We start from the raw sequence: 72,089 nt of genomic DNA on the forward strand, positions 1-72,089 counted from the left end.
TTGTACGGGGTTGTCTAAGGATGTAAATTTGTTGCACATAAGCTATGATTTATTCTATAATTGAGTCAGTTTGTTGTATTCGATATAAAAGAGTTATTTTAAAAGTGAACTTTCAAGTAAGACGTAAGGTTTATAATGTAAGAAATTTTATGGTATGAACCTCCGCTGCGACTTTCGTTAATTACGTGTTAGGGCGTAACAAGTTGGTATCAGAGCCCTGGTTTGAGAGAATCAAGTACAAGAAAGTAAGTACTTGAACTCAAACTTGTGTGCTCTTATGATAAGGAACCCGTACAATCCAAGACTCGATCAAGGCCTAAAGGCAAAAGCAAATGTAAGTATGTATTAGCTTATGTAATTGAAGGAAATTAATAGTATGTTATGTGAAGGGTAAGCGCAATTGTTTGGAAGGGATGATCCGTGGATGCGGTCTAGGACCGACATCAAGGCAAGTAATAAGGCGAATTGACCCCAGGTACGTAAACCTAACGTGAGGGCATATGAAATGGTATAATTAAGCAAGTGAAAGAAAATTTTTAGCAAAATATAATAACGACATAATAAATAAGTTGAAAAGGTTACACGAGCCGAAACTAAATTCTTCGACATAAGGTGGCAATTACACGAAGGCACGAAACTAGTACATGGAGTGTGTACCTGGCCAGTACACAAGAAACGTATGACGTTCGTGAGACCGTGATAATTATTACAGGTATGTCCGATACAATTTGGTAGCAGCTAGGCGTGTGGGTGAAATGGGTAGTAGGACTCTCGGGGGATTGGGAGTACCTTGTAGTAATGAAAGATGTGAATGCAATGCTTGAATCTGCGAGACGGATTCAAGGAATGAAATATGTGAATGCAATGCTTGAATCCGCGAGACGGATTCAAGGAATGAAAGATAAGAATGATGCAAATCCCTTGCGGATTTGGTTATGATAGCGAATGCTATGATAAGCTATGCAAGTCGACCGGTTCAAGTTGAACAAGTCGAGTAAGGATAAGGTACCATCCGTTTAGAACGGGTGGTCGTGAATGCAATAACGAATGTATGAGTTCGACCCGTTATACGGATAGAACGAAAGATTTACGTTGAAAGCAATTAACCCGATGTGACCGGGTCGTAAGTGGTATGCTTGAATCTCATTATGAGAGTATATGCCATTACCCATTTAATTGGGTAATCGAATGCGTAAAAGAAATAAAAGTATATAAGCGAATGGAACTAAAACGTTGGAATTGTAAGCGAAATAAGTATTATGACTAACTTTTAAAACGGGAAGGGCAAGTGTTTGCAAGAAAACACTGAAACAGTGAAGCGATGAGATCGCAAGCATGTCTGAATTGAAAAAGGGGTACAAACATGTACTCCGATACGCATGTATATATATGTATATAATAAGACATAAGTGGCAGTTTGACCTTGAAAGGCCAAACTGCAGAAGCTAAGAAATAATTTAATTTCCAGCCGTGGGACTGCTAGAGAAGAAAGGAAATGTGTAGAGTAGTACACCAAATGAGTTATAGAATTACGAAATAATGGTTATGTATCTACCTGTCAAGAACGTGTCGAATAATAAGAATGATATATTAAGAAATGGCCATGTATTGACCCGTTATGAATAGGTCTAACACACTAATGTCTTACGAAGGAATTGAGAAAGTATTAATATATAAATAAGGCGATGTGATAAACATCATGTCTGAATGGATCAAATGGAATGTGTAAACCCCTAATTTTATATTGAGATTGGCAGGAATCACGATGCGATGAAACTACCTAGAACGGTGAAAGGATGCTCATGAATGAAAGCTTATGACACCCGATGGACAAGATCAACCCTATAAAGTTATGGATTCATGAAGGAGCAAGTCAACTCGGGTTGTTACACGTTGGTTTGTTCCAAATTTGCGAGGTTAGTAAATGGTTTAACTTGTGGATGTTAAATAGAAAGTTACAAATTGAATAATACTTTTATGCGAATCGGTGGTAGTGAACCTGAATGCTCGTAACTGTGGAAATTCTGATAGAATTTATGAGAAGGGAAGTATCGTTAAGAAATGCTAACTCTGATGCTCGGCTTGTTGGCCATGTTCATTTGAACAAAATGAAAGATGGCATATGATGAATGAGTAGTATAAAGTAAATCGATTTATTTTGATTAGCAAACATATGAATGTGATATGCTTAAATAGGGAGTTAGAAACAAGCCGCATACTTAGGTTGTACAATTAATAATGGCGTACAATTGGAATAAATTCGATGAAAGAAACATAGTAATGCCATGTGTTAAGAGCTAGTATTATAAAGTAAAAGACACTAATAAGAGCTCTGGAGGAGAGTCTGACATAAGTATAATTATGAAAGTAATTTACTTAATATAAGGGCATGGGAACGAGGTGTACAATTATGTTCATGCACGAATAAAACATTTGCCAAGATCCCGAATGCGGTTAGGTTGTAGTAAGTATGGTGGATGAACAACTTGAAAGGGGTAAGAGTAGAATGGTCCAGTCTGAATGAGAAAGGTTTCGGGGACGAAACCTCATTTAAGGGGGGTAGACTTGTAACACCCCAAATCCGTATGTTATGAAATAATATTATTTTCTTGATGTTAAATAACAGAAAAATGGTGACCGTAAAATGGTACCGTAAGAAAATGACAGTAAGTTTAGATTTATATGTGTAACTAAGTTAAACTAAGAAAAGAGGTCAAGTTAGTATAGGAAATAACAAATTTAAACATACCTTGAAAGACAAGGGGGTTAATGTGTAAATGTGATATATATTTGATAAAAAAAAAAAAGAAGCCAGGGATTGTTGGCTTTGGGTCGATCGAACAAGGGCAAGGGGAAAGGGGAAACCCTTCTCCTTCAACTACTAACAAGAACTCAAGAATTGAACCTGAATTTGGGGAGAAATCGGATGCATGAGCTTATATTCTTAACCATCTAGACAAGATGAACATGTGGTAAGTTGAAATTTGTGAATTGTTGATCTTACATGATGTGGGTTATTGATTAATCCACGAATTGGTATGAAATTAAGCGTGATTATGTGTTAGAATCGCTATATAAAACGTGTATTATGTATGATTTTGGTTAATTTGATGATTTAAGAAGAAACCCACAATTTTGAATGAAGGTAGCGACATGGGTGTTCTACCCATGTTCAATCCTTGTTTGATGTATTTGTTACTAGCTTGAAATGGGTTCGGTGATGTTAGTTTAGGGTTAATTGTATGAATGGAATGTGATTTTGAACACTCTCTTGGTGATTGAGAATTTGGAAGTAATGACTATGCTTGAACTAGTTGTAAACTATGCATAGTAGGTTGTACGCACACCAAGTGCTTGATAAAATGACTAGGTGAAGCTAGAAAGTGAAATTGTGTGCAATTTGTGAGTTTATATGTATAAAAGCGATTGTGATGAAAGTAGTAGTTTACTAACTTGAAAAATATGCCTTAGATGGAATTGTATATGAATTCGGGTTGAAGGTATATGTTGGCCAAATTTATGCATTAGAAGCTTGTACATTGTGTTTGAACGGGTGAGGTTGCTATGTGGTCTACTAATCCCTTAACTACGGTTAAAAGTGAACATGTACTAAATATATATAGCATATAACCTCACTAAATAAGGATGATGCGAGGATTATGCTAAGTTGATTCTTATAAGACATGGTTGTCAAATGTAGAGTTATGAAGATATGAGTATGTAGGCATTAATTATGTGTTATGTGTGATAATGAATTTGGATTTCGAAGATATTAAATATCGTGGTTGACAAATTATGTCGTATGCATGTTAGTGAAAGTCGATGTTGATAAGAATAGGTAAATATTTGTTAATTTTGATTACCCGATGAATTATGTGTGTTGGAAAGGATATGAAGTTGATTAGATGTTTTAATGCTTGTTAGTAATGACTATGGAAAGTTAAGTATAAATTATGCAATGATATGATTGTTACATGTACAAACGAGTATGTTAATAAGAGCGTGGTTTCGATGAAATAAAAGTATAGGAATCACGTCGTGACGGACTCAAGCATTAAAGGATAACGGGTCAAGAAGAGGAGAGGAATCGGATACGAGCACGGACGCATAAGGTAAGTGATTTCCGTAATCACTTCTTAGTTCTAGTAAGTAATAAAGTGTTGAAATTAATTAAACATGATGTTTGAGGTTAAATATGTAGGAAGTCTTTCGTCGTAAATGATGGGATTAAAGTTGACCAAAATGCCCTTGATGGGTATTTTGGGCAAACGATCTTAATAAGTAGTTTAGAAACAAGTTATAGATTAGTATAATGTCTTGGACAAATATGGAAGCGAAGAGTATGGTCTTGGTATGTCATAAACCATTTAACGCGCAAATACCCTTAACGGGTCAAAACTAAGTATATGAACGATAATGTGCTAAGAGGATGCAAAATGTCTAAGAATTATTATTTTATGATAGATGTCACTGATATTATTAGGTTTATAAGAGTTTATGGTAAAACAACAAGTTACGTTGGTGAATGCATGAACGGGTCGAGTTGTGGGTAAGAGGGTAATAAGCCGATAGTGTAAGTTAAGAATTTCCTTAATCCGGATATGGGATTTTAAGTTCTTATGATAGAATGTGAATTTACAAGCATGTAGGAAGAAACGGGAGGTCAAACGGGTAAACGGTTCAAAAGTTACGCGCGTTTTAGTGCGTACGGACGATAAAACGAATCTGCAGAAAACTGCAAAAACTAGAGGGCGTCGCCGACGGGTAGGGGGCCGTCGCCGACGGGCAAGGGAAAATCAGTTTTTGTGCTGACGGGTTAATTACCTGTCTACGGGTTTTTGGGCTACGGGTAAATGCAAGGCCCGTCGCCGACGGCCCTAGGGGCGTCGGTGACGGCCTTCCCAAGTCCCAAAAGCTGAAATCTTGTTATTTAAGTTAATTTATGTACCGTGGGCTTCGGTTTGATATCCGCGGACTACGGCGGACTTTCCAAACATGATTTTGAAGGTTCCTTGGATGTTTATGGGCTATAAAGCTAAGTCTAAGACCCATGTTAATAATGTATGATTATGTAAGAGGTACGCGTGATCTAGTACGTGTTCGTTAAAGTATGTACATATGTAGATAAGCAAGTTTGTGTGTTTGTATGTATCTGTATGCGTATGTAGAAGTTATGTAAACATGTATGTAGGCATACACGTATGTATGTTTATAACTCCAAGTGTACGCATGTAGTAGGATATGTAGTTATGCTTAATGATATGTATGAGTGTATGTACGTATGTCTAGTTGTAGGAAGGATACGTAAGTATGTAGTTGTGTATGTAGGTATGAATAAGGGTATGTATGAGTGTATGTACGTATGTAGATGTATATGTATGTGGGTATGTAAGTACATATATGTGTATGATTTAGACACATTGAGGATTAACGTTATTAATGGTGTACCTTGAGAATGATAAGTAATGCAGGTACATTCATGAAGCCTCGCCAGGAAATGGATACGCAGATGGAATGCTTGAAGTTTGATAAAGAACGAGTTGTGAAGTGTATGCGAATGATCTTGTTTATACATTGTGTGCTAATGTTTTTGAATGTATGTGGTGAATGCAGGTTGTGCGGGTCACGGAGGATCATCGAGGAATAAAGATCGAAGACCGAGTCACTTAAGGGATTGTACGGGGTTGTCTAAGGATGTAAATTTGTTGCACATAAGCTATGATTTATTCTATAATTGAGTCAGTTTGTTGTATTCGATATAAAAGAGTTATTTTAAAAGTGAACTTTCAAGTAAGACGTAAGGTTTATAATGTAAGAAATTTTATGGTATGAACCTCCGCTGCGACTTTCGTTAATTACGTGTTAGGGCGTAACATAAAACACCACAATTTAAGTCATAAAACACACTCAAAACCCACAAATAACATAGTGAAGATCACTAAAACACAATATCCAAACCCTAACATTCCTTAAAAACTTCAAACACACCATCGTACAACTATGAATATAAAACACAATATGATAATAAACATAAAACATACTAATGTTAGTCATTCGATAATGAAAGCCTTATCATTCAAAACACAATACAAAACCCACAAATATGGTGTTTTAGTAACCTCCACTATGTTATTTGTGGGTTTTGAGTGTTTTTATGTTTGACATTATGGTTTTTTATGACTTTGTACACTTTGTAAGAAAAATGGACTTTGTAGCCAACTCTCACCCTATATATATATATATATATATAGTGGAAGGTTCAAATGAGAAGAAATTTTTATAAGAAGAAAAAAGAATAAGTTTCAACCAATAAGAATGTTTCATTTTACTTCATTTAATATTTGCTTTTAATTTTAATGTAAGGGTATATTTGTAAACTTACATAGATCATTTATATCTAGTGTTCCTTTTTAATAGCTAAACATTAAATTTGTAACTTATTTTCAAAACATATATATTTTTCAAAAATTAAAAAAAAAATAATTTAGAGTGTAGGACAAATTACTAGGTGTGTAGGATAAATTACGAGTTGTGTAGAATAAATTTAAGTATGTGTAAGATAATTTTCGAAATGTGTAGGATAATTTTATGTGTGTAGGCAATGAAAATTAGTGTAGAGAATAATAGTTTTTATGATTAATTAATTAGTTAAATATCGTAATAAATGAGTTAAAAAAATAACTATATAATATTTTACAATTGTACCCTTTGTTCTTTTTCTTCTCAATTAAATTTTCTTCTCAAATGAAATATATATATATATATATATATATATAGGGTAGGGTTCTACAGTGAATATTAGGTTGAGAGTGAACTGTGTGAACTAATCTGAGTCATTAATTGTTTAGATTTTCGAAATTTTAATAATGGCAGTTTTGTAATTATTTATATGTAAAAATAAATGAAAAGTGTATAAAGGTAATTATTAACTACTTCTCTCTCCAATTAAATAATTAGTTACATTCTCTCTGATTTTTTCTCTTACCAATTAACTAATTTTTTTATTCTAAAAAATATAACAATTACATAATATATTGTTCCATTTAGAACATGATTAAAAACACTGTAGAAGTGAATGTACATATATGTATTATACGTAATCACTATTTAAAAACCTATGTACATTAACAAATATTGTTCAATCTGAGATGATTGTTCGGCATTGTACATATGTGCACATAACAGTCTCAACACGTATATACATATATGTACATTAACAGGTCATATTCTTAACATGTATGTACACATATGTACATGATCACACCTATGTTCAGAACAAGTGTACATTATCACACAAGATTAATGATGAGTACATGAAGAATAATCATGGATATGCAATTATAAAAAAAATTGAATATTTAATCCAAAAATTAAAAAAAAATATGTAATCAAACGTTCTGTAAATAATCCATTCTTGCATGAGGATTGAAGATCCTGTACATTAATTCAAAAGTGTGAGAAGTGTGAGAAATATTGTGGAGATGACATGTATCCTCAATCTAAATTAATTCAAAAGGGTAAACAAGTAATTTTCTTATTGATTTAATTAATTGATAATCTTCTATAACCGCCACCCTTAATTATAGGAATACGAATTAAGAATTAATCTATGAATTTGTGTCATCTCGTTCATCAATTATTAATTCTGTAGATCGCATAATGAAAATTTATAGAGTGTTATATAGTGATGGATGCAGAATGAATGTTTTTATATAAAACTACAAATCTCAATAAAACACTACGAATAGCATATAACACCATATAGCCCTTTTCTAACTCTATATAACACTACAACATTATATATAACAATGCAACCACCATTCAGAACTGTATAGTGTTATATATTTTTATATAGTGTTACATAGTGTTATATGGTGTTATATAGTGTTTTTTGGTGTTATATAGAGTTATATAGGGTTATATGATGGATGTATAGTGTTATAGTGTTATATGGTATTATATGGTGTTATATAGTGTTATTTAGAGTTATGTAGTGTTATATTGTGTTATATAGTGTTATAGTGTTAATTTTTCTGATAGCATGTCTTTGATAGATATATAGTGTTATATATAGCTATATAGTGTTATATAGTGTTACATAGTGTTATATGGTGTTATATGGTGTAACATAGTGTTATACGGTGTTATATGTTGTTATATAGTGTTATATGATGGATGTATAGTGTTATACATTTCTTGTAGCAGTTACATATTTCTGGATTTTTTTAGAATGTCCAGATTTTAAAATAAGTTTAAAATTAAATCGTTAGAATTTATGAGTGAATCAATAGAATTTAGGAGAGGTTACCTAGTTTTGAAACATATACAAAGACACTATTACCCCTACAATTTTCAAATCATTCTAAATAATTAAAACATAATTTATAATTTGGTCCATATTGATCTCAACCATTAGATCAAAGATCTAATGCTTTAAAACACTTCTCACACTTTAGACACTTTGTACACTATCCCTACCCCTTGCATGAATATGCAATTAAAACAAAAAATAAATAACACAAACATATGAATTCATTTATTAAAAAATAATACTTCTTAGTCTTGTGTGAATATAATTATCCTTTATCAAGGGCATGCTGAACGACATAAACGTACAGAGAAATGGAAAATATAATTATTTTGAATTAAGAGAGATGGAGAAGATAATTATGAAATTTAAGAAAACTACCAAAATTAAAAGTGTAACTGAAACTCAATGATTAAAATAAATATTTAAAACTAATTTATTGTATAATTACAATCCCATCATTAATAACTAAAAAGAAAATCAATGGTCCTTACTAGTTCACTATGAAGATGTTGTTCACAAATGAACCTAATCCATAACAACTTCTTGAGAGTGAACTCAGTGAACTAATCTTGGCCGTTGATCATTTTTTAGATTAAAAGGGTAAGATTGACAATAGCTAAGTATTTTTAATTAAAATCCCTTAATTTTATGATCTCTTAACTCTCTCTCTCTCCCTCATTTTTAATTATTTCTCCATCATTTTAATTATAAGAGATTGAATAGCTAATATTTTTTTTTAAAATAAACTCTTATGTTCTTTTTAAAATTAAGAGTTAATTGCCAAAATCGTCCCTGTGGTTTGGGCATGTTTGTCATTTTCATCCAAAATGACCTTTTTTTACCATTTTGCCCCCCACGTTTGGCATTTTTTGCCATTTTCATCCAAATGACTAAGTTAGTTAAAAAAGAGCGTTTAATTAGGGGTATGTTTGAAATTTTACATTTATGAGTAGGGGTATTTTGGTCTTTTGGCTTTATCATTTTATATATTATATAAAAATGCATATCTAATTATTAATTTCCATTTATATATTTATTCAAACCAAAAAATCTGATCATCATGCTTTCTATAAATATTCATCATCGCAGACAGTACTTCTCCACCCAACTTATCTCCGCCAACTACCACCGCCATCAACCACCACCCCTGCTACTACCTGCCACCACCTCCATCATCGTCATCAGCCACCACCCCCATCACCTCCACCTCCACCAACCACCTGGCATCACCAGATTCCTCTCTACCACTGCCCAAAGTCGTTGACGAAGCCGATGATGGCAGATCTGGCGTGTGCATCATACTGTCCAGGTTGGGTCAGTTGTTCTGTTTGGGTGTGGATCTGACTTCTGGCAAAGATGTGTTCAAGGGAGACGTGAAGGAGGTAGAAACTGACCCAATTGCTCTGATGGAGCGGTGTTAGATTTGCTTCAGTTTCATTCATCATCCTGATTTTGTTTTAGAAACCTTAGAATTCGTTTTAATTGAGTCGAGTAGGGCTCAATACGTTTTGGATTTGTTCAAGAATTGAGTCAAATCAAGGAGATGTCAACAGTTTTTTACAGGAAATTTAAGAAAAAAACAGAAGTGTTGTTATTTTGTTGAACGAATTTTGAAAGAATTGGGTGGGTTTCAGATCCGACAATGGTGGTTATGGTAGGGTTTCAAATTTGGCAACGGTGGTAATGGCTGGTAGGGTGGTGGTGGAGGTACATGTGCAGGTGGGGTGACTAGGGATGAAGAAGAATGTTTTTTTTTATTAAAATAAAATGATAAAGCCAAAAGACCAAAATACCCTTATTTATAAATGTAAAATTTCAAACATACCCCTCATTAAACGGTGTTTTTTTTAACTAAGTTAGTTATTTGGATGAAGATGGCAAAAAAAGCCAAACGTGGGGGGCAAAATAGTACAAAAAGGTCATTTTGGACGAAAATGGCAAACGTGCCCAAACCTCAGGGACGATTTTAGCAATTAACTCTAAAATTAAATATTAAACCTAACTAAATTATGTTTTTTAACATATGTGTATACAGGTCAGTATATATAAGACTTATACACTTATTCCCACAGGTCGGTATAAACCAGATTTATACACCTGTGTATTATTCAAGTACATATGTGTATACAAGTCGGTATATACCAGACTTATACACTTGTGTATTATTACATATTGTTTCCACTATGCATCTTTTCATCAAACATTGATCTAATATATATATATATATATATATATATGCATAGAGAATTTTATTAAATATTTTTAATCATGTTGTAGATGGAACAATATTTGATAATGTTTTTATTTTTTTTAAATTATCAAATATTAAGTTAAGTAATTTGTGAGAGAAAAAAATATAGAGAATGTAATTAAATATTATTTTAATTGGAAAGAAAAATAAATTAATTAAATAAAAAGAGAAAAATAAAATTATACCGTTTTGTCTATTAAAATACATGTAAGTTACAAAAGATAATTACAATCTTGTCACTAAAGAAAAAATCAAGATCTACAAAATAAATGGTCAGGATAAGTTGATTTTGTTCATAAATACATCATTGTTCACTCATGAACCCTATCCTATATATATATAGAATTGCGCTAAAATAAGAACCACCTCCAGTTGTAAGAACCGTGAGAACTACTTGATCCGGGGCGAGTTGGACCAAATTTTTTTTCATAAACGTAGATGCATGTATTATAAACACATTTGTAAAAAAAAAAAAATTCAAAATAAAAATGTCGTGTGTGTAGTTTTGAGCACCACAAGTTTGTGTTTACGAGTACCGTAAATCTTACCGGAAAATTTACGGTAGTTTGTGGTGCTCAAAACTACACACACGACAATTTTTTTTTTTGAATTTTTTTTTACAAATGTGTTTATAATACACGCATCTACGTTTATGAAAAAAAATTTGGTCCACCTCGCCCCGTACGGTGTAGTTCTCACGGTTCTTACAACTCGAGTTGATTATCATTTTAGCGGTCCCCTATATATATATATAGGGTGGGGTTCGGCTACAAAGTCCATTTTTCCTACAAAGTGTACAAAGTCGTAAAACACCACAATTTCAACCATAAAACACACTCAAAACCCACAAATAACAGAGTGAAGATCACTAAAACACAATATTCAAACCCTAACATTCCATAAAAACTTCAAGCACAACATCATAGAATTATGAATATAAAACACAACATGATGATCATCATAAAACGCACTAATGTTAGTCATTTGAAAATCAAAGCCTTATCATCCAAAACACAACACAAAATATTGCGTCTTAGTAATCTTTACTTTGTTATTTGTGAGTTTTGAGTGTGTTTTATGGCTGAAATTGTGGTGTTTTATGACTTTGTACACTTTGTAAGAAAAATGGACTTTGTAGCCAACTCCTACCCTATATATATATATATATATATATATATATATATATATATATATATATATATATAGGATAATGCTTAGTAAGAAACCCCATTATTTTAGAAAACTTAGCAAACTATATATGTGGCTTACATTTTGCCACGTTGCACAGATTCCTTTCTATTACTTTTGATATCAAGGTTAAATTAGTAAATTACATTAACCCCCAAGAACTATCCCCAATATGAATTGACATGTTCATTAATTGCCCATCAAATCGTACCATTCACCCTCCCCCATATTGCTTTTTCATATTTTCCTTTATATCTTCTTCATCATTCATCAGAGAAACCCCATTTCACTTTTACTCCAAATTAGCAAGTAACTCCATTAATATCCATGGAGACAAATCCACCAACCTCAGAATTAATGTCGCCGGTCCGTAGTTTCCCAACCTTCGATGTGATTCTGGAAGATGATTTGAGTTCTGCATCTAATCTTCATGTAACTACTGTTAATTCTTGCTATGAGAATATATGTCAAGAAAATGGAAGCAGTTATAATCCAAATCATCAAAATACTTTGCTCATCCTCCTCCAAGTCAAAGTCAACCACTAAACAAGAAAAAAAAGAAGTGTTCTAGGCAACCCAGGTTTAAATCTCTGAAATATTTAATCTTGTTTCCTTGCTTTTCACAATTTTCAAAAAAAAAAAGACGAAAAAATATCAAAAATTATTCATAAAACCTGATTGTTAATAGGTTTTTGTGTAATGGTTGTTTTGGAGATGAAACATGATTTTTTTTTTGTTAAAATGGTTCTTAAAAGGGGTTACTTGCTAATGTAATTTACAGGTTTTTATTTTTGTGTTAAAAAGTTATGCTTGGTTTGCATATGAATTGATTTTTGGTTGTGTTGTGATTTTATTTGAGAAAAAGATTGCAATTTAGCTAAAAAGTTGTGATGTTGTTTGAGAAAAAGATTTTCTGGCTATGAATGTGTTAATAGTTATGTGTGGTTAACGACTTAACGGTTATCTTATCTTTTTGTTATTAGGATGGTGATGGATACAAGGGAAACAAGATCCAATTCTCGGGACCGTTGGTTTCGTCAAACGTGGATCAGATGCTTAAGGATCATGACCATGTTTATGTTACAGCACAACACAACTAACACGTGTTATAGTTTGAACTTCAGGACATGCATGTGTTACATGTGACATGAAACCCATGTACAATGTAACACGTATTAGTGCTATGTATTTTTGTTTACTAGTAATATGTAATGTGAGACTCTTCTTGTTTTCTCTAGTACACGATGTTAAAACGGTCTAGACTTAACACATTTTCTGTTGGAGGCGCCCGTATTTGTACCTTTACTGTTACAGTTACTATTGAAGTTTATGCATCCATTCTAGAAGTCTTAACACATGTTATAATAGAGGCTTAACACACGTTATATCAGGTTTACTCTGTTGTTATTAAGTTACTATTGGAGTTTATTCATCCACTGTGGAAGTCTTTACACACGTTATAATAGATGCTTAACACACGTTATACATTTCAGTCGCTTAACACATGTTACAGTATGTATATACACATCATGGTGTTTTGGAAACCAATAGCTTATACATGACACCATGTTAGGTTAAACCAAGATTATAACAGAGGGTTAACACATTTTATCCCAGGTATACGGTGTTACGATATTAACTTGTATGTTCCATATTAACTTGTACACGTTTTTACTATCAGTATATGCACATCATAGTGTTTTGCAAACCACTTTCATATACATGAATACAAGTCAGGTTACAACAAGATTATAATGGTGGAGGCGCCCCTATTTGTACCTCTACTGTTACAGTTACTATTGAAGTTTATGCATCCATTCTGGAAGTCTTAACACATGTTATAATAGAGGCTTAACACACGTTATATCATGTTTACTCTGTTGTTGTTAAGTTACTATTGTAGTTTATTCATCCATTATGGAAGTCTTAACACACGTTATAATAGATGCTTAACACACGTTATACATTTTTAGTCACTTTAACACATGTTACAGTATGTATATACACATCATGGTGTTTTGGAAACCACTAGCTTATACTCATGTATTCAGGTATAACAGAGGCTTAACACATTTTATTCAGGTATACGGTGTTACGATATTAACTTGTATGTTCCATGTTAACTTGTTCACGTGTTACGATCAGTATATGCACATCATGGTGTTTTGCAAACCACTTTCATATACATGAATACAAGTCGGGTTATAATGGATGCTTACATGTTATCATATGTATACAAGTGGGGTTACAACAAGATTACGATATTAACTAAGCTCCCCATTAAACTCATCGCCCCCGTCGACTGTTTTCACCCTTGTCACATGTTAAGCAATTACATGTTCCGAACAGACAAATTGTAACACATGTTAGATCAGTATATACACATCATGGTGTTTTGTAAACCACTAGCTTATACATGAATACAATATTATATATTCCAAAATTACCGGTACATGTGTTACCATAAATGGCTCGTTTCATATTACACGTTACATCATGGTGTTCTGTTACAGCATGAACCACCAACACATGCTATAAATGAACGAAGACATCTTTCCCAAAGGATGTGACTTATTCGATCTCCCCGCATTAACGTAGCCTACATCCATCCAGCTTGTCAATTCAATATCTTTTATGGATCTGTTTCTGTAAATCAACACACATTATATATCATTCTAACAGGTGCTTAACACATGTTATGGGTCTGTCTCTGTAAATCAAGCAACCCAACAAAAAAAAAACAATTATTGTTAAGATCAAAAGCCCCAAACCAACAAAAAAACCCGTTCAAAATCTCATCCTTAAGTTTTGGATTTATTTAAATCCATCAAGCTTGTCAATTGAATATCTTTATGGGTTTGTTTCTATAAATTAACACACGTTATATAAGATTCTAACAGGGGGCTTAACACATGTTATGGGCCTGAGTCTGTGAATCAAGCAACAAAAAAAAAAAAAAAAAAACACTTACTGTTCAGATCATAAACCCAAACAAGCAACCCAAACCAACATAAGAACAGCTACTGTTAAGATCAAAAGCCCCTAACAAGCAACCAAACCAACAAAAAAAACTCGTTCAAAATCTCATCCTAAAGTTTTTGATTTATTTAAAATACATGAACATTAACCATGGATACCCCATTAACCATTACTAAAACACTTTCAGCACATAAACACATATTAACAACCATTTCAACAAAAAATCAAGTGTGAAATGATATTTCAAGAACACTTACCGGATCTATACCCGTCCGATGAACACGAAGAAGGGTCTTCAAACCTTCTTCTCTCACACACACTTGAACATTCAAATCTCTCTCTCTCTAAAAAAATAAAGATTATAGATGAACATGATGAAGATTGTTGTTTCTCTCTCTAAAACAAAAAAATTCATCTCTCTAAAAACCTTCATCCTGCCGTCGTTCTCTCTCTAAAACAACAATCTTCAAACATTTTTCTTTCTCACGATGTAGATCTGAACTTGAAGATCGAAACTTGTGTTTGGTGTTCATCATGATCTTGATTGAAGAGAGAGGAAAGAGGAGAGAGGAGAGAGGAGAGAGAGATAACATGTGTGTAAGAGAAATAATCAATGGTTCACAATGGGTTTCCGTTTCCCATTGTGTATGTTCACTTCCGAAAATGCCCTTGGATGGTACAAAATGGCAGTCCTTTTTATTTCTTTTTATTTTTATTCATACCAAAATAATCATGGCCTTTGATCAAGTTTGATGTAAGCTAATCAATGGTTCACAATGGGTTTCCATAGTTTTCTTAAAAAGATAGGGTTTCTCATATAACCAAGCCCTATATATATATATATATATATATGGATGGATGGGTTAAAATGAGAACCACCTTGAGTTGTGAGAACCGTGAAAACTAGCCCATCCAAAAGGTTTTCCAAAATTTTTTTTTCTCAAAAGTCATAAAAAATTCACTTGTTTCAGCAAAAAAATTAAAAAAAATGTCGCATACCCACATTTACACGGGGCGTAAAAAAATATTTATATTCATACAAAATTTACACCAGCACGTAAAAAAAACTTGCATCAGTCAAAACTAACGACTCGATATTTTTTTTTTTTACTTTTTTTACAAATGTGTTTATAATATTTTCATCTACGTTTGTGCAAAAAAGTTTGGCCCAACTCGCGCGGAAAGAAAAAGTTCTCACGGTTCTCACAACTCGTGGTGATTCTCATTTGAAACGAGCCATATATATATAGGGAGAGGATAATGAGAAAACTATATCTAAATAAGAAAACTAGAAAACTAACTAAAAAACCTAAAAAAAAGCCAAAAAACATACCAAATTTTTTTTTACAATTTTTATAAAAAAATCGCTACTTTTTATATATAAAAAATTTCAAATTTTTTTTTTTGTTGTACTGCACATGTACATTATATGTGATTATATGTGTACTACACATGTACTACACATGTGCACTATATCCGTAATAGTGCACATGTGTAATACAACAAAAAAGTTTATTTTGTATTTTTTTTTTTGAAAATTTTTTTCCATGTATAAAAACTAGCGATTTTTTATAAAAAAAATGTAAAAAAAAATTGGTATGTCTTTTAGGCTTTTTTAGTTAGTTTTTTGGTTTTCTCATTTAAATTAGTTTTCTCATGATCCATCCCCTATATATATATATATATATATAGGAACAAGATCAGGAGAGAAGGTCTCAAAGTGTGAGAACGGTGAGAATGATTTTCAGCCAAAAGATCTTAGTGGTTCGTGGCTGAGATTGATGCGGTGGCATTTTTGTAGCACTATATCCGTAATAGTGCACATGTGTAATACAACATAAAAGTATATTTTTTATTTTTTATTTTTTTGAAAATTTTTTTCCATGTATAAAAACTAGCGATTTTTTATAAAAAAAATGTAAAAAAAATTGGTATGTCTTTTAGGCTTTTTTAGTTAGTTTTTTGGTTTTCTCATTTAAACTAGTTTTCTCATGATCCATCCCCTATATATATATATATATATATATATATATATATATATATATATATATATATATATATATATATATATATATATATATAGGAACAAGATCAGGAGAGAACGCCTCAAAGTGTGAGAACGGTGAGAATGATTCTCAGCCAAAAGATCTTAGTGGTTTGTGGCTGAGATTGATGCGGTGACATTTTTGTAAATAATAGGGGTCTTGGAACTACAAGGAAAGGTAAAATAGGAAGATCCAATCAAAGGTGCACATGCTAATCACATGTCATTTTCCCCCATCATATTTAAACGACAATAACTTTTTTATACGTGATTATTTTTCGAAAAAAAATTACACCATAAAACTCAGTGTTTTTTTTATCTTTCCAATGAGTATACTATTGATATACTTTTCGAAAAAAATTAACTGGGTTTTATGGCGTTTTTCTAAACTGGGTGTTTTATGGCGTTTTAGACTAGGTATTTTCATGGTGTTTTTCTTCTGAACTAATTAAATACTTGTGTTTACACTTGTTCACACTATAAGTTACACTTTAGACCCTGAAAATATAGCTGGCGTTTTGTATTTGTTATGGCGTATTGTATGATGAAACTAATTAAATACTTGTGTTCACACTTGTTTACACTTGTTTACACTTGTTCACACTATAAGTTACACTTTAGACCCTGAAAATATAGCTTGTATTTGTTATGGCGTTTTGTATGGAAACTAATTAAATACTTATGTTCACACTTGTTTACACTTGTTCACACTATAAGTTACACTTTAGACCCTGAAAATATAGCTTTTTTGAGCTTATCCATGCGGTTATGCACTCTTCGAATAGGAATCCATTTTCTGAAAGATCCTGGCTTTCGTGCTTTGGTGGGTCTCCGAGATCCTTTCGATGAACTATGTTGTGTTGAAGGGATATCTATATAATCCGATCGATTGCGTAAAGCCCGCGGTAGCAGCGGAACCGGGGAAAGTATACAGAAAAGACAGTTCTTTTCTATTATATTAGTATTAATTCATATTAGATTAGTCTATTAATTCATATTAGATTAGTCTTAGTTAGTGATCCCGGCTTAGTGAGTCCTTTCTTCAGTGATGAACTGTTGGCGGCAGTCCTACATTTTGTCTCTGTGGACCGAGGAGAAAGGGGGCTCGGCGGGAAGAGGATTGTACCGATCCTGGCATATGGGTGTCCGATCCTTATGGGCTAACAGGGAAAGTACAATCTGTAAATCCATCGTGGGGTGTAGAGGGTTTTGATCCTTTTGTTCCGGGAGGAATAGCCTCTCATCATATTGCGGAAGGGACTTTGGGCATATTAGCAGGTCTATTCCATCTTAGCGTCCGCCCGCCCCAACGTCTATACAAAGGATTGCGTATGGGCAATATTGAAACTGTCCTTTCCAGTAGTATCGCTACTGTCTTTTTTGCAGCTTTTGTTGTTGCCGGAACTATGTGGTATGGTTCAGCAACTACCCCCATCGAATTATTTGGGCCTACTCGTTATCAATGGGATCAGGGATACTTCCAACAAGAAATATATAGAAGAGTTAGTGCTGGGTTAGCCGAAAATCAAAGCGTTTTGTATTTGTTATGGCATTTTGTATGATGAAACTAATTAAATACTTGTGTTCACACTTGTTTACACTTGTTCACACTATAAGTTACACTTTGGACCCCTGAAAATATAGTTTTTTTTTTGTTATGGCGTTTTAACTAGGTGCTGGCACAAAAAAATGGTTTTTTTGAGCTGTTGTAAATTATAGCTCAAAAATAGCTTTTGAGTGTTTTATGGCGTTCAAAAAAAATGGTTTTTTTGAGTTGTTGTAAATTATAGCTTAAAAATAGCTTTTGAGTGTTTGGCGTTTTTCTAAATTGGGTGTTTTATGGCGTTTTATTTGAACACCCAGTTCATGTGAGTGGGTTTTTTTGACAATATTACCCCTTAGTGTAATTTAACATTAATGCCACATGTCACCACCAAAATCATTCTCACCGTTCTCACACTTTTTACCGTTCTCTCTAAATCCTGACCATATATATATATATATATATATATATATATATAGGCTAAAGATAAAAAGAAAACCACTTTTATTGAGAAAACCCGGGAAACTCTAAGCTCCCGACTTTTTTTTTTTTTGAAAAAATTACCACACGTAATATACATGTTTTTAAGAGTTTTGGCCAAAAAAATCGAAAAAGCGCCGAAGGATTATTTTTAAAAAAATAAACAAATTTCAGCAACTTTGTTGACTAACACGTGTTAGGCAAAAAATGCTGAAACTTGTTTATTTTTTTTTTTAATTTCTTCGGCGCCTTTTTGTTTTTTTTGGCCCAAAACTCTTAAAAACATGTATATTACATGTGTTATTTTTTTCAAAAAAAAAATGTCGGGAGCTTTGAGTTTCCCGGGTTTTCTCAATAAAAGTGGTTTTCTATATATCCTTACCCTATATATATATATAGATATATATATATATATATATATATATATATATATATATAGGGAAATGATAAATCGAAAACCCATCTGAGTTAAAGAAACCTAGAAAACTTCATCTTCACCATCAATCTAATGTGATCAATGGTTGCTAATAAAAAGTGTACAAATAGCTACTTTTTCAGAGAATTTTACAGTCTGACAAAAAGTGTAACAACTTTATACTTTTCTCTTTTCTCTTTTCTCGTTCCTCTCTCATGTCACAAAAAAAGTATGAGAGCTGCATTGTAACATAAAAATCCCGTTGTAACAAAATGTAACATGTTTTTTTACGCATATTACAAAATAAAAACTTCGCAAATTATAAATTCTAAAATCCATACACTTCATATAATCTAAAAAACTGCAGTAAAAAAACAATAAAAAAGTGTTACAGGTTAGTTACAAAAAATATGAACAACTGAAAAAATATAACACATTCTCTCTTCTCTCTACACTGTTACAAAAAGTGTGTTAGCGTTAGAAAATGTTGCAGATGTCAATAAAAATGTTGTAGCGAAAAAATGTAATACGTGACAACATAATGTCCATCCATTAGGTTTTCAGAGTTTTTATAACTCACATGGTATTTCTCCTTATAATTCACCTATATATAGAGAGAGAGAAAAAGTAAAATGAGAACCACTTTGAGTTGTAAGAACCATGAGAACTAGGCCTTGCAAAAGGTTTTTTTAAAAAAAATCTTAAAAATCTTTAAAAAATCACTTGCTCCAGCAAAAATATAAAAAATAAAAAAAAATATCGTATGCAAAAATTACATCAGGTGTAAAAAAATTTCATTACCATAAAAAAATTTGCATCAGGCGTAAAAAAACTTACATCAGTCATAACTACCTACCGACTCAACATTTTTTTTGTTTTTATATATGTATTTATAACTAGTAGGGTGCCCACGCGATGCTGCGGGGGCGGCACTTTACACCGCGGTACTCATTTCTCTTAGTTTTTTTATTCATATAATATTTATTAAAACATTATTGTGGTGGATATATGTCATAAGTGTTACACATATGTAAAGTTTTGTTTTTTTATAAAAATTAATAATTAAAAGACAAAAAATATTGTTTTTATAAAAACTAATACACAAAAGACAAAAAATAAAAGATAAGTTGTTATAATTGTAAAGCATGTTTATTTTATTGGTTAAATTATAAAGTATAAATTATTCTTTAAAGTTCCTAACTTTTTTTAATATCCACATAGTACTCATCCAATAAACTTTATGTCTTAAATTTTCGTTTTTATAAACATAAAAAAATAGTATTTGACTCGTAAGTACGTTTTACACCTTTAACCTAAATTGTTAAATTTCGTTTTTTTACAGATATAAAAAATTTATATTTGTATAAAATTTCAAGAACTGTTGTTATAAAAAAATAGGATATTAAGAGTTTATATCTTTATTTACTTTATATCATACTAAGTTTATATTTTTAGTTCCAAACTAATCTTATCTATATGAGTCTACTTTTAACTTATAATCCCTAAAATATGCAACACAATCTACCATGTATCTAGTCATGTTGGTAAAGAATTCTTTTGAAACTGACTAATATTATCTATAACAATACTAGGTTATCACCCGCGAACTTCGCGGGTCGGAAAATTTAATCTACATTATCACAAAGTGTATAAATAATATAAATACAAAGGTAACACATTACATAAATTACTTATTGACAAAGTGAAAATATAATTAAAATGCATTGAAGTATAAAACATTATATCTTTTACTTTTATTAAGAATTAAGGTGTCTCAAGACAAACAACAGTTACTCTTTCTCAAAGGTGTCTCCAGACAAACAACACTTACTCTTTATCAGAAGTATAAAACATTATCACCCGTGAATACTCACGGATTTGAATATTTAAATTTTATCAAACACAATTGTAGATATATTTTAAAAAGTGAATAATGCGTGATGAATCATTATAAGTTTAATATTATATTTTTATAATACATATCGTATTTATTTATGACTGGTTAAACAATTTAAGTTGTATAAGACATAAATATATAATGAAAATAAAACAAAAAAAGAAATTGCATATTATCAAATCACAATAAACATAGTAACATACTCTACATAGAAAACACTAACTTCATCTACATTTAAATACAAAACTAGGCTATCACCCGGGAAAATCCCGGGCTAGGAAAATTTAATTTACAATAAATAAAAATACATAAATAACACTTTGAACCTCTTAAGTATCCTCTTTCCCTTCTCCATTACAAATTTTTAGTTTGGTTTCATAAGTATCCCAACTTTGCCTCAATATGTATTGAAAGTTTCCATGTAAAGCTAACTTCCTTTTAATTCATAATGAGATCTCCGTATAAAAATGTTTTAGAAACCCATACGCCTAAGAAGACACACCATGGTGGATGAATAGCCAAAGGGGCCTATTGCCCATAAATTTTTACTACATAACCCGGGAACCTCCCGGACATGAAAAATTAATGCATATTAATCGAATTATGTCGTCAAGTAAAAATAAAATACACGTTTTGACCCGACTCATACCTATTCCCAGCCTTGCCCCACCCAATTGTTTTAACACATAACCGCCTGTTTTGACCATTACCCATATACAATATCTAGTACTTAATATCAATTCGTCAAAAACCTCCCGAGCAGGAAAAATTACTTTAAATTCACGCAAGATGTGATTTAAAGCCTACACAGAGACCCACATGAAAATTGAAATATTAGTGGTGAAATTAAACTATCACAAAATGTCAATATATCAACAGCTAATCAATCATTGATCATAAATATCATGATCTTACAAGATTATAGTAAAGCTCAATATCCCCAACCTCCAATTATGTTAAATGAAGGAACGGAAATTTAAACTTGCCTTAGATGGAAAGCATCAATACCCCTAACCTCCAATTTGGTGATCATACAAGCAGTTTCGGAAATTATAAAGAATTGGTGGTGGTGGCTGTAAATAAGAACTTCTCAAGCCATTAGAAATCCAATATCTAATAGTTACAACTTCAGGCCCAAAAAAAACGAATAAAAAACTTTAAAGATGTACCTGAGTAAAAGATGTAATCAAGGGTACCAATGAAATCATGGGTGCAATTTGTAACCAACAGTTCATTTGTAGTAGGGTCCATCCTCTTTCTTTGTTGCTCATAACCAAGACCACACCCAATTATCGCAAAAGATGAATATGCAATAACCTATTAGCAGAAATATGTGATCAGTAAATGAAAAAAAGTTTAATAAATAATTGAAGACTTATATTACCAGAGGCAGAGCCTGACTCAATTGTCCATCCCTATTACAAACACACATACTATTTTCTAATATTGCGCTTTATTTGTCTCGGGTGTGTGCTTTTTGGCAGGCGGGCCTTTCGCACCTTACGACTTTGACTACCTAGTAAAGAATTACTTGTTGCTAACAAATATAAATATGAGAAGATACATACTTGGATTAATGAATTCCATTCTCATATGCATTTGAGAATTCAATTTGTACCTGTAATAAAAAGGACTCAAGCTATTGAAGTCTGATATTAATATACTAAATGGGAAAACATAACCCAGATTGACCCTTTAAAAGGGAAATGGATGGAACAATCACAAGTACAATTACTTGAGGAGCCATAACACCAGTTGTAAACTGAGTCATTGGATGTTGTTAACACATCAACAGCTTTATACACATGATCTACAGAAATAAACAGGAATCATCAATAAATAAAATGTTTCTCGTCTATAATTACTTTAAACAAAACTTTACTATTATATTATGAGACCTGGGATAATGGCACGACTGCGTAATTCTGAGGATAAAGCATCCACTCGTTATTTAGACAGCACCTATACAAAGGAAAATAAGAAAACAAAAAAGAAAGATCAACACAGTAAAATAAAATTGACCAATTTTATCAAATGCTATAATAAACAAATAAAATTAATGTAACAACATTAATCGGGATCATTTACAATTTACCTTTTCGGTCAAAAGAAGCCAAAGAAGACCCTCCGGTAATGGCCCTTCACCAGGCTTTGTAGCTGGCAATACCTTCTAGCATTCGGTTATAGAGAAACCACGAAAGCGAATTCCCTGTATAATGAAAACAAAAGGATCACTTTCAATATATACTCACCAACTTACTTCGTGTGTAATATACGAATGTTAATATTATCAATTAGTTATAGTTCCTAAAGCATAAAAATAGATATGAAGATTATATTAACAGGTGGCTAGAATGTAACCTCATTTGGGTCAAGTAAGGATGTTTCCCATAGTAGACCTGCCATTCCTTTCATCCCACCTAGTACCTTTAGAATTTGTAAAACATGACATCGGATATTAAGAAATAAAAATGGTTTACTAAAGAGTCCCGTAAACTCACTTTCAAAACCGATAATTTGGCGACGATAAAAGACAATAACTCGTATGTGAGACCCACTCTTCACATTCCACATTCATGTTCTTCCTTTTACACACCCTCTCTCCTCTCTCACCTCAACAAACACGCAGATCACAGCAATAAACCCCATCAAATTCTCATTCAAATATGTTACATCTACAATCCCTTTCCATTAATCGATCAAATTCGTCTAATCCAACGCCATTACTCTCATAATCCTTATACTCCTTAACTTGTTGTTTAAGCTAATTTAATTCCAAAACATAAAAGGTATGATGTAAGTTAATCAATTATTCAGCTTCATCTTTTTCTCTATTGTTTTTATGGTTCGGTTTTCACATATAATGCATCTTAGAGAGATAATAATAATAATAATAATAATAATAATAATAATAATAATAATAATAATAATGATAATAATAATAATAATAATAATAAGAGTTAATTGCTCGGATGGTCCCTGTGGTTTCACGTTTTTTCACGTTTAGTCCCCACCTTTTGAAAATAGCATGTATGCTCCCTATGGTTTGTCATTTTGTTACTCGGATAGTCCCCCAACATTTACTCTGGGGACTATCCGAGTAACAAAATGACAAACTATAGGGAGCATACATGCTATTTCCAAACTAACTGACATTTACTCAGGGACTATCCGAGTAACAAAATGATAAACCATAGGGAGCATACCTGCTATTTTCAAAAGATGGGGACTAAATGTGAAAAAACTTAAAACCACAAGGACCATCCGAGCAATTAACTCTAATAATAATAATAATAATAATAATAATAATAATAATAATAATAATAATAATAATAATAATAAATCATCTGACCTGTTGTTGTGTTCCTTTTTATTGAAACTTACCCTCATCCCACCACCATCGCCACTCTTCTTCTCAATCTTGGGACCTTAAAAAAACAAATTCCACATAATTAATAAAACCCATTAACAACTCCTGTAAAAAAAACAATCTGACTTGGTACATCGCCACAGTCGTAGACGAAGTCGAACCTTCTCAAACCAACAAAAACTCATCCAACATGAAATCCTAAAGGTTGAAGAGAACATCATGTTGTAGGATAGACATTAAAGATTTAGAAGAAAGCTTACCCGTTTCTTCATTTCTTTCCTGACTTTCTGCTGCTACTTCTCAATTTGGGCCTCAAGGCCAGCTTTTTCTTTAGCTATCTGATCATAATAAACGTTAGCAAACAGATCAGATGCAGCAGCAGCCCCATCAGAAGCAGCAAACGGCCAGACGCAACCCCACCAGATGTCTCTAGAAACAGAAATTCAGAACCTACACCGAGCCCAAACCAATCACAGTTTTTTTCTTTTACTTTTGAAATAATATCGTTTTTATGATTACAAACTAACACTTCAAGTTCTTTATATAGAATATTATAATGCACAAGAAAGTGTTTATGAGTCAACCGACCGGGCTAGTAGTGAAAAGTGACCCGTTACCCAACCCACCCATATTGGCATCTCTAACTTCTTATTAGCTGAAGGAAGTGTTGAAATCGAAATATATACATAGGTTTTTTCTTGCGGCATCTATTCTTTCGAGAAATAAATTGATAAAGCGAGCATTGTCCTCTGCACAAAGAGAGTTATTGGTCAAGAACATGCTAAATCGTTCTAGTCAGAATATTTGGCATACTAATCCTTTAGAAAATAATCTGCACCAAAAGTACACGTTTTGACCCGTTATATGTTTTCACCGTTAACAAATCCATATACTGATGAAGTGATGATATATACGACAACAATTAATTTTTCATTAACGTGTGCTCACATGTAAAAATCGGCTAGATTATTTACCTTCGGGGTAATAACATGAGAGATTGGATAGAACTTGGACCAGTAACGGTGACCACTGAATTGCATAAGGCGTTTGAGGAGCCTGACAGTTACTCCAAGTAGAATGTTGGACGTTGAATTCTGAGGCCAAACCCAATACATGTCCAGCTGCAAATGTGAGATTAAAATACACAACAATATCCTCTTCAGCAGGCTCACAATCATAGGAACACCAAGTGGATAAGAACTCTCTTTGAGGCTGTGAAAGCACTCGGGTCAAAAGTTCTGTCTGCATGGATGTACAACAACAGTTACAAATTCGACAAAGTTGGTTTGGGTCAAAACGACATTTTCACTATAAATTGAATTGTTGATGAACCAACTCGCCAACTGATCCCATTCGCTTTACTTCCTTCCGTATATCGACACCCTATACTCCGCCACCTGGTATTTACTTGCATCAAGATCGGATAAAACTTGATTCGTTAATTCTCCCAAGAAACGACCTGAAATCACAAGAGTTTATAATCATATATATATGTTTATAACGTGCACTTATAAATTAAAGTGTTTACTTTAAACAGCAGACGGACCTTGAATCAAATTGTCTTTCTTTAAGAAGTTCTATCTGAGTCGACTCTGTCCACAAGGGTTGTACTTTAGATTAAACTTGTCGAAACGGTGAAATGTACTCTTGTACTCTTGTCGGCATGCACATCCAATAAGTCAACAATATCAGTCATAGAATGTAAATGTGGTGAGATGAGGGTGGGCAACGGGTTAAAATGGGCTCGGATCAAAATGTCAACAGAAAACTATCAATCATAGAATGTAAATTTTGGGTTGGGCCGCCAACACTTTTTGCCATTTTACCCATTTGACCAGTTTGATTGTTAACTATATTTTATATCTTATAGTCTAAACCATTTGACCTGACATAACTTAAATGCAACCCATTGGACCTGTTATAACTCTACAAGGGAGTGATGAAGCTACATGGATAACAACCAATAAAGCAGGAAGATTTCATATACCAAGGTGTTCCTTCACCATCTTTTGTCGATACAAAAGATTCTTGAATCCAATCCCAATCGAGCTCCAAATTAAGGCCATTGCTTCAGCAGCAGATGCTATATGAAATCCAACTCCACAAACCCCCTTTATCACATATAGCTTCTCACTTAGTGCTATCAAAAAGAGAAAGCGCAAAAATAATCAATATTGGTCATGAAAGTTATCGTAAATTGTTATAAGATTTAGAAATGAAGGTAAAAAGAGTGCTTATTACCTGAAAGAACTGAACCAGCATGCTCAAGAGCTTCATCTGCACATGATCCCATTGCACTAGTACAAAACCACTTTTTTGGTGGTGTAAATTTCATGTTTTTGGTGCTATTTTATAATAGAAAGCACCAAATAACAAAATACACCACTTAAAAATAGATTACACACCACTATTAAGTGCTTACAAGTTATACACCACCAAAAAATCTTACAAATTATATACCACCAAAAAATTAATTATTTGAGGCTAAGGTTGCTAATAGCACCAAAATACACAATAAAATTGATTTTTTAGGAAAATTCAAAATCTATATGTAACTTCTTTTTCTCTAATTCAAAATTATATCTAACTTCTTTTTCTCAAAATTATATCTAACTTCTTTTTCTCTTCTTCCTCTGCAACTTATTTTTTTCTCATTCTAATCTCATAACCTATAAGCCTTCATTCTTCTTCAATCTATAATACCATCAAATTAAAATAAGTCATTCTAATTAAAGGTATCATATTTGTAATATGTTTTAATTTCATATTTCATTTTTTATGTTTTAATTGAATATAAATTGTTATTTGTAGCTAAAGGTGGAATTATTCAAGTTTCTTTAAATCTCATTCAATCATCACTTTAAGGTAAGAAATTTAATTTTTATTACCTTTATTATGATTTCTTTATGTATTATATGATTATGTATGTACGTGTTATGTATGAATAATATTTGTGTATGTATATGTGTATATTTGTATGTATGATATGTCATGAGTATACGCATACTTGGAGAGTTAAGGGGAAATGCTACCCATTTTTTTAGATAGTCAACCCATTAAGATGTATACATATGAGATTGAATATTCAAAAAGTGGGTTAGGATCCACCATCTTAAAGGGTTGGTTTACACACTAGTACAAAACCTGTTTTTAGAAGCTGTGTATTTGGTTTTTAGTGGTTTTTAGAAGCGTTTATAGAACGCTTCAAAAAATAGCGCCTCAAAAAATAGTGTTGCTTTTGAAGCGTTTAGAAAAGCATGGCTAATAAACAAACCCATTAGAAATAGATAACATCTTAAGCAGCGGTTTTGAAATAATATGATTAAAATTATTAGTGGTTTTAGGGGCAGTTCCTAAATGTTTTTGAAAAGATAAATATGGGACGTTTTTAATGATTTCCATCTAAAAAACAATTTTGCTAAAACCTGCAATTAATAAACCACAATCCAGTATCTTCAACTCAATACACCAATCCAGTACTTTTATTCAATAGGGAGTAGCACAATACAAATTTTTATAAATTCAACGACATTAACATGTACGAGATTTAGGTCCAACTTCGAATACAGATATAGAAAGAATCGGCATTATGATCACGAGTAAGTCGTCGATATCTCTGTGTAGCAACTCTCGTTTATCGCCAAATCTACAAAGAAATAAACAGAAAAAACAAGTCAACATAACCATAGGTGCAAATGAGCCGAGCTACTCGCGAGCTCGGCTCATTTAACTAGGGGTGTGAATGAGTGGAGCTACTCGTGAGCTCGACTCATTTAACTAGGGGTGTGAATGAGTGGAGCTACTCGCGAGCTCGACTCGAAATGAGCCGAGCTACGACAAGCCCGAGCCCAAGCCTAAAAATAACCTCATTTAGTAAAGGAGCCCGAACCCGAGCTTCGCTTATTGAGCTCGAGCCGGCTCGCAAGCCTAAACAAGCCCAAAACACTTGTTACAAATACCATCTTGTTGCATAGAAACATAAAAATGCCTATACGAGCTCAATTCATCATTTCGAACGCACCGACTGGTTAATAAATATAATTAATATAACTTAACTAATTAGTAATAAACGAGCTAAGCCCGAGCCGCGCTCGATCTTGAAAACTTCCCTACCAGCCGAGCTAGAGCTTTAAAAACAAAGCTCAAATAGAGCCGAGCTCGAGCTTTCATAACTTGAACGAGCTCGGGCTTGGATGGTTCATAATAGATAAAATCCCTAAAACAAAGCAACAAAATGAAAATACTTGTTTGGTGTAAACCTACTAACACTTGAGCCCAGTCCACAACTTCACATAGGTTCTCACAGTTGGCTCCAACATTATCTTGGTTTCCATATCTAAAATAATTTAAATAATCAATTTTAGTTGGGGAGATCCAAGTATGCTATCATTGGCTCATTTTAATTGATGTGTAACTTACGATAATCCAAAATTAAAGATGTCAAATTCCAGATGAGAAGACCACTCAGATTCAGAGGTATGGACTTTGTTCTTGACAAGCACATTGGATCTTTGAGCAGAAAGATAGATCTCAGGTTGTAGAAGATATAATAAGATAAATAAACCAAAACTTGAAAATAGTACCTGCATGGATGTTGAGTATCATGAACAGTGCAGTACCATTTGTAAGACTTGAATAACTAACCAGCAATATCATGGACAAGATATAACAAGGACTTAGAGGGGGCAATCTTGACCCAAAACCTTTCAAGTGGGTTAGTTTGGGTTACTTTTAAAATTATATGGGTTGGTTTGGGTAAAAGATATTTTAACTAATTGGGTCACAATGGGTCACTTGAAATTCCATCTTGCTAGTGTGGTTCATATTCTGTTCAACTAAAATACTATATTTCATATGGAATTGAATTTAAATAAAGGCAAACCAAAGCTCTGAACACACAATTTACAAAACCTAGCACTTCTTCACGTCATAATTCCTCTACATATGTACTACATAGTGATGGAACCAAATATATATATTTAGAAACCAATTTATTCACTACTGAATGTGAATACGATGTAGTTCCTAATGATTCAACTGACAGATAGTGTTTGTATTCACCGACTGAGTATAACTATAATATATATGTATAAAATTTAATTGTTAACAGTTAATCATACAGCAAAAAATCTCAAAAACAGAGTAAATTATCAGCCCGACCGGACCCGAAACCCGCTCCGACCCGAACCAAAACAACCCTTTTTTTAATTGACCCATTTTGACCCGAACCCGTTTCGACCCATCTCTCTCATAATCTCATTTACTGTTTTGGTCAAAAATCTTGCCTAAATTTGACCGGAATCGCTAGACTACCTGCTTTTTGGCCTGTTAGAACTTGCTTAGAGCACTGTTGATCGCCTACTGATTAATTGACCGATTATACAAAAGAATCAAGTTTAAAACCCATCTCTCTCATAATCTCATTTACTGGTTTTTTGAGTCAAAACATAATACTTTCAAAATCAGCATAAATTAATTAATGATTTATGGAATATAAATCAACATCTGACATCAATTTACTACTAAATTAACTAAAAGTAGAGGTCCCCAATGCATTCACCTCTGCAAGCAAAGATGACACGGATACGAATCACACACACGGCAGTTAAATTAAACATGTCGTTAACCCAAACATGAACATGACCATGTTTAATTAATAAGTTACACAACCCGGCACAACCCATTTCCCAAACCCGTTCACAAATAGATACAGTAAAATGGCACATCGAAACCCTAAATCTGTTTTTTTATTTTTTACAATTAATACAAAAAAATTCATGAGCATAGGAAATTAGTAACTAAACTAAATCTGAAAATGAGTAACTCACCAGCAAATCAAAGAAGATGAACCAATGAAAAAAGAAAGGCGAGTAGGGATGATAATGAACCGATAAACCGACGTCCGACGATGATGAACCGAAGATGGCTGCTTCAACCATCAGCAAATCAAATCGAAATCACAAACAACCATCAGCAAAACGAACTACATAGAAAGAAACTATAGTGAAATTGGAACGATGGCTTGTGAAATCGATGAGTTACCTGGTGGGCTAGGGTTCGAAGACGAAGACCGATCGTTGATTTAACACCTGCGAAGATTAGGGCTCGGTTATCATGAAACGAGATATGTGAATCTATAATTCTAGGGAGGGAGTTAAAATAGGTGGAGGGAAAAATATTAAGGGCGGGAATAGCCAAATATTTTACAATATGTGTTTTTGTTATGTAACATTAGGTAATAAAGGGATATATCATGTTGTAATGAGCCATATTAGATCGTACTTGACAATAACAAGCCATTCATTCACTAAAAACCATATTGGTACTTAATATCTCATAAGTTTACATCATTTGTTTGTTTATTTTAATTTTTAGATGTCACGTGCTTATTGGATGTACGAAATTTCGCGTGCTTCATCAATATATATGGAGGGTGTTAAAAGTTTTCTTAAGGCTGCCGAAGCTAATCGGGTGAATAGAGGAAGCAGGATGATTTATTGTCCTTGTCAAGTTTGTAATAATTTTATGAGCTTTAATGATATCACAGACATAGAGTTTCATTTGGTGAAAAATGGTTTTATGCCTAAATACACTTGTTGGTCAATGCATGGAGAGTCACTACTTGATCATAGCACGTCGTCGATCAACTCACACATTAATGATAACAGAGAGAACAACGATACAGACCTTGATGCCGATAATGACCATTCAAATTCAAATGAACCCGATAGCAATTTAAATGAAATGTTACATGATATGGAGACTAATATTAGTGATGATGAGCAAGAAAATTTACAACACCTATTTGAAGAAGCAGAAAAACCATTATATGCTGGTTGTAAAAAATTTAATAAGCTTGATGCTGTGTTGAAGTTGTTTAACGTAAAGTCGAAAAACGGATGGAGTGATAAAAGTTTCACAAATCTATTAGTGCTTTTGCATGACATGCTTCCGGAAGGCAATGAGTTACCAATTTCGACATACCAAGCCAAAAAATTGATGTGTCCAATGGGATTGGAGGTTGAAAGAATACATGCTTGTCCAAATGATTGTATGTTGTATAGAAAGGAGTTTGAGGATCTACATGAATGTCTTATCTGCCATGCATCAAGGTATAAACGTAAAAAAGAATCAGATGAAGATGAATATGACAATGATGTGACAAAAAATGGACCACCGGCTAAAATGTTGTGGTATCTCCCCATTATACCGAGACTCAAAAGATTATTTTCAAACGAAAAAGAAGCAAAATTATTACGTTGGCATTCAGATGAGCGTGTAATTGATGGAAAACAAAGACATGTGGCAGATTCCCCACAGTGGACGAACATTGATGACATGTATCCAGAATTTGAAAAAGAGATTAGAAATATACGGTTTGGGCTTAGTTCAGACGGGATCAATCCTTTTGGGAACAGGAGCAGTTGCCATAGTACGTGGCCGGTTCTTTTATGCATCTACAACCTTCCACCGTGGTTATGCATGAAACGTAAGTACATTATGATGTCATTGTTAATTCAGGGTCCAACACAACCCGGCAATGATATTGATGTGTATTTGTCTCCTTTGATTGACGACTTAAAAACTTTATGGAGTTCAGGTGTCGATGTGTATGATGCTTATATGAAAGAACGTTTTCAGTTGCGGGCCATGATTTTTTGCACTATAAGTGATTTTCCAGCATACGGTAATTTGTCAGGATACAGTACAAAGGGTAAGAAAGCTTGCCCTGTTTGTGAAGAGGAGACAAGTTCAATATGGTTAAAAAATTGCAAAAAAACGGTATACATGGGACATCGAAGATTCCTTCCGGCTGGTCACATTTTTCGGAAAAAAACGACTGAATTTAACGGAAGCACCGAGCTCGGATCGGTGAGGAAACGATTTGATGCATTTTCACGAGTCGAAAAATTAACTACTGTGTTGGGAAAAAGAACTCGTGTTAACAAAAGAGCCATTGATAAAAAAGCCGGTAAAAGAGCCATTATCAGAAAAGCCGGTAAAAGAGCCATTATCAGAAAAGCTGATAAAAGAGCAATTGATACAAAAGCGATCTGGAAAAAAAAGTCAATTTTTTGGGATTTACCTTACTGGAAGCATTTAGATGTTAGACATTGTCTAGATGTTATGCATATTGAAAAAAATGTATGTGATAGTTTGTTGGGCTTATTGTTAGACATTCATGGAAAAACTAAAGATGGGCTTAATGTTCGTAGAGACATGGAGAAAATGGGAATACGTAAGGAGCTTGCCCCCGTTGAAAGAGACAACCGTTTATATCTGCCACCTGCTTGTTATACTATGTCAAAGGCAGAAAAAGAAAAGTTTTGTAAATGTTTACATGATATCAAGGTTCCATCAAATTACTCGGCAAACATTAAAAGGTTGGTGTCGATGAAAGACCGTAAATTGCTTGGAATGAAGTCTCATGATTGTCATGTTTTGATGACACATATGATTCCCATCGCTATTCGTGGACTGTTACCAGATAACATCCGACATACAATCACAAAGCTTTGTTTGTTTTTTAACAACATCAACTCAAAGGTTATTGATTCAGAAACTTTGGATGAATGGCAAAAGGACATTATCGTTACCCTTTGTGAACTAGAGATGTACTTTCCACCGTCATTTTTTGATATAATGGTTCACCTAATATGTCATATCGTACAAGAGATTAAGGCTTGTGGTCCTGTATTCCTACGGTACATGTACCCTTTTGAAAGATATATGGGTGTCTTAAAAGGTTATGTAAGAAACACAAATCGACCTGAGGGTAGTATTGTCGAAGGATATACTTGTGAAGAGGTGACTGAGTTCTGCCAAGGTAATTGTATTACAACAAGTATAATATATTCCAATATTTTATATACATATTAGTGTTATTAAGTATAACTTACAATACAATATTTTGTTTTTTTTTTCACAGGTTATTTGGAAGGTGCCGAAAGTGTTGGTGTCCCTAAAAGTCGTCATTCGGGTCGACTTGATGGTAAAGGAGTAGTTGGTATGAAAACATACAAGCCAAATCATGATAGTTTACAACTAGCACATTTAGTGGTCCTAAAACACATGACGTGTCTTTCTCCATATGTTGATGAACACTTGAACACATTACGGTCTACATACCCGGGTAAGGAACAAATGTGGTATGTAACGAAGCATAACAAAGAGTTTTCGAGGTGGATGAAAAGTAAGGTAATGGGAGCTGATATTGATAAAACGGTGAAAAGGTTAGCACAAGGCCCAAACTTTATAGTTAAATCTTACCAAGGGTATGACATTAACGGTTATACGTTCTACACCAAAGATCAAGATCTAAAAAGTACAATGCAGAATAGTGGAGTTACAATAATAGCATCAGCCACCGAATTCGATAGAGTAGATCATAATATAATGAGACAAATCGCCAACAATTCTTATTACGGTGTTATACAAGAAATTTGGGAATTGGACTACTATGATTTCATTATTCCTGTGTTCAAATGTAAGTGGGTGAATAACCGTACAAGTGTTAGAGTTGATAAATATGGTTTTACACTTGTTGACCTTACAAGTAATGGCTATGCATCTGAGCCATTCGTTCTTGCTAGACATGTTACACAAGTGTTCTATGTCAATGACCCGAGCAAACCAACACACCACATCGTATTACAAGGTAAACGACGGATTCTTGGGGTTGATAACGTCGTTGACGAGGAAGAATATGACCATTTTGATGATCTACCACCATTTTCTGTCGGTATCGAACCGGGTAACTACGATAACATTAATGGCACCCCATACTTACGAACTGACCACACCGATGGGATATATGTTGATTAAGGCGTGTTTGATTATTTGTGTTAAAAGTTCGTTACTATCATCGACAGACAACCCAAATTAGTGTTTTGATTATATCATCGACTATTTTTGCTTTTTTAGTTTAAATGGATTTGATTTTCATTTAATACAGCTCAAATGAAAGGATGTATTATATATTTTGGTTTCACATTTTTATGAGTTCAATTAATACAGCCCAAATGAAATGATGCATTACTTCATTTAATACAGCTGCCGAGGCGCTCGCTCCGACGGCGCTCACTCCGACTGCGCTCGATTATATGGCGGCAGCGCTTGCTGCGGCGGCGGCGCTCGATGTGGCGCTACGGCTGCGCTCGATGAGGCGCTACAGCGCCGTTCACCACATAAAAAGCTACAGGAAGCTCACCACATAACCATCTGGTGTCCAAGATATGACATCCCATTTGATTGTTATGTTCCCGAAAGGATCCAACGGGTCAAAAGACACTGAAATAACAATACGAAACTGTTAAATAATACACGGAGCCCATGTTGTGGCTGCGCTCGCTGCACGTTGCGGCTGCGCTCGATGCAGCGTATATGGACCTTGCAGCGCCACATCACCCCTATTACATCAAACAACAAGACATGTATTTACCATATGAGGGATATAATCATATAAAAGGGGGTGGAATATTTACTGGCATCTGGCCATTAAGCTGTCAACGTTCAAACACACAAGATCAAAACTTACTGAATATGATGAACAAACTATTAATAGTAAAATCAACCCTACCTATTTATTCCCCAAAAATGGATGAAACAGAATATATATAAGATTCAATTGCCTACTGTCTGATGCGCTATGGCTGCGCTCGCTGCGGCAAGTTGTCTCCGATCGCTGTTCTAGATAGTCTTGTACAAATGTATTTATTTTTTTTATTTGATATGATACTGTTATAAGAACATATTAATTTAGGGGTGCTAAATGGGTAGGTTGGCGAGTTCAACCCGAGCCCGAAAATCTTGTCATATATATGAACCTGAACACGACCCGACTATTAGCGGGTTGACTTGAACATGACCGTACAACCCAAATTTTCAAATTTTTAAATTTTTTTTTGCCAAATTAATATATTAATATTAAAATTTTATCAAAAAAACACAAATGTTATAATAAAATTGCTTTTTAAATATAAAATTTTATGTCAATCTCTCCTTTTAAAGTTATAAAATGGGTTACGGGTCAACCCGTCAACCCGATCGGGTTGACCCGAACCCAACCCGTTTAACTAAACGGGTTCGCGGGTTCAACCTGAAACTGACCCGAACCCTTTTAGACTAAACCTAAACACGCGAATTTCGTGTTAGGTTCCTTTCGGGTCGTGTTAGAAATTCACACCCCCTATGTTAATTAATGTTAATATATATTAATTGTGAGGTCAAATACACACTACACCACCAAAAAAAATTATAGGGCACCAAAAAAACATTAATTTAAACCAAACACTCCGATGATAGCCCATATGTTTATTCAATTATTCGGGATCATACCCATTTGGTATATGCTCCTCGAGCTTCATAAAAAGACTCCAATTGAAATCCAAAATACATGAAAGAGTTTAAGATTAATTAAATAATAAAATTGGTGCCACACCACCAAAGATATTGAACGGCACCGAAAAAAAAGCATTACCCCACTCCACCCCACGTTCAAAACCTCTGAATTATCCCCAAAATTTTCACCAGTTTAATTTCCTTCCTTCCTGCCGCCAAACCCTTTCTCACAACCCGCCCAAATTCTCAGACGTACTGCTGCACGCTGCTTCAACACCAGCCACCGCTCGTTCTCACGCCAGCCCTATTTGCTCGTTCGCCACTAGGTATGATTCCTCATTGATTTTCGATTGCTTGAGTTTTTTTCTCAATAGTCTACCCTTTTGATAAATTTATATGGATTTGAACTTTGTTCGATATATAAAAGTGCAAGTGGTCCCATATGTTGGATTGTCTTTTGTGTTAAATATTGTAGTATATTCAAGTGTGGTTTGTTGGATTATGATTTTTTATATGTTAAAGTTTTTACACGTGTTTACCTAGGTATCCATGTGTTTATATATGCATTTATGTGTGTATATAATAAATATGTGTGTATATGGGCATTAACTTTTGCAGACAACACATCTCATATACATTATATGAATATAAATTTTGTGTAGTTGTGAGACAAGTAAATAGGTACTTGATAAATAGGTATATATGTTTTAAAGTGTTTACCATACTTATATGCTTTATATTTTTAAGAGGATTGTATTGGGTTAAACTAATAGATACTTGATAAGTATGTATATGTGTTTGTGTATGTGTATTATTAGTGTATTATTTGGTTACTAGTATATAAATTTGATCGTTTTAGTTGATTAACTATAAGTATGTTATATGTTCTTGTTTAATGCTAAACTAGATATGTCAAAAAGAGGAAGAGGTAAACGCGGTTGTGCTTCCTTTTCAACGAAGTTAGATGCGAGTGACTATAACATTAATTTTGGTAAGGAACATGTGCCGGTTGGTCGTATGAAAGGGAAGTTTATATCATGGTTTGGATTATGGGTTAAAAAAAGATTGCCATTAGATCTTGAGACGAAGGAACTTCATGTAAATTGGTTTGATGAGCTATGGTTGGAAGCAAAGGTATTATTATTAATTTTTTTTTTTTGTAGATTATGAAAAATATGAGATACTTGCTAATTAATTATTTTGTTTAACTTGTTGTTTTGTACACTCTAGTTACTATGGAGTATTACTGATGAAAAATATGAGTCGGAAGAAGTTAGAAAAGTTATGAGGGAGAAAGCTATCAGCATTCGAACAAATTTCAAAAGTAGGATTTTTAATAAATATCAAAATGAAGGTAAGGATCCTACTGTCACACATACATATCTAGATTCTGAGCAATGGAAAAATTTTCTTAAAAGAAGGAGTACCGAGAAAGCTCAGAAAAGAAGTAAACGAGCAAAAAAATGTGCAGCCAAAAACACATGCCCGACCCACCTAGGACGAACTGGATGGGCGGGTTTTGAAGATAAAGCTGACGAAATATGGTCTTCACTTGAAGCAACCAACAAATCCCTTCAAGGCGTAAAAAATCCTTTCACTAAAAATTTTTATCGGGTCGAGCAAAAAAGAACACATTAACAAACTCGTATGAACTTCCACCGAATGCAATTGAAGAATCCAAAAAAGGTAATGCCTATATATATACACACACACATTTATAATTTATAAATTGATATAGTTTGTGTGTGTATATATATACCTAGAAATTGATTTAGTTTCAATATTGAGTTTATAGGTGCAACAAAGCTTCAGAAGAAGAAGAAGAAGAAAACCGGTAGAAAACAGGGAAAGAATGACTCGGGTGTCGATGTGAACCATGATAGAGTCCCATCACCACGGGTGGACGCGAGTCCTGGTGGACCGTTTATCGACTATCCACCTATCCAGGTAATATATAATTATAGTTTGTTCAATAAAATGTTATATATTTATATATATTAAAAAAATTAATTATGGTTTTGCAGAACCCGACCAAATGTGAGTTGCTATCTCCCTATCACGCTCGCGAGGAAGTGACGGTGGCTAAAGGTATGGCATGGCCAACTCCTCCAAATATGATTATGAATGGGAGTTGTATCAAAATTCAGGTTCATTCTGTTGTTGATGAATATTCGGGATTGCGTGTCCCGGATGAAACACGCACTGAAGTTTTCGTATCCATGGGAGATATGCTTCATAGTTATGTTCAGTGGCCTAGACAACATGTAAAGGTATATTTTTGTTTTATAATTTACATTATATTTTAGCATATCAATATTTACTTTTAATATTTATGGTTAAATTGCAGCTTCTGAATGGAGACGCACCAAGCAAATCAAATACCTCGAGAATGGCATCGAGTCAGGAATCACCTTGTCATAAAAGTTCCTCATCGCAAACACAAGACAATGACACCACGACAGATTATCGTCCACAGGTAGTTTATATTAATTTAGATTTATTTGTGCATTTTATAACACCTTTTTTTGTTATTTTAGATTGAAGTCGATCCATTTCTACAAATCCAACCTCCGGGATATGTGATGCAACCTCAAGGCAGTTATATGAGTTTGGTAACTAATTAAAGACTTATTTCTATAAGAATCCAATATATATATGTGTGTGTGTATATACCTGAGTACTAATGTTTTTTTATAATTGTTTTAGTTAATGAATGTGAACAACCTACAAAGTGCTTCACAAAATTCATTTGAGTTGCATGATTTCAATCTTGAGATAAATCCTAATCCCCTCCCCGAGCCGGAGTCGGCTCCCGAATTCGAGCCTGAACCCAAGCCCGAGCCTGCATTTAGTGATCCTGATGTATGTCTGGCCTTGGAAAGGATAAAGCTTAAACCTCCACGAATTCAAGAATTAGTTGATCAATTACAAATTGGCATTGGTAAGAACCATTACATTCGGGTCGATTCACCTGACGGGATGTATCCCCGGCCGATTTATGAGAACATATTGTATTCCGATTTGTTAAACATGCTCTTGGAGGGTTGGCTTGATGTCACAATATTACATTGGTTTGCCATGTAAGTTGTTATTATTGTTATTATATGTTACCATAACATGTTTAGATAGAATTGAATTTACTAACTTTGTCACATTTTTTAGGCATTTCTTTGAGTCGCCCAATTCTAGGTGTGCTTTTTTCAATCCAAACAAAGTCACTGGATCACGGTGTAGAACACTTTTTGAAGACGTCAAAAAACACGTAAAAGAAATACGTGAGCTTCATTCTAAAAAAGTGTTCTACCTTGCACCATACTTAGCTCGGTAATATAAATTCCTCACCATACATACACATACGCATACAATACGTACTTAATATGTTCTATAATTTTTATTTTTGTAGTAAACATTGGTCGCTAATAATTGTTTGCCCGGACTTCAAATTCGGATATATTGTTGATTCTATAAAAGAAGGGAAGACCCATAAAAAATACAAGCTCGTCAAGATCATTGAAGATGCTTTTGGGATTAATTTTAACTGGCACATGGCACAGGTATGTGAATACTTTATTTGTTTAAAATGTCTAGTCAAAGTAAAAAGTAATTCATTGTGAATATGATGCAGTGCAAACAACAGAAAGGCGGTTGGGAATGTGGGTATATGGTAATCAAACATATGAAAGAGTTTATCGACTCTATACAACATGATTTGGTTAACCGAGTGAGTTTTCGTAAATATTCATAAACTTTGTTTATTGCATTAAATTATATATGTTTGAAATCTAACATTTGTATTTATTTGTTTTTTAGCTTTGGAATGAAGAAGGGTATTTTGAAGAATCTCAAATTGAGAATTTAGTGGTAGATTTAATGTCAGGATTTATTAAAAAGATGTTTTGATCTTGTAAGCAATAGTTTGTGTTTCATACTTTTGTAATTCCGTATACTTGAACGGGTTGTTGGGTTGTTTAATACTAGTTAACTTTTGTTGTGAGCATAGCATGTGCATTTGTGTGTAATTGGAATTATATTGGTAAATATTACTAAAAATTCTGGAATTTTGTAAAAATATTAAAAATTTATATTTTTTTCTCGTCTTATTTTTTGGTGCTATGGAGATTTGTTTTTTTGGTGCTATGGAGATTTGTTATTATTTGACACGTGTTAGTTCTATATTAATTTTTTGGTGGTATGTTTTTTTTTTGGTGGTGTGACTTGTTTTTTTTTGGTGGTGTGTTTGAAGATTTAATGGTGGTGGGACTTGTGTTTCATCATTGATTTTTTGGTGGTGTGTTTGGAGATTTAATGGTGGTGTTATTGAACAGCACCAACAAACCTATTATTTGGTGGTATATTTATTGGTGCTCTATGGTACAACATAAAATAAAGCATAAAATACAGCACCAAAAAAGTTATTTTGTACTAGTGTTGGCATCATGTAAGTGCTTGTAAAACCGATATTAAATAAAGCATAAAAATTAATGTAGATAACACTAAATACTGGTAACTAATTAAAACAACTAAAGAGGTTGCAAGCACAAGAATACACTTTAGGTGACTTTCGACCGATCTGACCCAACTCCTTTATCACTATTTATTTTTCTATTTTGCGTGTTTAACTTGTTACAGTAATATACAACCCCGATACCCCTTTTAGTTCTAGTAATGAGAGAATACAAACACTTTGCAAAAAGATAACACCCGATACTGTCATCAGAAGCATTAAGACAGACCCTTTCTTGACTAATGAAAGTAACCTAACATTGAGATAAATCTACCGACGCACACTTTCACAGCATTAAAGCTAAAATTAGACTATTTTTCACTGAATTTAATGTAATAAATATCACCTAACTAATCAATAACCATGTAAAGTATCTTTAGAAGATTTCATAGAGCTGCTCGCAGTTCAGTCCTGACTTTGTCGTAAGCTTTAATATTTTCATGATTAGCTTTAATACAGCATGAATATAATCAGACACATCAGATCCTAGCTTAGGCTTGACTGTATAATCCATTCTTCATGATTGGTTTTGAATTCATATCTGGAAAATTATTCGTCAGGTGTCATCAATTGTTGCAGTGACAAGGCATTAAAATCCACAGATAAAAATACAAAAAAAAAATTAAAGAAATTGAAAATAACTGGTGAATGAGTGTGTATTTGATATCCTATCTCATGAACCACAACAATACTTATTTAGTGTATTATACCTGTGTAATAATAACATTGCTGAAGAGAGAGCTTTCAAAGTATGTGTTCAGTTTTGTAGATTTGATGTCTGCTCATGGAAATATTTTAGGCTTGGAACGTTTGACAAATATACTGACCGATATTCATATGCTTTGGTGCTTGATCTACAAAAAAGTTTAAGAAGAGAACAATACCCAGTTAGGTTCAATAATAGCAATCCACTTTTTTGAAGATCCTCATAGGCATACGTAGTATAATCAGAGATATAAACATCTTATGAAGGAACTTACAACCAGATAACTTTTCAGTTACTTTACAAATAAAAGTTACTTTACAAATAAAAAACAACCATCTCCAGAACTAATACATGATCACTTACACAAGTTATGATACAATCCAACAGAAGTGCAATCAATACGATACAAAACTAAAAGTGTAAAACTACCTCAAAATTCACCTTTCTTCTTCCGCAAATTCAAGCGAAACCCTAAACAACATCCAGATCCAGCCATCACCCAAGCACACGATGATTCTTCTTCTGCGTTAAAATCAACAAACAACACCAACAATAAAAACCCGTCTTTGTTTAAAAAAAATGCTGAATCGTAGTGTGACAAAGATGAAACCGAATCAGACCTAATCAAACAAAACCGAGCCATCGATTTAGATTGTTTGTCACAAAAGATGAGATAAACCCAAAACAATGCTTCAAGCACACAAAAAAAAAAAACGCGATGAACACTCAGATTAGATGTAACCGAACGAATCATGGATGAATGATAGAAGAATCATAAGAAATTGAACGAAATCATCGAATGAAAGATATAAGAAATCATAGGAAAATAAGAATAGATTCGTTGGCTTACCAGATGCTATTGAAATCGAAAGAGATGGTGGTAGATTTGCTTGTCGGCGATGAACAAATTAGGGTTTTGTAAGCTTGAATGAAAGCGTGAATGAGAAGAATGATGCGTTTGCTAATTAGATAGTTTTTATACCCGGGTCAAACTATGCGGGTATGGTTGTTGCCATTCGGATCCCGTGTAAAAATATAAGGATTCCCACATTTTCCCGCCAAAAATCCAATTTGGTTGCACAATCAAAGGACACGTGTCCCACACTTTGTTCATATATTATATATATAGATTCTTGTAAACAAAAGCTTACTCAAGTTATGCCATGAAAATCAATATCAAAGTTTCATGCCTGCAATAAACCAAACAAAATTATAATTTCTGAAAGAGAGTAAATTGTTTTAATGCGAGTTTAGTTAATTCTTAATCACTTATGAGATACATAGTCAAAAGAGTAAATTACTTTTTGAGTCTCTATGTTGTAGTGGTTTTAACTATTTGAGTCCTAAATCAAGAAATTTAACGCCCTGAGTCCCTAACCACTCATTTTATAACATTTTGAGTTCATTTTTTGACACTTGTACTTTTGACTTTGAACTCAAGTGGTTAAAACCATTTAAACACCCGGACTCAAAATGTTATAAAATGAACGGTTAGATACTCAAGGCGTTAAACGTTTTGATTTGGACTCAAGTGGTTAAAACCACTAAAACAAAAGGATTAAAAAAGTAATTTACTGTGGTCAAAATTATGTGAATTTTGTACAACAGATCAAATTCTTTATTGATAAACTTATCCTACACTATGATAAACATTATATAACCAATCAGATTATCAAAGAACATCAATTTGTACAAAAAACATAGCAGCTTAATGACCACAAACCTTGCAAATTGTTTATTTAGAGCTCTCACATGTCTTGACGATTCAGGACGATGCACATCCAACGGAACCCGATTGATTTCATCTGAGTCGATGTTGCCCACGAAGCATCAATTTATGATCCTACAATTTTTTTTACTCTGAAATCACATAAGCATAGTAGCAATTAAAAGCGGGTTCAAAAAACTATAAAAGTAACTAATTCATTGAAAACTCCTTTTGCACATCAAATTAAACTTATTAATCCATTAACTAAACACAATGTAACAGAACACATTAAGCTGGTTCAAAGACCCAATTGATTATAGAATTGGACCAAAAACTGAGCTTGACCTTAGGTCGAGCACCCGGAGTGCACTAACATTCTGCCCCCAACCAATCAGGTATCGTCCCATTAAGAACAAACCCATATAAATTAAATGAAATTTATCGAGTACACTTGACCAAAAACATAAGAATGTGTTTAAAAATCAATGAAGCTTACCTTGTGTTGCTTGATTATAGGTGGATGCATATATATCAAAAGAGTTCATCAAATCTCAGCAACTAAGAGCTTGTCCAAGTTGAGACTTGAGAGAATATCAAGCATGGTATTAGAAATGGTGAGACCAGTGCCCTAAAAATAAATAAATGATGCCTTTAAAAAATTTATTTAAATTTACGCCATAAATTATTATTATATACAACGAAGTTATAATAATCTCATCTTTAAATTTGTATATACGTATAGACAAAACCTCACCCTGTCACTCTACACTCTAAATCAAACTATTCACACCATTGAGCCACCGCATCCCAAATTGCCTGAGCAAAACCACACGACACAAATATATGGTATGTTGCCTCCTCAAATTCTCCGCAAAAAAAAAAAACTGCAGTTTCACGACCCAATGCTGATGCCCCTTTTGTCCAAAGCAGCCTTCGTGGTTAACCGGTCCCTAGATGCTCTCCGAACCAAAAAAAAAAGTCACCTTGATTGGCGCCCAGTCGTTCCACTTGAACTTCTGACCCGTGTCGACCTGATTTGGAACCTGCATTTTTTGCACGAACAATTACATACCGAAAATACCCCTGAAGCATCTAATACTAAATTTAAGAACAATGGCTATTTTACCTTGGATCCATAGTAACCATAGATATATATCATCAAGGGTTTGATACATGGTCCCACCAGTTCAAAGCCCAACCTTTCATAAGCTGTTTTCTCTTTTTTTTTTTTTTTTTGAACCAGACGGAACCATTTTATTCAATGCCACAAAAACTTACAAAACCCTATTGCATCAAATCCATTTAAACTTGATTTTGTACATTTTTACACTTTAGACAACTTCCAATCCATTTGACCCCGCTCCACTCACCCGACCAGTTTTCTTCTAAATTTCTTTAACCATTTGACCCGTTATACATTAAACACAACACGTTGATCCTTTTATTAGTAACTTGGTTAAAACTGAAAAAATAAGCATGCATGAATCTAAATAATGTATCTATACCACGATATGAAACTATTCAAATCAAACTTGTTACCAACATAGGGAATAAGAAATATTTTGAATTGACCTCCATGGCTTTAACATTAGACAAAAGCAATAGTATAAGAAGAAGCTAATGTGGCCTTTGGATAATTAGTAGAATAGCAGCTGTAAGGAAAGCATATTGGGATTTCAGTTGGAACTCCTCAAATGCTACCTTTGGCAGCGATTTCAGTTCTTAACTTATGAATGGGTTTGACTTGGGACAATATTGGGATGTGTTTTGTTTCAGACTGCATTTCATGGTTTAGCTAAGAATTGTATGTCTTCAAGTACTTGAGGGAAAACTGCATGATATATCGTCACTGATGGTTAAATTCATGTTTATCAATCAATCAAATAAAGAACCTTAATCAATAATAAACCAAATAAAGAACTTGAAATCACATATTAAAGAAAGTTTACATGTTCATAGACCTTAATAGTTAATGATCATACCCAAAAAGTCAACTATTCATGTAATGTGGACATAGTCTTCCCTAAAAAAGAAAGCATAAAAATGATCAATTGTTTGTTTATTTGAATTGAACAGATGAAATGACACATGGCATTGTGACCTTTGCAGGTCTCTGAGTCTCTCTATCTTTAAACCTAACCTTAAAATTAAAGAAGCATATAATTTTACATCACCTAGAATTGTCTTCAAACATCGATATAATAAAAAAAACATCAGTAAATAAATCATACCAAAAAGAGAGATCCAAATCCAATTGATGTAAATTTAAAAGATTTTTTTAAAGTTTTTGTTGCCTCGTCAAGGAAATGGAGGGAAGGGACCAGATACAAAAAAAAAAAAAAAAAAAAAGAACACCGGGAATAAGGTGAACATATCTTGATGTCCAGAACAACATAATCTTTGTTTTTGTCTAGAAGTTGCTTAAATTGATACCGACATTGGATATGATCATGAACCAATGATATATAAAAGTAAATTGTTGAACAACTTAGTACAATCATATTAGTTAGAAACATTATGTTTCCCTTAGAAAAAATAAAAAGACAAAAAGTAAATGCAAAAAACAAACTAAGGATATGATCATGAACCAATGATATATAAAAGTAAATTAGATGAATGACCTTTGTAGATCTTGAACGTGCCAAACTGAATATGTAACACCACATGAACTCCCCCTATATTAGCTTTATAGTATGCATCAATCGCTTTAGCATATTGATTCCACAACGTCACAGCGACCTCCACATCACTGAAAAACATAGAAAGTTGGTTAAATATCTTGAGAAAATTAAAATAATGATAAGTAAATAGGTATATAAGTATTATAAATAAAAAGAACCCACTCAATATCTTTTAGTTTTAGGTTCATCTTTGGGCTTTCTTTCCCAAATCTCATGACTGGTCATCTCAATGTTGAAACAATGCACAACGTATCTAATCACATCTAAAATGCATATAAAAAACAATGTTAGTGTAAAACATAGGAAAAGGAATATGTGAAAAGAACTTTTGTAAGAAAAAGCAAAATTATAAGTATAGATTACTAAACCAACCTATTCTTGCACCAGAGTAATGGTTTTGTTTACAATTAATTTAATTGGGGTAAACTCAAAACCATTTTGAACCGTAGACCTGTACCAAGTGGTGCATTTTTATGAAATATGTAGTGCGATAGAAAGTAATCTTTTGTGAGCATACAAAGAATGAGCCAAACTAACCACTGGACTGCACCAAAAAAAATACACAAACTAAATCAGATTCCTCATAGGCTCATATCCCATTTTTTATGAAAAAAATATACAACAAAATGTTCTTACACATCTTTCAGATCAAATAAAACATTAGCTTCAAAATCATCTAGATGTATAATCCAATTCACCTTCTTGCCAACAGAAGAAATTACTCACATTACCATGTTAACCCTAACCCACCACTGCATAATATCCTCTACTTAAGCGTGCAGCCAAGATAAGCAAGATGTGCGTCCATTCAGGCTTTTGCATTGTATTCCTATGAAAAGATACTCACAGTATAATTGGAACTATGAAATTTCATATTAAAGTAAAAATCGCTACTTGACAAAAATCACAATTCTCGTTTTTTTTTCACGCTTGATTAACTTCCCCGACACCTTCCCCCCAATTTGTGTGAAATATTGAATGGCAAATAGGTAAATTGCAACTATCAACAATAAACTCACACAAATTAATAACAAAATGTAACAGAAATTAGGGATAAAACATACATCAGCGCCATCATCGAAGACGGATTTGCAACTGAATACGATCTATCTCTTTCTTGTTTGCTGTAGAATGTGATTATTGGATCTGAGAAGGAAAAAAAGACGATTAATATGATTAGAATCATATGAAAAAAAGAAAAAAATTTGCCAAAAATTTGATACGCTAACTGAAAAAAAATAGAATCAGAGGTCACACTTACCCAACTCCACAAACCTGCTGCAGAAAATAAAGTTGCAAAGTTTTTTAAGCGGAAGCCTTTTCTTGTATTAACTCTCCCTCCCTCTCGACTAAACAACTAAACTTCAACCTATAATGACATGAAAGTGAACTGAGAATACAACAATTTCATGAATAATTATTATATCCATATATAATCATCTTAAAAAAACACCAGCCAATGGTAGCGGTGGAAGGTCATACATCAAATTTTGGGGGCCGGTTCCAAACCGCAAACCGAATCGTGAAAACCAGTTTTTCGAACCGTAAACTAAGCTGGTTCACTCCTAAACAAAAATGAACAATACATTTCAATTGGTATAACCAGCAACCAAAAATCACATTTTGGCTCAATGCAAACACATTTAACTTTCTTATTAAAAAAACTATGCTACTTTGCAATGTAATGTAAGCAAGTTGTAGTTAAAATAAACAACCAACAGAGTGCAGAACACATGCCTGGTATTAGTAACACCAATTTCATGAAGTGTAACGTAATGGACCACCTCTTTCCTCTTCTAGTCGTCTTCAAAGCCAATTTCCAAGTTTTAGACGTTGATCCACTCACTGCCAGATGGTCAATCTAGATTTTCACAACTTCCCATTCGATCACTTCAGTCTCGTCTTTGATCCTTACACCAACAACCTTCCTAAAAGTAGGGGTGAGTAGAAAACCAATTAACCGAATAAAAAATAAATAAACAGACAAAACTGAACACAACTGAACTCTTTGTTTAATTAACATACCTCGTTAAACAGGACAGGATTTCTTCACAGTTCAGCTGTTGCTCTGGTTTTGCCCAACAGTCTAAAAACAAAATATGATAAATTAATATGAGTTTAGTTGTTTCGTATAGAAAGTCCATGACCGGCACGTATAGTTGTTTCGTATAGAAATTCAACTATTTAAGTAATAAAATATCTATATGCTTCATGATATATCTGTTTTATATTACATATACTGATCTACTTAAGAGAATCTGATTGAAAGCTCACCCAAAATAACAAACAGAATTAACCAGGATTTATGTGTTATAATATAAATATGTGTTAGTATATCTTATACATCAAAAAACGAATAAACTTGATCAACATCTAACCTGTCTAACAGTACAAAGCTCTCAAGAATCAAGATTCATTCCCATATATAGTTGACCACGCGCCCCGCACCTGATCAATTCACCTATCCGACATTGAATAGTAGAAAAAAAAGAATTAAAAATAAAGAGAGAATAACAAATATAGACTGACCTTAATTGGTGTTTTAAGTGAATGGTAGTGGCGATTGATCTTAAGGATCCCGAAACTCCATCTTCTACTCTTGATTCCCTGAAAATAGCATCAAAGTAAGGCATAAAATAACGCCACACCATATCTATTCGAAGTATCATCTATTTAAAATAAGTTGTTGTCTTCCTTATATCTGTTGCCTTTGATTTACAAAATAACCAGGACCTATTGTATTCCCTATAATATTTTGATGAACACCAGACATGTTTTGAATGTTCTCCAAGTTCGAATACCGACCAACAATTAAACCCTAATCCCAAAGAAGGAAGAAGTGTATCGAGTGATAACTTACCAATCGGTTTTGGATGATGGATCAATTTTGGATGATGAATCGGCGGCGAAGAAGGAGAAGAACCAGCGTATTGAAGAAGACATTACACACCAATCTAGGGTTTGTCAAAAAGTGTGTTTATAGGATCCATATTGTTATTGGGTTATTTCGAAACCCATATATCCGACCCAACTAATGCCGGATCCCGCGTTCAGTACTTGAGTTTTGGTTTGTGTATTCAGGAATTTGGTTTGTGTACACATAATTAGACCAATTCCCTCCCAAAATCAACCTCCACTAAATCAATGGGTGCCACATAAGCAAAATGGCTCCACCATTCAAAGACAAATGGCCCAAATCATCTCATTTATTAATATATATAGATACTTGAACTTATAATTTCTAAAAATTTGCAACACATTTTAGTATTTATCTAGTAAAGATTGTAAATTTCTGGAGTATTTTATATATATTTCTTGTTATAAAAAATGTTTATAAAAGAATTATTTTTTTTATAAAAACAAAATGTTTTGTTTCTAAATAAAGTAAAAAAAAATTGGTTTACACATGTAAAGTTTCGTTTTTAATAAAAAATAATAATCAAATGACAAAATATTAAAGATAAGTTGTTATAGTTGTAAAGTAAGCTTATTTTGTTGGTTAAATGATAATGTTTATAATTTACTCTTTAAAGTTCATAACTTTTTTTAAATATCCACATGATACTCATCCAATAAATTTTAAGTTTAAAATTTTTGTTTTTATAAAAATAAAAAATTGTAGTTGACTCGTAATTACGTTTTACACCTTTAACTTTAATTGTTAAATTTCGTTTATATATATATATATATATATATAAATTGGGTGAGGTTCCTCTACAAAGTGTGTTTTTTCTACAAAGTGTAGGAAGTATTTTGTGCCATTAGATGTGTTTGATCAATGGTTAAGATTAGTTGGGTGGCATTTTTGTAATATTTGTGTTTTAATTATTGATTCATTTAATGGGTGAGGGGCATTGTAGTCATTAATCATGTTTTAAATAAAGAAACTACCATCAGTTCCTTTATTCTAGCCATTTTTCATTAATTAACCACCAATCTCTAAAATCGTGGATCTAGACATCCAAAATAAAGAAGATTTATTCCAACATGATTCAAGAACATTCAAACAATTGAGAAGAATAACACTATAATCTATTCCAAAAAATGTTCATACATTTTTTTTTTGTTTTTTTTCTAATCTAATATGTTTATACTAGTGTGTTATACGGAATAGCTTTTATAATGGTGTGTTATACATAATCTAAGTTATTTATATTGGTGTGTTATACTGGAGATCGAAGCTGTTTATACTAGTGTGTTATATGGAATCTAGGTTGTTTATACTAGTGTGTTATACTGGCGATCAAAGTTGTTTATACTGGTGTGTTATACGGAATCTAAGTTGTTTATACTAGTGTGTGATACTGGTGATCGAAGCTGTTTATATTGGTGTGTTATACGGAATCTAAGCTGTTTATAGTGGTGTGTTATATGGAATGTAAGTTGTTTATACTGATGTGTTATACGGAATGTAAGTTATTTATATTGGTGCATTATACAAAATCTAAACTATTTATATCGGTGTGTTATACGAAAATGTAAGTTGTTTACACTTGTAACTGATAAAACACGATGTGAATAAATTAATAACTGCTAAAACACAACGTCAAGAAATTTGTTCATGAGTGATCGCATGTCATGTTAATTTGTTCAGTATACATTCTTTGTATTATAAGTAACTGACAATTTTGAATTCTTAAAAGATATATTGTTTCCTTAAAAATCTCCTTATTTTGTTTAAGAAATAAATCTTCCATAAATAAGTTAATTATTCAATTACCTTTATGCCCTTTAATATAAAATCTCTAAACGCCACATGTCACCCTTAGAACACTTCCTACACTTTGTAGGAAAAATGTACTTTGTAGCCAACTCTCACCCTATATAAATTTATATTTTTATAAAATTTTAAAAACAGTTTTTATAAAAAATAGAATGTTAAGAGTTTATATCTTTATTAACTTTATATCATATTAAGTTTAGTTATTAGTTTAACTTTAAAGTTTATTACTTTATTATTTTTTAATTAAGAAATACTAATTATTAGATTAATATTCAAGAATAACTGCAATATTTTATAATTTCAGCTTGACTATATCTAACTGCAATATCTATTTATTGCAACTTTAGGATATTAACTTACATAAGTTCAGTTGACTTGTAAATTTAGGATACTAACTTTATTTTGAGCTTTATTAATATGGTCAATAACTACATTATATTAACACCAAAATTAAAATTCAAATATAAAATAAACTTTATTCATACGTCTAGATCAAACATAACAACTAAAAATGAAAAAAAAATCATAAACACACTTGATAGATTTCATATTAGATTGCATGAAATCTGTTCCGCTTCTAAATTAACACTCGAGTTATTTTTAATCGGGTTTTCTGGTTTGTGCTTGAATCGACAGTATCTTCCAATTCCTCTTCTTTGTCATTGTCCTCAGAATCGTCTAAATTAATAATCTCACTCCATTTCCATTCAGAGAGTCTTTTGGATCTCTTCCTTTGAGTCTCAAACTTGCGATCCTTAAAAAGGACAAAAATAGAATACAAAAGTTAAAAAAAGATTAAATAAACCTTAAAATTACCTCTTCACTAAATTCACGTTGAAGATTACACTTGTATGGACTAAACATTGCACCATAAGAAATAATTTCAACACTTTTATCACCATCATCCTGCAATAAAACACACATAAAATAACATAACGAACATGTTAATATGAAAGATATACGTAAAAATAATACTTAAAAAACAGCAAAATCAGTACCTTAGAAGCTTGTTCGACAACTGGGTTGTTTAAATTGGCATGTTCATCATGCAACTAAATCTGAAAAATCAAATAAGTTCACATTCACATAAAAGTAAATAAAAGAAAACAATTATTCATTATTGTTACGATATAACAGAATTGACCTTAGAATTTTCAATCTCGCATGCTTGGTTTTTTGCAAAAATTGAATTTAGAACCAGATCCATTTTTTAACTTTGTTTAGCAATAGATATAAGGGTGTCCTGCTATGTATTTATAGTAGTAACTATAGAAGTGCATTAGGGTTTAATTTTTAGATTTGCCACCCCTTTATTTAGGAAGTTTGTTGTGGTTAGTTTTAAGTTTTTATAAGATATATCCAAGTATAGATATTAGACAGTTTTAATAAAATAAAATGTGACACATAATATCTTCATTTTATGTTACGATTTTTAATTCCTTTTGTTTTTGTTTGCATAGACGGACCCATCTTTGTAGATTAGGGACACTAGATCACAAGTGTTAATTACTTGTACTGTTGTACATTAAAGCATTATCGACTTGTACCTTTTAATCCGAGTGTCGATATTGAACAAGACAACTACCGAAATGTCGACAAAAATGTGTAGGTCGTCATGCTATCTTTGGATTTTTTTTAAACAATATAGTTTATAAGATATGTCAAAAATACGTAAAAAATTATAAGTTTGTTGTGGAGGGGTGAATTGTAACTAATTATCTATAATTTTGTTAAAACCTCAAGGATTTAAGTGTAATAAGTTTAGGGGCTAAAAAATATATAGTGTTTAAAAGACCAAACTACCATCATTTTAGTGGTCTTTCTATAAATAAAGAGGGAGAAAAGTTCTTATTTTTTGGGTATCTTAAAATACCCATCTCTCATGCATTATAACATAGTATAGATATTTTGATCCGCGTTTGTGCAAAAAATGGTAGCCAAATTGCGCGGGAAGTAGGAGTTCTCATGATTCTTACAACTCGTGGTGATTCTTAATTGAACCGAAGCCCTATATATATATTCCGAGCCAATTTCATTTTTGATAACTGCGGGAACCACATAAAGCACTCATACCCACTACATTAATGATTCAATGAGATAGCGGGATATGCGGTTATGTCACTACTAGAAATTTGGTCAAATTCCTAATAAACCCGTCACAAATTCTAACACATTTGCAACACCTTTATGACGAAAATATGCGTAGGAAACTATAATTCTCAACATATTATTAATCCTAAAAGCTACTATATTATAATTTATAAAACTTATAATGATAATAAGGTAACTTAAATAATTTTAAGAATTTAAGTAATCGCAAATTTTAAAACATATTGTTAACTTTTAAAACAACTGCCCCTATAATTTTCAACGAGCATAAATTTTCATACGTTAATTTTATTTTAAAGAAATTATACCGTAAACACGAGCATTTCAATCTTCTTTAACTTATAGTATGATAAATATGCTTGTCGCGACCCCCGACCCACCCTGGACGGAATCGGGAGCCGCGAGCAGTCCAGTGGTACCCGTGGTATCTAATTTATGCGGCAGCGGAAGTCTTTTATTACAGGATCTTTTCACCGTAAAAATTGCTCGTTTAATATATTATACAAAGTTTTAGGGATAAATTCCCATGATTTACAATCAGTTGATTTCACACAGAAATCATTATTTGCCAAAACATGTTTTATTTATTTATTCACAATGAGCCACTTCTCTGAGCTTGTAGTGCTTTACTGCACTTTTCCTGGATCACACAGATCACCTGAAACATGTTTGAAAAAGGTTTTGTCAGCGGGGAAATACTGAGTGAATCATTCTGTTTTCTAAAAACGACCCGTTAGTTATAAATTACAGTATTAAGGGGAATTACAATGTTTCTGATATCAAACCAACTACCCACAGTATTTGTCACTCGACCAACCATTGGCTAGCCCATTTGTCCAATGGTGTCTGTGACTGTGGTCAGATCACCCCTTGGCCACCCGTTTGTCCAAGTGTGACGGGAAATAAGTAATGTATACAAAACCCCACATACCGGCTGTAATATGGTGATTACATAGACTTAATCCCTGTAATTATAACCTTTGAAAATAACTTGGAATTTTGTAAACTTACTCACAAACTGTGAGAAAACAGTTTAAAAGAAGAATGACTCACATTGCAGATTAACGAGCAAGATATAAGCCTACTGATTAGCCTTGATTAAACCTAATTTAACACAATGCACACACAGGCAGGTTAGTAACTAATACAGCAGTTACGTCAATTCACGAGATTAAACCCTCACAACGATTAATCAGTGCAATACTCGATAATTCAATCGGATTCACAACGAATAACAGAGCATAGTCCGAATTCGAACAGCACTCTAATATTCAAGTCAAAATCACGACGAATAATCAAAGTACAAGCTCAATTGAGCAGCTCCTGGACTATCGTTGGATAGTTATAATCGATCGGACGTTGAATCGTAATAGCGATCGAGTTATTACCCTGATTGTGGCAGCACCTCGTGATTCGTGTGTGTTTGATAATAATCTACGTATAACTCAGTGTATATTATGAGTTTTAACGTCGAAATGAGCAATCTGATTCAGTCCCAGACCCCCCTATTTATACCCGAATTTGGTACCTCCCACGTGTCGCGACAGGTTTACCCGTGCCTGTCGCGTATCGCGGGGCACACCCCTATGGCCTAGGGTAGCCTTGTCGTGGGTATAGGCCTGCTGAGTCGCTGTTTTGAGATTTCAGAATTTAGACAACGTATTTTGAAGATAATTATCATTTAGGGTTTAACCCCCTTGAGTTTTAGGGGCCCTGATCCTGATTCTGATTATTCTGAAAATTTTAGGGTTAGTGCAAAATTACTTGGGTGTTTCAATTAGGGTTTTCTTATTGACTAATTATTGTCCTAATTATTGATTTTAGTGGCAGTTGTTACATCCTCCCCACCTTGAGAAAAATCTCGTCCTCGAGATTTACTGAAATAGATGAGGGTACTTTCGCTTTATTTCCGATTCCAGTTCCCAAGTGTACTCTGGTCCTCTCTTAGATTCCCATTTAACTTTTACTAGCACTAGTCGTTTGTGCTTGAGAAACTTGATCTTCCGGTCTTCTATTTGTAGGGGTTTCTCTACGAATTTCAGCTTTTCATTTATCTCTATATCTTGAAGAGGTACTACTAGGGATTCGTTTGACAAACATTTCTTGAGATTGGATACATGAAATACATCATGTACTCCAGCTAACTCTTCTGGTAGTTGTAACCGATAAGCTACTAGTCCTATTCGTTGAATCACGGGGAATGGTCCAACGTACCTTGGACTTAGCTTTCCTTTCTTTCCGAATCGTACTACTCCTTTCCAAGGAGAAACTTTTTAAAAGTACTTTATCTCCTACTTGGAATTCTAAAGGCTTACGACGATTGTCTGCATAGCTTTTCTGACGATCTCGAGCCGTTTTCAATCTTTCCTTGATCTGAGTTATCTTGTCAGTAGTTTCTTGTACAATTTCAGGACCTGATAATTGACTTTCTCCGATTTCTGCCCAACATACTGGAGTTCTGCACTTACGTCCGTACAATGCTTCGAATGGTGCAGCTTCGATGCTTGAATGATGACTATTGTTATAGGAGAATTCAATTAATGGCAAATGGCTATCCCAATTACCACCAAAGTCAATTACACATGCTCGGAGCATGTCTTCTAGAGTTTGTATTGCCCTTTCACTCTGTCCGTCTGTTTATGGATGATAAGCAGTACTTAGATTTAGTCGAGTTCCCATTGCTTTCTGAAAACTTGTCCAGAAATGAGAAGTAAAACGACTATCTCTATCCGGTACAATGGAGAGCGGGACTCCATGTAGGGATACTACTTCGTCCACGTACAGTTGTGCTAACCTTTCCATGCTAAAGGTTTCTTTCATTGGTAGGAAATGAGCTGATTTGGTTAATCGATCGACAATTACCCAAATAGCATCATTACCTTTTCTGGTCTTGGGTAACTTAGTAACAAAATCCATTGTTATGAGTTCCCATTTCCATACAGGCATTTCTAACTGTTGTAGTAGTCCTGAAGGTTTCTGGTGTTCAGCTTTAACTTGTGAACAAGTTAAACACTTGGATACGTATTCGGCTATATCCTTTTTCATTCCTATCCACCAGAAATTATTCCTTAAATCTTGATACATTTTATTGTTTCCTGGGTGCATGGTATACCTAGATTTATGAGCTTCTTCTAAAATCTTATTTCTTAACTCTCCTCGCTTAGGTACCCAAATTCGTTTCTTATGGAATTTCCAAATTCCATCATTTCTTTGTTCTAGTTCCTTTAGGTAACCTTTCATTCCTTCAGCATCATCTTTGATTGCTGTTTTCTGAACTTTTTTGATTTGTGCCATTAAATCTATTTGTAGATTTAACCTCAGAGCACGGAATCGTTTCTGTTTCTCATGGTACTTACGACTTAAGGCATCTGCAACTACATTTGCCTTTCCTTCGTGATATTGGATATCACAGTCGTAATCGCTTAGCATCTCCATCCATCTTCTTTGCCTCATGTTTAACTCTTTTTGTCCGAATATATATCTTAAACTCTTATGATCTGTATAAACAGTAAACTTACTTCCATACAGATAATGTCTCCATATCTTAAGGGCAAAAATTATGGCTCCTAGTTCTAGGTCATGATTCGTATAATTTTCTTCGTGCTTTTTCAATTGTCTAGAAGCATACGCAATTACCTTCTTGCGTTGCATTAACACACATCCATAGCCTAATTTTGAAGCATCACAATATACTTCAAAGTCTTCTGTTCCTTCGGGTAAAGCTAAGATTGGTGCATTCGTCAATCTATGCTTTAAAATCTTAAAGGCTTCTTCTTGTCTAGGTCCCCATTCAAACTTAGCAGCTTTACAGGTTAACTTAGTTAATGGTACGGCTATCTTAGAAAAATCTTTGATAAATCGTCTATAGTATCCAGCTAAGCCTAGAAAACTTCTTATCTCCATAGCTGTTTGTGGGACTTTCCACTTTGTAATTGCTTCTATCTTAGCAGGATCTACATGGATACCTTCATGATTTACCACATGACCTAAGAATTGTACTTCTTGCAGCCAAAATTCACACTTCGAGAATTTGGCATAAAGCCTTTCTTTTCTTAACAAAGTTAAGAGAACGTGTAAGTGTTCACAATGTTCTTTTTGGCTTTTGGAGTAAATAAGTATATCGTCGATGAAAACGATCACAAATTTATCCAAGTATGGTTTATAGATTCGATTCATCATGTCCATGAATGCTGCTGGGGCATTCGTTAATCCAAAGGGCATGACTGTAAACTCATAATGACCATACCTAGTTCTGAAGGCAGTTTTAGGTATGTCTTCTTCTTGTACTTTCAACTGGTGATATCCGGATCTTAAATCTATCTTAGAGAAATACCTAGCTCCCTGCAATTGATCAAAGAGATCATCAATCCTAGGTAATGGGTATCGATTCTTAATCGTAACCTTATTCAATTCTCTATAATCGATACACATTCTCATCGATCCATCTTTCTTTTTCACAAAGAGTACTGGTGCACCCCAAGGGGATGAACTCGGTTGTATGAATCCTTTGCTTAATAATTCATCTAATTGCTTTTTCAATTCTAGCATTTCGGTAGGTGCTAATCTATATGGTGCTTTGGCTATTGGTGCAGTACCTGGAATTAAATGAATTCTAAACTCTACTTCTCTATCAGGTGGTAATCCAGGTAATTCTTCTGGAAAAACATCTGGGTATTCTGAGACTACTGGGATGTCCTGAAGTTCCTTATCTTTAGTGTTAATGATTACGGAAATCATATACACCATTTCCTGTTTTCTCGAATAACTAGCCAATTTCATTACTGATATGAATTTCAATGGCTTTCGAGGTTTATCTCCAGTAATCAAAATTACTTCTCCTGTGGGAGTTTGAATTTCTACGGCATTCTTATCACATAGGATTCGAGCATGGTTGGCTATCAACCAATCCATTCCTAATACTACATCGAATCCAGCTAAATTCATTGGTAACAGATTTGCAGAAAACTTATGGCCTAATAGTTCTATTTTTCCTTCTTGCCAGATTTTATCTATGTTTACAGAATTTCCTTCTGCGGTTTCAACTGTGAAAATTTGCCTAAGAGTGGTTAAAGGTAACTTAAGAGCTTGACAAAATGAAGTATTAATAAAACTTTGGTTCGCACCAGAGTCAAATAATACTTTTGCAAATACGTCATGTACTAGGAACGTACCGGCTATCACATCTGGAATGAGTTCGGCCTCTTGAGTGGTCAGCTGGAATGCACGCGCATTTTTCTTGGTTGCTCCTTCAGCGGGTTTAACTTTGTTATCTATTGGTTTAGCTAGCTTAGGACATTCGGATTGAAAATGTCCCCTTTCTCTACAGTTATAACAAATTCTTGTTTTCTTCCTGCAGTCTTCTTCACGATGTCCTTTTGCCTTGCAAAAATTGCAAACTATATTGCATTGTCCATAATGCTTCTTTTTGCAATTTCTGCAGAAAGGAGGTGATGAGGATTGCCCTGTTCCTCTTTTCTTGATATTACCCATACGAAATCCTTGGGTAATCTTCTGAGCTATTTCCTTCTTACGATCTTCCTCTCTTGTGCGTACCAATTCATCCGTTAGGGTGTTAGCTAATTCTACCGCATCGTCAATGGTACGAGGTCTCGCAGCTTTAACGATGTTTCGGATTTCACTAATTAACCCCCAGATGTAACGGGAAATAAGTACCGGTTCTGGCGAAGCCAGTGTTGGCACCACCCTTGCGTATTCAAAGAATGTCGAAGTATAGCCCCGACAATCTACCCCTGTCATGCGGTGACTTAGGAATTTGTTTGCCATTTGATCTTTTTCATATTCGGGACAGAATTTTCTTTCTACAAGATTCTTAAATTCTTCCCACTTCATTGCATAGGCTATCCTTCTCCCTTTTGCCTGGAGGACCGTGTTCCACCATTCTAGTGCTCCTTCTTTGAACAGATTTGATGCATACATCACTTGATCCTCTTCGGCACATTTGCTTATTGCAATTACTGCCTCGGTTTTCTCTAACCAACGCAGTGTTGCAGTTGCCCCTTCATTACCTGCAAATTCAGTGGGTTTGCAAGCAAGAAACTCTTTGTAAGTGCAACCGGATGTTGCAGCTTTTATTCTCTTAGGGAGTGGGGCCTGTTGCGGATCATGATCGCCATGATTGCCGCCTCCATTTATGTTGTTACTGTCGTTATCTTCTGGAATACGTTTACTAGGAATTAATTGTGGTTCGGCAGGTTTTTGAACAGCAACCACAATTTCTGGAATAGCATGGGCTATTCCTTGGGCGATAAAGTGCTCAATATCTTGTCGGGTGATATATTGATCTTCCTGTTCTTGCTCAGATTGATTTACTTCATTAATTGGTTCATTGTTAGCGTTTTCCATCTGCTAATTAGTAGGAATTTATTAGTGTCTAACTTATTAATAACAATTTAGCACAGATGAAGACATAAATTACTACAACATACAAACATAACCAAAATTGTCGATTTCTCGACTTTCATTTTTTTATTGTATATTGTATATGCCTCCGTACACACCATATCTTACCAGGTTTTATTGCCCATTTTACAGAATCAGTTTTACTATATTAGTTATAATACAGACAAACTTTTTCTAGCCCTTCCTATCTTTTGGTCCACTGGCAGTTTTTAGTAACGACGCTCCCTCTCGTCGTACTTCCAAGAGATCTGCTCCCCCATTTCCCGGATCCTATTCCCGGTGCCTATCAGTTCTTCACCAAACTGACGTAACTCAGCTAAATTTTCATAGCTCATTGGCGGATTAGGGATAGGTTTTGGATCAAACTGTGGGAGAAAACTATAGGGACTATTAACTATATTTTGGAATTGCCAGTCATTAGTCCACCATTCCTCCATTTGGCCTAATGGTCTGGTGTGAACTAGTGGGTCTGGAATAGCTGGTCCTAGGTTTAGTGGGAATTGGGATGTAACAGGATAAGAGAAGAGATTATCGTTGATAGGCTCTAGAACATCACAATTATCCAGTAGGCGGTCTATTTCGTCCTTGAATGTGATTTCCTCAGACTGTTTAGAGCTTTCTCCGATCTCTATTCCCTTTTGCTTTAGGTCTATTCCTATTTCCTTTTCTGGTGGTTTCGAACTTTCTCTAGTTTCTATTTCCTTTCCCTTGTTCATGCTCACAGGATTTTCTATTTTAGGAAGTCTCCTAGTGGCTGGTTTCCTACGGCGTACTTTCCTCCACCCTACGTATCTTCTTTTCTTTTTAGGTTTGGCTTTTTCCAGCGGTGGAGCTTTGAATTCCACAGGTTCTTCTATGTCAGCAATGTAACCAGTAAAGTCGTAAAAGACTTCGATAGGCACTGGATATAAGTTGAGATTCTGGAATGCTTCCGACATCTCATTCATGCTGCATAGTATATATGCAAAATACAAGAATGCAATGTTAAAACTTTGGAACAAAGTTTAACAAACAAACAATGAAGTTTTATTGCATACTAATTTATACAAAGGACAACAGAAATAAACACACTAGGATTTTATTTATTTACTGGATTGTGATTTCTCTTACTAGACCCAACTTATCGGATATTTAGAGATTAGCATTTTCTGCTACAATAGCTAGCATATAAAGATTTGCCCATTTCTTGTCTATTTTATCTTCCCAAGGTGTACTATTACCCAATTCTTGGACTTCTGGGTTAAACCTAACTCTCTTGGTTCGGGGTTTCGTTTTCTCCTGACTCTTTTTAAGTATCGAATCCCTTTTCTCTGGGGAGAAAGGATTCTCATAGTTTGCCTTGCGGACAAAGATTCCTTCTTCTAGGTTTACTGGGTTTCTAGAAGAAGATGCAATATCTAATTTGTGGTAGATAGCAGACAGCTTTTGTTTACCCATACTGTAACTAACAAAAAATCAGTTAATACAACAAATAATCACAGAATGATAATTAGTAGGATTAAGTATTTTGTCAAATACTTAATTCCGTAATAGGCTTAAATCAGTGGCTCGATCAGTGGCTCAATAGTTATTAATTATTAGCTCTGATACCACCTTCTGTCGCGACCCCCGACCCACCCTGGACGGAATCGGGAGCCGCAAGCAGTCCAGTGGTACCCGTGGTATCTAATTTATGCGGCAGCGGAAGTCATTTATTACAGGATCTTTTCACCGTAAAAATTGCTCGTTTAATATATTATACAAAGTTTTAGGGATAAATTCCCATGATTTACAATCAGTTGATTTCACACAGAAATCATTATTTGCCAAAACATGTTTTATTTATTTATTCACAATGAGCCACTTCTCTGAGCTTGTAGTGCTTTACTGCACTTTTCCTGGATCACACAGATCACCTGAAACATGTTTGAAAAAGGTTTTGTCAGCGGGGAAATACTGAGTGAATCATTCTGTTTTCTAAAAACGACCCGTTAGTTATAAATTACAGTATTAAGGGGAATTACAATGTTTCTGATATCAAACCAACTACCCACAGTATTTGTCACTCGACCAACCATTGGCTAGCCCATTTGTCCAATGGTGTCTGTGACTGTGGTCAGATCACCCCTTGGCCACCCGTTTGTCCAAGTGTGACGGGAAATAAGTAATGTATACAAAACCCCACATACCGGCTGTAATATGGTGATTACATAGACTTAATCCCTGTAATTATAACCTTTGAAAATAACTTGGAGTTTTGTAAACTTACTCACAAACTGTGAGAAAACAGTTTAAAAGAAGAATGACTCACATTGCAGATTAACGAGCAAGATATAAGCCTACTGATTAGCCTTGATTAAACCTAATTTAACACAATGCACACACAGGCAGGTTAGTAACTAATACAGCAGTTACGTCAATTCACGAGATTAAACCCTCACAACGATTAATCAGTGCAATACTCGATAATTCAATCGGATTCACAACGAATAACAGAGCATAGTCCGAATTCGAACAGCACTCTAATATTCAAGTCGAAATCACGACGAATAATCAAAGTACAAGCTCAATTGAGCAGCACCTGGACTATCGTTGGATAGTTATAATCGATCGGACGTTGAATCGTAATAGCGATCGAGTTATTACCCTGATTGTGGCAGCACCTCGTGATTCGTGTGTGTTTGATAATAATCTACGTATAACTCAGTGTATATTATGAGTTTTAACGTCGAAATGAGCAATCTGATTCAGTCCCAGACCCCCCTATTTATACCCGAATTTGGTACCTCCCGCGTGTCGCGACAGGTTTACCCGTGCCTGTCGCGTATCGCGGGGCACACCCCTATGGCCTAGGGTAGCCTTGTCGTGGGTATAGGCCTGCTGAGTCGCTGTTTTGAGATTTCAGAATTTAGACAACGTATTTTGAAGATAATTATCATTTAGGGTTTAACCCCCTTGAGTTTTAGGGGCCCTGATCCTGATTCTGATTATTCTGAAAATTTTAGGGTTAGTGCAAAATTACTTGGGTGTTTCAATTAGGGTTTTCTTATTGACTAATTATTGTCCTAATTATTGATTTTAGTGGCAGTTGTTACAATGCTATAGCTTTTTTTTTTATTAAAAATAGTATGTTAGGTGATTATTGATGTCTTTGTTTCTCCCCGCATGCGGGCAACCATCCAGTATACATATATACTAGGTTAGAACCCCGTGTATTACACGGGTTAAATAAATGTAATTTTATATATTAAATAATAAAAAGTTATATCTTTATGAACCCCATATATTGTACGGGTTAAATAAATGTAATTTTATATATCAAATAATAAAAATAGTTATAGCTTTAAAAACCATGTGTATTACACAGATTAAATAAATGTAATTTTGTATACTAAATATAAAAACGCCGTATCATTAAAAAACCCGTGTATAATCGGGTTGAATAAATATACCAAATAATAAAAATATTACATCCTTAAAAATCCCGTATGTTACAAGTGTTGAATAGATCTAAAAAAGAGTTCTATCTTTAAAAACCATGTGTATTAAACATATTAAATAAATGTAATTTTGTATATTAAATACTAAAAACGTCGTATCTTTAAAAAACCCGTGTATAGCCGGGTTGAAAAATCTACCAAATAATAAAAAAAATTGTATCCTTAAAAACCCTGTGTATTACACATGTTGAATAAATCTAGTTTTACATAACAAATGATAAAAAGCTAGATCTTTAAAAACTTCGTGTATTACACGTGTTATATAAATGTAACTTTGTATAGTAAATAATAAAAAAATTATACTTTTAAAAACCCCGCGTTTTACACGAGTTGAATAGATATAATTTTGTATACCAATTAATAAAAAAAGTTATATTTTTAATAAATTAGGATAATATTTAATATTAATTTATTATTTATATATTTAACATAAGATAAGTATAAAAGAGAGGTATTTGTTTTCAAAATTTATTAAATTAATTTAGATTTGAGAAGTTATATAAATGTAACTTTGTATAGTAAATAATAAAAAAAATTATATTTTAAAAAACCACGCATTTTACATAAGTTGAATAAATATAATTTTGTATACCAATTAATAAAAAGATTATATTTTTAATAAATTAGGATAACATTTAATATTAATTTATTATTTATATATTTAATATAAGATAAGTAGAAAAGAGAGGTATTTGTTTTCAAAATATATTAATTAACAATTTAGATTTGAGAATAATCTTTTTAATAAAGTATGATAAGATTTAATATTAATTTATTATTTATTTATTTAGTTAATATAAGATAAGTATAGATTTGATGATACATTCTATGAATGACACGTGTTCAAAACTTAGTTTCTTTTATTATAGTAGATAGATATGTATCGGCTTTGGGCTTTCAATTTCCATAATCATTTCATGCCAACCATAATACAGATCTTACTAATAAAGATTCATTATGAGCGGTCACTTTCTCAATATATAGAATCAGTTATTCCTACCTTTGGTCACACGGTATAAATAGCTAAGTGAATGGAGAGGGTATCTAATGCAACATCCCACTAAAAGATTAGTAATGGAGCATATTATTTCACCATTACTAATTTACTATATTTCACGAATCAACATGATTAAACGACAAGAAGGGAAACCTCACTTTATCACACAAGCATTTTGTCACGCTACAGTTCTCTTAATTTTTTTTTTTTTTTTTTTTTGGGAAAAGGAAAAGTACATTAATTTCTTTCAATTCAACATCAAATTTAGTTTTTCCTGTTAATTTATAAGTTAAAAGAAGAAATCTATATGCTCACTTTTGTTAATTGGACTTTATGCCTAGACATTGTTCATGTTATTTAGTTTACGTTTCTAGTGTGATTTGAGACTAAACAGTTGTTTGTTGACGTCTAGACTTTTCTTGTTGAACTTATGTTATGACACATTTTGAATAAATGTATTCTAGTATTTCTCTTGTATTACTTATGATATATGATCGTTGCATTCTCGTTATTCCGCTTTATCATTGGTGTGTTAGTTAAATTATTCACTTCAAGTGATAGGTATAGTACAAATGGTTCGACTTTGGTGGTTAGCAATCCAAAACCGAATAACATCACAACTAGCTAGATATTCATTCACAAACTACCAATTTAACTTTGCAAAACAAAAACTTAACTCTAAATGATCATTTTCAATGTAATGAAACCAAGAACTGACGAGGGCTCGATTAGGGTTTTAACTAAAGCAAACGGTTTATGTAACTTGAATAAACAATTGAATCCAAATAATTTAAGAGATTAACAAATTCAATCTGAACCATATAGGTTAATATGATCAAAACGTCAACTTACAGAAAGCATTCACCCAGAGATGATCACAAGTGATTTAGTTAGCCTTGCTTCTCTAAGAAAAGATATTAAAAAGTTGATTCAGAATGCGAAAGCATGATAAGAATGATGATCGATACTCGAGAGCCTCCACATTAATTGGGTTCCATCTGTTGCCATGTCTCTATATACGGTGGCTTGTAGTACGCTATATTGCCTTCGTTTCCAACCCAGAAACATCCATGTATCACCCATAACTAATTCAAGACTTTTTTTTTCTTTTTATTTGTGTCAGGCCGTATTCGAAAATCATAAAAATAAATTTTGACCCTGTGCGAAATAAAAAATTTAGACCCTATTTGAAAATCTCCATTTTATAAAAACCTAAAAAATAAGCTAAAATAAAGAAATTGCAGACGCCAGGGTTATAACCCGGGTCTCATTGTTGTTAAAGCAAGGTGGTAACCACTAGTACAAGGGCCCATTTACATTATCTCTTGATTGAGTGCATATATATTCTACCTTATACAACATAAATTCTATACAAAATTAAAAAGATTTAGGCGCTCGGAGGATTTGGGCCTTGTGCCGTTGCCCACCCCGCACCCCTTGTGTTCCTTGATGTAAAGTGCCCCGCGAATACGACACCACAACTTCAATTCTAAATCAATTATTCCACCATGGGAACAAGCCATTGAACAATTACAATCTGAAGCTCGCTGGATTTCGATGCGAGAAAACCTCTCTCTGTAACTGTTTTTGTCGTCTCCACCCAACTCGAGAAGAATCGATCCTTCTACAACGCTACTAATCGGGACAATTCATCCACCCACAACAGTACCACCATGATAATCACCATAAAAACTACTCTGGAAATTGTCGGGATAGTCATCGTAACTCCTTACAAAACCACATCTCTCAACACTCACAACAATATCACCCCTCCAATGTGAAGCTTTCTTTCATGACCTACTAGGCCCCCACATCAAGCTTATTGGGCTCCCCCTCATTGCCTCTTTCCTACACAAGCTTAGGTCCAACCATGGACACAAGCCCCAACTCGAGATCTAGCAGTAACAATTCATCTGGCTTTTTTAGAAATAATTAGGCCCAGGCCCATTTGGCATCTACAGACCCGTTTGAGCCACCAGTCTAGCCAATGCGGTACATGCTTTGTCCTTGGACTCCAGTTCTAGCTCAAACGACCAGTGGCTTTTTGATACACGTGCATCGTCCCATATTACTCTTGATACGAATAAACTTCGACACTTTTTCCACATGTACAACAATAGAGTCAATACGTGTGGGTAATGGCAACAAACTTCCAGTTATAGGTTCGAGATCCTTGGTTATCCCTACATCCTCAAAACCATTACACCTTAGACCCGTTTTATTTAACCCCAATGTCATCAAAAACCTTATCTCTGTACGTAACTTTGATATTGATAATAACACATCCATTGAATTTGACCTTTTTGGCTTCTCTGTGAAAGATTTTAAGGATGACACGGTCTTAAGTCGTCACAACAGCACTAGTGATCTCTACCCGCTCACACCAAATGCTTCCGCCACAACTTGTTTTGCTTCCACTAAAGATCCTCTAACCTAGCACATTAATTAGACTAGGACACTCGGATCAACTTTGTCATGGAGTTTTTAAGCTCGAAGAATTTTATATCTTTTAATAAGTCTAATTATCTTCAATTTGTCATTCTTGTCAATTATCTAAACATAAACGTTTACCTTTTTTTGATTCCACAACAAGCACTTTATTACCATTTGCTATCTTACATTGTGACTTGTGAACATCACCTATTTTAAGTCATGTTGGGTATAAGTATAACATGATTCTAATAGATTACTTCCCTCAATATACATGGATCTATCCTTTAAAATTTAAATCTGAAACGTTCACTAACTTTACCCATCCTCATCAATTCATTTCCACCCAATTTAGGATACCCATACAATCCTTTCAATATGATATGGGGTGAATTTGCCAACACTGATTTTAAAAATTTTGTAACCAAACATACCATTCAATTTTGGTTATTCTGCCCTCATATTTCCCAACAAAATGGGAAAGTTGAGCGTATGGTTTGCAGTATCAATAAAATATTGTTCACCCTTCTTACACACGCTTCCCTACCCTCATCGTTTTGGGTCGAGGCACTCCACATGGCCTCATACCTCCACAACATCCTCTCCACCAAGCTCCCTAAATTTCAAACTCATGCATCTGTTCTGTACCTACGTTAACCATTATACAACCATCTCCGCATGCTTGGGTGTTTATGCTATTCGAACACCCCTCCACTCGCCCCGACAAACTTACACATCGATTCTTCACGTGTGTATTCCTCGGATACCCAGTCAACTATCGCGGGTATTGGTGTTTGGGCATCTCTACCAGGAAGAAATTTTTTTCCTGACATGTCACCTTTGACGAAGCTCACTTCCCGTTCCTTTACCCTTCTAAATCGACACCTACTAACTATTTCCTAAAACCCACACTCCTCATTTTCCCTCAACCGACACCTTTACCCACATATCAGCTCTCCTATAGCCCAACTACCTCTTACGCCCCATCTCCCAAGGCCCGACACATCCTCACGGCCCAACCCCAACATCTACCAACAACCCATCAACCTATATCAGCACATCGTCCCACAACTTTACCTCTCTATACTTGGCCCACCTCCCACTTCACCTACTGGTCGCTCAGATCAATATGGGTCACCCCACCTTAAAACATACCAGCTATGCCCATACACAACACCACGACCACCACGACCACCATCCCAACCGAGGCATCTCACCCCACTGCTAAACTATCCACCAACCCTACCTCCACTCACTCAATGCAAACCCAATCTAAGTCCGGCAACTACAAACATCGCCAGCCAGTGTCATTTAACAGCACCACCGCCTCAACCTTTTCACCACTACCTACATCCTACCTAACCGTCCTCACCGATCCTAACTGGACGGATGCCATGACTAATGAATATGACACTCTATTGGTGGATAACACATGGGAACTAGTTCCTTGGCCGGCCGACACACTAATTATTCGTTATATGTGGTTGTTTAAGCAATTTCCATGCTGATGGGACATTGGAATGCCATAAAGCTAGGCTTGTGGTAAATGGCAAAAGCCAAACTGTGGGCATTGATTGTGATGAGACCTTCATCCCCGTTGTGAAACCTACTACGATTTGTACAATCCTAATCCTTGAAGTCTTACGGGCATGGCTGATTCATCAGTTAGACGTTAACGATGCTTTCTTGCATGGGCATTTAATGGAGACAGTTTACATGTTTTAACCTCCAAGTTTCACCTTGTCTACTCATCCTAATTATGTGTGCAAACATAACACGTCTCTCTTTGGCCTGAAGCAAGCTCCCCGGGCATGGTACCAATGATTTGCCGGATTTATTTCTAGACATGGTTTCAAAAGTAGCGTTTGTGACACATCACTATTCATCTACCACAAGGGATATCAAATGGCTTACATCCTCTTATATGTGGATGATATCATCCTCACTACATCTAGCAACTTTCTTCTTCGCATGATCATTTTTTCGCTATCCACCGAGTTCAACATAACTGACCTTGGTACTTTATATCATTTCCTCAGTATTGCGGTTCAGTGACAGAAAATGACTTGTTCCTATCTCAGTCGACCTATGGTACGAATGTCTTGTCACGAGCTAATATGACCACTTGTAATCCGGTTAGCAACCCAGTTGAAGTGGTTCTAAACTGAGCGCCAGTCAAGGCGCCCCTTTTGCAGACGACCCATTATACTGTAGTGTGGCTGCTGCCTTGTAATATTTTATTATCACTAGACCACACATATCATACGCCATGCAACAGATTTTCCATTTCATGCATGCACCTCGTGAGCCTTTTTTTCAGCCGCTCAAACGGATTCTTAGGTAGATCAAAGGTCACACTCTCTCAAGGGTTACTTATTTCTCCTTCTCCGTCCACTAAACTAACAGCCTACTCGGATGCAGATTGGGGTGGGTATCTAGACTCACGACGGTCGACCTCCGGCTATTGTGTATACTTCAGCGACAATTTAATTTCTTGGTCATCAAAACATCAGCTTACTATTTCACGATCCAGTGTTGAAGCAGAATATCGAGGGGTCGCAAACACTGTCGCCTAACCAGTATTATATAATGTGATAACATTGTAGCAGTTTACCTTGTAGAAAATCTGGTTCAACATCAACGAACTAAACTTGAACTGGACATTTATTTTGTTCGGGAAAAGGTCCAACTAGCAAAGTTAAGGTTCTTCATGTCCCGACCGACTACCAGTATGCAGACATTTTCACCAAAGGCCTACCGAAACATCTTTTTCAACAGTTTCGATCCAGTTTATGCCTCCGATCTCCTACAGCTCAAACTTCGAGGGACTGTTAGCTGATAATATTTCATCATATTATTCGGCATATATTTTGTATGTATCGTGTGATCTCTTGTATTTATTAGTTTGTTTGAGATATATGTTTACCATAAATAGATCTTATAATCACTATGGTAGCCTTATATATTTATAGGTTTGTTTTGTGTTAATGAGATCAAACAATTCTGCAATCTTACAATATACATGTTCTTTATTTACTAGTAACTCTTAAACACATTTAAGCATTATACCAATATTTAAAACACATTAATTAATGTGTGTTGTTAAATACACTCCTATTTTACTAATTACACTCCTCTTTAAAGTTCTCAAATAAATACAATCAGACCTTTTATTATTTTTTTTAAATCGCATCTACTTTAAATTTTTAAACAATTCAAAAAAAATAACAATATTATATAACCAAAACTTGTCCAAAATTTTATACAAATTAAATTTGTTGGTGCACTTGTGTCTGTACTTTGTCTGTATTGGGTCTGTATGTAAACGATGTCCTTAGTAGTCTGTAAGTTGACCAAGTCAACCATCCTCCGGTTTGACTTGGACAACATTTGAAAGATGTTCTGATCGAAGGATAGCCTCGAAGGATACACCTGATCCTTCGAGGTGATCGAAAGATATGGTTCGACCATGGTTCGACCATTAGACCTCGAAGGATGATCCTTCGAGGTCCATGCTGATCTTTCGTATGAACTGTGATCGATAGATGATCCTTCGGACCATCTATCAGATCCTTCGATCCAGACCTGCTGAGCTGGGTATATATACCCATGCATGTGTTGAGTTTCGGCAGACAGACACACAGACAGAAAGAGAGAGTATTCTTTGAGAGCATTCTGTCCAAACTCACACACACATCTTAGAGAGTTTATAGAACACTTCTGTAAACATTGAGCTTGTAACCGAACCCTCATTGCATTAATACAAGTTGTGTTAATCGGTGAACTTGTGTGTTTGTTTCTCTACTTGCTACTAACTCGGTTTGCTTGCTAGCTTGGATTCCGCACTCGCTAGTAGGTTTGTATAACAAGGTTTAGGTTCGTAATCCTCCGCGAAAAAGGGACCTACAAGTGGTATCAGAGCTTGGCTCTTTACCTTGTTTAAAACCGGGTTTTTACAAGTTGTGGTGTGTTGAAACACTTGGTTTTGCACCTGTTTTTACTTGGTTTCTTGCATTTTCTTTGAGTAAAAACGTGTCTAAACTAACCGGGAGTGTTTAAAGTGGGTTGGGTAACTTGAAAACTTGTTTTTGAGTGATTTGGTGAATTCCGGCAATATTCCGGTTAAGGTTCCGGTCACCGGTTTCTGGGTTAAGTTTTCCATTTTTGGGCAAATTACCTTTGAAAATCTTGGTTGGTGGGAAAGTTGTCAGCCTGCCATACCATTCTGCCGAAAGTTGACTTACCTACCCATCACCTTTTCACCAACCCGTCACATCTGTGTCAGTGTGTCAGTGCCCATTCGAAAGATATCCTTCGACTTCGAAAGATATCCTTCGACATCGAAAGACCATCCTTCGATCAGTGACCGCTCGATAGATAAACATCTTTCGAGTAGTCCTTCGAAGTTCGAAACACATCTTTCGATCAGGGAATCTTTTCGAAAGATAGTTGTTTTATCTCGAAAGATAAGGATCTTTCAAGTGAGAATCTTTCGAGATTTTGAGTCTTTCGAAGCCAGTGCTCGAAAGTCAACAGTGATCCTTCGAACACTGTTGATCATTCGAACAAGTGTGATCCTTCGGAAGTTAGCTATTCGAAAGATAAGTGTCCGAAAGATAGGGATTTGACTCGAAAGATAAGGATCTTTCAAAAGGGAATCCTTCGAGTTCTTGAATCTTTCGAAATTATTGTTCAAGACTCAACAGTAATCTTTCGAGTACTGTTGATCCTTCGAACAATAGCTGATCTTTCGATTGTGGTCTGTTTATTGTTAACAAGTTTCTGTGATTTCAGATCTTTCGAACAGGATCGTTCGGCTGTGTGATCTCTCGGATTATTCACTTAGCATTTATTTTGCTTATCAATCATGAATCCGAGTTGGTGGAATCCTGCTCCAGATAGTGGTAAATATACAAGTTCAGGAGTTACTCCTTCATGGTGGGGTACACCGGCTCCTGATAGTGGAAAATACACGTGTACAAGTCTATCACCATCATGGGCCGAATCTCCAGTATCTACATCTTCACAAGCAAATGCCTTACCATCAAATCAATGGGCATTAGTAACGGGTCAAACTCCGAGTGTACAAAGTATTTTATTAAGCGAAAGCGAAACAGGAAGTTTGAATCGACCCCCAAAACTGATGAGTCTGAATGAATATCCAGGATGGGCTGAGAGGTTTAAAACATATGTTCTTGGTCAAAATACGGAACTGTGGATACGTTTCACCACAGATTTCGATCAAGCCATAGAGGTTGCTGCTTCAGAGACTGCGTCATTTGCTGATCTTCCCGAAGATAAAAAGAAAACGTATGATCTGGAAAAGAAAGCATACGCCATTCTCACCCAGGCTTTGAGCAAGGATATTTATCACCAGTTTGTCAGCTTCAAGACAACTAAGAAGTTGTGGGACGGGTTGAAAACAAGAGGAGTAGGGAATGAAGCAACACGTCAGCTGCGTCATGACCTACTCAAGAAAGAATTTGACAGCTTCGCTTGCATGGATAAGGAGTCTCTGGGAGACATGACAAGTCGTTTCTATCACCTGCTTACTGAGTTGAACAATTTTGGAGTTACAACAACTCAAGCAGAGGTGGTGAAGAAGTTTGCTGATGCCTTACCTCCTCAATGGAGTAGTTTCTTGGAAATTCTTAAGTATAACGGAGCGTTGAGAACTACAACTTTTAACGACTTCGTGCAGCTTTTGGAAAACAAGGATCAGGAGGAAACCTTGAAGGCGAAGAGAGTTCCATTGCCACAGAATCCAGAAGTGTATTATGGAACTTCCAGCTCTTCGTCTGCAAGAACTGGTTCACATGCTCCAATTCAAACGGCGTTTGTCACAAGTACAGATTGTTTTGGCAATCCAATACAAGTTCCTGTTAAGCCGCCTCCCACCACAGACATATTTGGAAATCCAATCCAACCACCTCCTCCTCCGCCTCCTGCTCAACAACAACGTGCATGTTATGGAGGAACATCATCTGCTGGTCAACAATCAAAGCCAAATACAGTACAGCTCGACACTTCAAGCTTCTCAAAAGTCAGTGTAGAAGTAGCCAAGGAACACATGGAGCTACTTAACACTATAGTGAGCGCGTACTGTGGATTGATAGAAGGTCAGATTGGTAACATTAATCTGACACAGGAAGACTATCGGCAGATAGATAAAGAAGAGATGGACTTGATGGATATCAAGTGGGCCTTTGCAAGTGCTGTAAGAAGAGCAAAGGATTGGATGGAAAGTACTGGAAGAACCAGCTTGGAAAGTAAGCGAGACACCAAGTATGGGTTCGATAAGCAAGCTGTAAAGTGCTTCAACTGTGGTGAACGGGGTCACTTTAAACGGGAATGTGCAAAGCCAGCACAGCATGGAAACCAGAACCCCTTCAGAAACCAGGGCAACCAGCAGAACCAGAACAGAAGTAATGAACGTACATTAGTGCCTGTCAACAATCAAGCCAACCGGGCACTTGTAGTTCAGATGGATGAAGGTTGCGACTGGTCAATCCAG

The 72,089-nt window shown here is 34.3% G+C and overlaps 2 protein-coding genes and 6 long non-coding RNA genes across 45 annotated transcripts; 4 read left to right on the plus strand and 4 right to left on the minus strand.

Annotated features, from left to right (window-relative positions):
- The first annotated feature begins 2,888 nt into the window (after positions 1–2,888).
- Positions 2,889–5,746, plus strand: LOC110874984. The gene is made up of 3 exons (XR_002556408.2): positions 2,889–2,972; positions 4,029–4,112; positions 5,614–5,746. It is a non-coding gene; the product is annotated as an uncharacterized LOC110874984 (long non-coding RNA).
- A 16,184-nt stretch (positions 5,747–21,930) lies between these two features.
- LOC110874985 lies at positions 21,931–26,757 on the minus strand. Of its 10 annotated transcripts, none has more exons than XR_004867970.1 (14): positions 26,720–26,757; positions 26,466–26,618; positions 26,025–26,070; positions 25,453–25,937; positions 24,739–24,928; positions 24,461–24,536; positions 23,610–23,872; positions 23,470–23,535; positions 23,204–23,317; positions 23,007–23,070; positions 22,844–22,918; positions 22,677–22,726; positions 22,278–22,425; positions 21,931–22,181 (listed from the first exon to the last, which is right to left on the minus strand). It is a non-coding gene; the product is annotated as an uncharacterized LOC110874985 (long non-coding RNA). The 10 variants fall into 10 exon arrangements; XR_004867968.1 differs by having other exon boundaries at positions 26,025–26,132; XR_004867972.1 differs by having other exon boundaries at positions 25,453–25,720; positions 25,815–25,937; positions 26,025–26,618.
- Positions 26,758–30,904: 4,147 nt separating this feature from the next.
- On the plus strand, positions 30,905–34,303 carry LOC118481837. The gene is made up of 2 exons (XM_035977136.1): positions 30,905–33,305; positions 33,408–34,303. The coding sequence occupies exons 1-2, from the start codon at positions 30,905–30,907 to the stop codon at positions 34,301–34,303; spliced, it is 3,297 nt and encodes a 1,098-aa protein (XP_035833029.1).
- A 371-nt stretch (positions 34,304–34,674) lies between these two features.
- LOC118482246 lies at positions 34,675–35,156 on the minus strand. The gene is made up of 3 exons (XR_004867976.1): positions 35,058–35,156; positions 34,920–34,980; positions 34,675–34,768 (listed from the first exon to the last, which is right to left on the minus strand). It is a non-coding gene; the product is annotated as an uncharacterized LOC118482246 (long non-coding RNA).
- A 3,051-nt stretch (positions 35,157–38,207) lies between these two features.
- LOC118481838 lies at positions 38,208–39,146 on the plus strand. The gene is made up of 4 exons (XM_035977137.1): positions 38,208–38,294; positions 38,356–38,430; positions 38,525–38,898; positions 38,981–39,146. The coding sequence occupies exons 1-4, from the start codon at positions 38,208–38,210 to the stop codon at positions 39,144–39,146; spliced, it is 702 nt and encodes a 233-aa protein (XP_035833030.1).
- A 71-nt stretch (positions 39,147–39,217) lies between these two features.
- LOC110874987 lies at positions 39,218–39,807 on the plus strand. Its single transcript, XR_002556413.2, has 3 exons — positions 39,218–39,372; positions 39,444–39,539; positions 39,629–39,807. It is a non-coding gene; the product is annotated as an uncharacterized LOC110874987 (long non-coding RNA).
- Positions 39,808–40,536: 729 nt separating this feature from the next.
- LOC110879699 lies at positions 40,537–46,984 on the minus strand. Of its 29 annotated transcripts, none has more exons than XR_002558893.2 (17): positions 46,900–46,984; positions 46,679–46,786; positions 46,482–46,563; positions 46,054–46,246; positions 45,955–45,961; positions 45,790–45,868; positions 45,580–45,680; positions 45,358–45,485; positions 43,863–44,567; positions 43,491–43,779; positions 43,233–43,364; positions 42,752–42,888; positions 41,879–42,218; positions 41,649–41,718; positions 41,458–41,550; positions 41,033–41,176; positions 40,537–40,863 (listed from the first exon to the last, which is right to left on the minus strand). It is a non-coding gene; the product is annotated as an uncharacterized LOC110879699 (long non-coding RNA). The 29 variants fall into 29 exon arrangements; XR_004867957.1 differs by having other exon boundaries at positions 42,781–42,888; positions 43,863–44,759; XR_004867943.1 differs by having other exon boundaries at positions 43,863–44,759.
- Positions 46,985–47,156: 172 nt separating this feature from the next.
- LOC110879700 lies at positions 47,157–48,418 on the minus strand. Its single transcript, XR_002558914.2, has 5 exons — positions 48,278–48,418; positions 47,947–48,024; positions 47,796–47,865; positions 47,443–47,503; positions 47,157–47,345 (listed from the first exon to the last, which is right to left on the minus strand). It is a non-coding gene; the product is annotated as an uncharacterized LOC110879700 (long non-coding RNA).
- Positions 48,419–72,089: the final 23,671 nt, after the last annotated feature.

Source organism: Helianthus annuus, chromosome 9 (genome assembly GCF_002127325.2).
Source record: "Helianthus annuus cultivar XRQ/B chromosome 9, HanXRQr2.0-SUNRISE, whole genome shotgun sequence".
Taxonomy (NCBI): Eukaryota; Viridiplantae; Streptophyta; class Magnoliopsida; order Asterales; family Asteraceae; genus Helianthus; species Helianthus annuus.

What these genes read in the sequence shown, in the direction of transcription:
- LOC118481838 (XM_035977137.1), top strand. Translation starts at nt 38,208, where the DNA reads ATGGCATCGAGTCAGGAATCACCTTGTCATAAAAGTTCCTCATCGCAA. An exon ending in AAGGCAGTTATATGAGTTTG is followed by an intron (nt 38,431 to 38,524) that starts GTAACTAATTAA and finishes TAATTGTTTTAG; the next exon opens with TTAATGAATGTGAACAACCT. An exon ending in ATATTACATTGGTTTGCCAT is followed by an intron (nt 38,899 to 38,980) that starts GTAAGTTGTTAT and finishes CACATTTTTTAG; the next exon opens with GCATTTCTTTGAGTCGCCCA.
- LOC118481837 (XM_035977136.1), top strand. Translation starts at nt 30,905, where the DNA reads ATGGAGGGTGTTAAAAGTTTTCTTAAGGCTGCCGAAGCTAATCGGGTG. An exon ending in GGTGACTGAGTTCTGCCAAG is followed by an intron (nt 33,306 to 33,407) that starts GTAATTGTATTA and finishes TTTTTTTCACAG; the next exon opens with GTTATTTGGAAGGTGCCGAA.